This window comes from Neofelis nebulosa, chromosome 1 (assembly GCF_028018385.1).
Source record: "Neofelis nebulosa isolate mNeoNeb1 chromosome 1, mNeoNeb1.pri, whole genome shotgun sequence".
In the NCBI taxonomy this organism is placed as follows: Eukaryota; Metazoa; Chordata; class Mammalia; order Carnivora; family Felidae; genus Neofelis; species Neofelis nebulosa.
In genome coordinates this window covers 28,557,392-28,621,972 of record NC_080782.1, presented here as the reverse complement: position 1 = coordinate 28,621,972, position 64,581 = coordinate 28,557,392, and the positions used below count along the sequence as shown (strand labels likewise).

The 64,581-nt window shown below is 38.9% G+C and overlaps 1 long non-coding RNA gene across 1 annotated transcript; it reads left to right on the top strand.

Annotated features, from left to right (window-relative positions):
- The first annotated feature begins 16,733 nt into the window (after nucleotides 1-16,733).
- On the top strand, nucleotides 16,734-25,495 carry LOC131509366 (uncharacterized). The gene is made up of 3 exons (XR_009260457.1): nucleotides 16,734-17,182; nucleotides 23,328-23,433; nucleotides 25,332-25,495. It is a non-coding gene; the product is annotated as an uncharacterized LOC131509366 (long non-coding RNA).
- The last annotated feature ends 39,086 nt before the right edge of the window (nucleotides 25,496-64,581 follow it).

The window sequence follows — 64,581 nt, the reverse complement described above, 5'->3', positions numbered from 1 at the left end:
CAGTATGTAAAAGGCAAGCAGAAACTGATGAATGAGAAAATAAAAACATTGTTGGCCACTTTTGCATAAGGCTTTTCTAAATATAATATCGCACCACAGTTTGTTCCAGAGCATGAGTGTTTTCCCCAAAACTTTCACAAAACACCTATTTTTGCAGAAATGGGCCAGCTAAAAGAATTATGACTTTGGGGGGCGCCTGGGTGGCTTAGTCGGTTAAGCGTCCGACTTCCGCTCAGGTCATGATCTCGCGGTTTGTGAGTTCAGGCCCCGGTCCGGCTCTGTTCTGACAGCTCAGAGCCTGGAGCCTGTTTCAGATTCTTTGTCTCCCTCTCTCTGACCCTCCCCTGTTCATGCTCTGTCTCTCCCTGTCTCAAAAATAAATAAATGTTAAAAAAATTTTTGAAGAGTTACAACTTTGGAATTAAAGTTTGTTGCTTAAACAGAAGGTTATTTTCAGGCTATGGTTTGGAGTTCTTGACTTAAACCATAATTTTTCAGAAGTAAAGACCTCCATCATTTTATGCCACTTTTAGCCAGAGCTCATATGTATTTTTCCTGCCCCTGAAAGCTGGCTTTATCTGGATATTTCACTAGCTAAATATAATCTTATATTATATATATATATATATATATATATACACATATATATATATGGCTTACAATTTAAATTGTTCCTTCTTTTGGAACTCACCTAGGCCATGTTTTGGCATACTCAAATAGGGCATAGAAATCCCAGATATTGGGATTGGATATGGGTCTTTTCCAGGGCTGAGAGGTGAAGGCATTTGAAGATGTTATGATGCTCACGAGATCCAGAGTAGCTGATCTCTATTGTGTGATCTGATGCCCTGTTCTCTCCATGAGGGTCCTGTGTTATTTATATACTCAGTGGGACACTGACGAAAGGGAAATCAAATCATCACTTTACTCTTAGCCAGACTATGGCCCGATACTATAATGTAAGAATCCCATCCCACACAAAGTTAGAATGTGCAACTTAGGCTAGAGGCCCAAGCAGGCCTCTCTTTTCCCACAGGGCCCCTAAATCTGCTGCCAACTAAAGAAATGCAATCCCCTCAGGGCCTGAATGATGTCTAAAAAGAGGAAAGAGGAAACATGGTGACTAAGCCCTTAGGTGAATTTACCCATCTTACTGCATGTGTAGAATCACAGTGAGAGCAAGATTCAGGTTCATGCCAGCTCGTGATAATTAAGCACACAGAAGGTTGGAAGCCAAAGGCCACAAGCTGCCACCATATGTTCATGCACAGTGGCCATGCCACCAGGGAGAAGTGGCTCAATTGTTTTCGCAACGCCAGTCACGTTATCAGCCACACCTCCCCACAAGGTACAGCAGAGTAACAAGAAGAAAATGAGAAAAGAGAACTTCCCCAGTTTTGCTCATCTTAGATAAGTTTTTATTGCTCCTAAACTTGTGAAGCACAGACTTGTATATCAACTCTCCTCATCATCTGAAAATGAAGGTAATAAAGTCTATACTGCATAGTTGTGAAAATTAGCTTTGTTAGAGGAGTTAATGTCTGTTGTAACTTAAAGTTCAGAGGTATTTCTTTGATTTAAATATTGACTCAATGGTAAAAAGAAAGGTTTTGAAAGTGCATATTTAAGGGAATGGGTAATTCTGTCACAGATGATTAATTATGCTGATCACATAAACATTAGTGGCTGGTGTTGCTATGATGTCCCGGGAGCCTTCAGTCTGCCTGTGTTTTCACGTGTCTACTTCCTCCCATCTCTCTTGAATATAATCTAGTCAGGCTTTCACCATGCTTCTGCATCGATGCTCCTCTTGTCGAGGTCACCATTGAATGCCAGTTTGTCAAACCCAGGTGCAATGGAAGCCCTGTGTCCATGTGGGACAGCCGCAGTAGAGTAACAGATGGGTAGAGTTTACCATGGGAAGGACTTGAGGCAACCCCAGCCTGGTTCTCCCTAGTTTCCGTGAGGCATGGAACAGGCCCCAAAAGTCCTTCCGTGAGACCTTTGAGGGGCAGGGAGAGGGAAGTAAGTGGAGGATATGGAAAATATTTCGAAATTAAGAGTCAGTATGGTTGGATTGGTACAAGCAAGGGAAACCTATGGTAAGGCCATGGAATGGACAAGCCAATATCTAGTACAACTAAGTCTTTGAGGTTCAAGGGAGGTAGGAAGGAAGTGCAGGCAGTAGTGGGGGATTGCCTTCTTCTTTGACTTCATGCTTTCCTGAGCAGACCTCAATAGAATCACATTCCTGGCCCCTCCACCTCATCACTTCTCACCACGAACAGAGGAGGAATGGACATGATGCTGAATTGGGGAGAGAGAACTGAGATAATGTAGCTCATTTCCTCCCTCTGTCTCTGGATCTTTCTACCTGCAGAGCACACATGTTGCTCTTCTCTCTTGAGGTAAATGGGACATGTCTCTGCAGGGGGATGAGGAAGGCGTAGAGGGGTTGGCTACATTTGTCCAGTTGTGCCAATGATGGGATGTCAGCCTGTCCAATTAGGTAGAGAACTAACCTACAAGGTTAGTTGTAACCTTCTGGGCTACAAGACCTAAGCTATGATGTCCCATATTCTTTTGGTCAGCAATCTCAATTTCCCTAAGTCTTCTGTTTTTCTCTTAATTGGATCTTAACTGGAGCATGAAAGAATGTTTAGTTTACTAGTTTTCTCAAATCTCAATAAAGATTCTAGGTGGCACTCTCAATAAATTTTGCTGTACAGGCAGCAACAATATGGCAACAGAATGAAGGGGAATGTGGGGTAAAGACAATGTGTGCGTGCAGATGTGTGTTTAATAGGAGCTATTATAGTGCACTTGTAGATCATAGGATTATCCAATAGTAAGGGACAAATAACAGAAGACATGAGGGACAGATGATAATTGCAGGAATAGAGCCCTTCCCAAATGAAAAGAGTGCATGGAATTCTGTGCATAAGTGAGGTGAGTGTCCTCAGAGGAGAGCAGGGACTGAATGCCCACAGTAATAGAGAAAACAGAGGCTGTGGGTGAACATTTAGTCAACTGTGCGGGGGGTGCCTGGGTGGCTCAGTTAAGCATCTGACTGTGGCTCAGGTCATGATCTTGTGGTCTGTGAGCTCGAGCCCTGTCTCGGGCTCTATGCTAACAGCTCAGAGCCTGGAGTCTACTTCAGGTTCTGTGTCTCCCTCTCCTTCCCCCCCACCCCGCACCTCCCCTGCTTGCTCTCTCTTTCTCTCTCTGAAATAAACATTAAAAAAAAAAAAAGATAATAATAATCAACTGTGTGGAAGGACAGGGAAAGAAGTTCTTTCCTAATTGCTTCCATTTGCTCAATGAGGTGAAACTTCTAACTAAACCTGAAATCCCTTTCCCCTGCAGGGATTCTGCTCTTTTTGGTTTTATTTTTTAATTCCCTTATGAACATTTCTTCTTATTTTAAATGATCTCAAATTCTTTGCAGATGCAAAATTGGTAAATAACTAAACAGATGTGGGTGAACAGGTGAACAACATAAATGCATACTAATTGTAAAATGTTATAGCTATTGTTCACCATAAGATTTGTATTAAACTATATAACAGGGAAGAAGTTTTACCTCCCATTGTATTTCCCTGAGTGGAATTTGAGACCAGCGTAGTCCTATTTGCAGGTCTGTGCTAGCAACATAGAACCCAAGACAAATTTAGCCATCTTTCCAGTATCCTGACCCTGGACCTACCACAGAGGGTCTACTTAAAATATTACAATGCTTCTTAAATAAATATTTTAGAATGATAAACTCTTTAGTCCCCATTTTGATGAAGAGAGACACAGACAAGGGACATCTAAGAAGCTTTCTCTGTGCTTTATAATATATAAAACAGGGAAAATAATTTTGAAATGAATCAAAGACATCTATCAAAGTTATGAGACTAAATCTTCTTTGTCCCCATTGTACTGTGATTTTATATGCTGTCGTAGACTCTAAGTCTAAAGTTCTCTTTTAGCTAGCAAAAGAGTGGGACATAGGATTAAAGCGAGAGATGGTTAATGTCCAGGAAAAGACAAGAGCCCTGAATAAGGGTCCTTGCCCCATATTTATTAAGATCAGAAGGCTTACAAACGTGATAGGTGTGCACAAAGAGACAAAGAAACTGTGAACATTAACCTGGGGACATGAGGGGGGGGGCATTGAAAATATACAGTGTTTGGGGTTTGGGTCAATATAAAACTAAATCCTGGAGCTGGGTAGATGAGCAGATGGTTGTTAACGGCAGACAGGAGGTGCCGTACCTGTTTATCTTAGCCAGCCTAGTGGATGAGACAGATAGGGGGAATAACCTCAGGGTTAACAAGGCACCTTTTCTTTTGTTAACCATCTCCACTCTGGGCTGCTTCGCCTGCAGCGCGGTGGTCCATAGTCCAATTAACCAGTTTACCTAACTTGGTCCTTTCCTCCTATGAAAGCAGCTTTTCTGCTAGAGTACTACATTGGGGGGCATTTTTGCCCTGCATGCCTAATCTTGTTTACCTCATGTACCTATGTATTGGGAGCCTTTGCACCCATTCCTATTTTGGGACTTTTCCCCTCCCTCTCTATTCCAGGGTGCCTTTGCACCCCCCTATTCTTGGGGTGCCAATCTGGTTTACCCAAACTCAGGTGCAAACATTTTATGGCTTTGTATTTCTTTATGCCTTGTTAACCCATTGGTGTAAGCCCGGGGGATTCCTAAGCCTATCGCCCACAATATGCTAGTATAAGAGTTGATCAGGGAAAAACTAACATATTTACAAAAGTGACAAAACTGAACATTAAGTAGTTCTCAGTTGCAAAGTCAAAATTGTGAAAGGACAAGTAAAAACACAGGCAAATCATGTGATCATGGAACATCATATCCCATTAAGAACACCAGCCATGTTTATATGACCATTATAATTAATCATCTATGATTTTAAAAAGGCTGTATCTTGCAGGAGAAGGGTGAAAAGCAAAGGTATTGCCCTATAGGGAAATGAACTAGGTAGAAAGGAAAAGGACCCTTGGAAGCATAACTTAAAACAATGCTCTCAAATCACTAATTACCAGGAAATTGCAGCACTTTTGAAAAAAGAGAAAAGGGATTTACTCAGTTAAGACTTCATCTTCATAGCAGTGAGTCAGAGCTAGAATCACAAAGAGTCAACTCAAAATCTAGGTGACAGGTATACTGAACATGTAAAAAACCTTTCCATTTACAGTTACCTTAAGTTCAGATGCTAACTAACTGGTTTTTGAATATAACAACCCATAAAACAAAAATGAAAAAAAAAATGCAAGCAGCAATGTTATCAAATAATAAAACAATCAGTTGTCAATAAAACAATCAGTTGGTTCCTTGATTTTCTTAATATGAATAATAATCTCTAAGCATTATATTTTATATTGTCTATGGGGATATCCAACTCAGATTCCTTTGACATTCGATATAGTAGGGTCGTGTTAAATGCTACAAATGGGCATGGTGGTTGATAACTTACACTCCATAGGATCAGAATAAGACATTTTCTTCCACTTTTTGGGAAACAGATATATTTGCCCCCATTTTCTCAGGTCCACACGCCCACTACCGCTTATAGGCTGAAATTGTCCATTTGGTGTCATCAACTTGTAAACAATTCTTTGTAAATACCCCTTTTTTGTGCTTTTGTTTTTCAATGCTTACTCATCAAAACTCCCTATTCTTCAGTATGTCTATGACTTGATCTTCCCCTTAGCATGTTCATAGAATAACTATTTTTACCTGAAACTGAGGAAGATTTGTTTTCAATAATTGCATCATTCACATTTGTCAACATGGTTGTGTCTTGTGTTCGTAAAGTTGTTTGGGTGGTATCTTGATTCACATAAAGTGTGCTTTGAAGGTGATTTAAACATCTCCTGGTTTCCTGTCACAAATTGGAGGTGGTGACATCATGTTCATTGAAGTTTGCTGTGCCCCCAACCACAAAAAGGCAGAGGGAAAGAGAAGTATGCGCAGTAATGTTGCCCATTCTTTCCAGTGCAAAGCTGGGGGTTGGGGCAAGAGAAGGCCTTGGCCTAACACATTTCTCTGTGTGTTTTTTCTAAGGAGATAGGACAGACACAATTCACTTCGACTGAATTTCTGGTTTGTAGAGCTTTCCAAAATGTTCCTTGCAAACGATTTAGGCTTGTAAAATTTCTTATCTGCCAACAAGATAAATCTTTAAGGAAAGATTTAAAAAGCCATGTGTATTGTCAAAAAGATGTACATTTGAATTCTGGCTCTGCCTTCAATAGGGGAGAAGCACTTGTGTATTTGATCCTGCTTTCTTACGTATCAGAATGCACACCCACAGCCATACCCCTACTCCTATTTTTGTTCAACTCTTTTCAAGCTATGTTTTTCAGGAATGGCTGAGCCTCTGGCTTGGTTTAAAGAGATCCCAGTAATTGTATGGTTTGTCAGGAGATAGACGTGTTACCTGTTTCTGATCAATAAGATATAAAGGAGTTCAGCCTAGAATTATGAGAATATTTTCCTTGCCTTCTTACCAGTGCCCACTGTAGAAGGATGTGATTTTTAGAAATGTGGCAGCCATCTTGTGGGCAGAAAGGGTCAAACTGGAAGAATCCATGCCAAGGATGGAGGAACGAGATGATGCCAATAACCAAAACCCCTAGAGACACCCTTGAGTTAGTCCATTAACAGAGCTTGAGACTTCTATTATGGGAAATAATCAACTCTTCTTATTGTATAAGTCGGTTAGATTAGTTTTCCTGTGAAACTTGATACCAAAAGCCTCTAAACAGATGTACCAATTCTATAACATTGGAATTTGAACACCTATATCAGAAGTTCTTGAGAATAGAATGAGTAAACATGTATATCACACAGTGCTTGTCCTATTGCATGTGCTTAGTAAATGTCACCATTGTCATAATTGACAGCGTTATTAGTATTATTATTTCCAAATATTTCACAGTAGGAAAGGTCAAACTAGACAAGGTAAGTGCATTGCCTGAGGTCACACAATGAGCAAGTAGTAAAGCAGGAAAGAGACTCAAATTTCTAGATTCCTACAAGACAGTATGCTTTTTTTCCACAGTATGTAGGCTTCCTATGTTAGAAAATGTCTCTATTTGTCACTATCACCTTCGTGGGCCCTACATTGTATACACAGTTACTTTTCCACTTTCTAAAATAATGGAGCACTAGATAGTCCTTTGATTTAATTGTTCTCTCCTTGTAAAAAGTTTGATTTACTTTTCACATACTTGTATTCATCTTCATGTTTTCTCCTGAGGAGTCAGTAAAACAAAACACTCCATTTTAAGAGCTGGAAAATTGAAGACAAAAAAATAAAGGCTACACATTTTGTTGTTTCACATAATAAATACTATATCTTCTGGTCAACTCATTTCTTTCTCATTTCCCTGTGTGTTTTTTTTTTCTACAATGAGAAGAGAGCCAGAAACGGTGAAGCTATATCCCAGGGGTAGAGCTCGGACTATGGGGAGAGGTAGGTAAAAGAACTTGAAGAGAGAAAGTACCCCATGTTGTCACCTCATTTGTTCCAATTTTCTAACTTTTCCACAAATTGAAGTAGCTGATAAGCTTTATTGTTCCTGATGATGTCTGGGAAAATTTATTTCACATGGGTTTTGTTTATAATAGATTGAACTGCTTTGATTTTTATGTTTTGTCCTGACCTTATGATTTCAGGACAAGACTGGTTGTTAAATCGCACAGCATTTCCTAGTGTATTTGTTTTGCAAAGAAACGAAGCTTTCTCTGTCAGCTTAACTATGTGTCATTGTGCAGTGGAAATCATGAAATGTGGCATTATTCTTTTGTAGAGTCATCTCCCAGAGAAGTAGTGTTCTTACATTAAAACTTAAAAAAAATTGCTTTAGAGACTTAGGGCCTTAGAGCTTCCTGAGAATTAGACAAGCTGGAAAAATACTGTTTCTCTAAGATTATCAAGAGCTTATTCAGGTAAATAAGTTAATGTGTCCTCATCGCAGGTCCCTGCAATTTCAGATTCAGGGTGGTGGGACCAACACAGAAATTCACCTACCAATGCCCCATGTCAAGTAAACCAGGGGGAAAATGAAATCTTCTTGCAAAGCTGATCACATCCACTCATTTTTGCAGTGGTTTGAATGATTGGTTCCCCCAAATCATTCCATCTCAGATACATAGTCTAAAGTAGTATTGGTAATGCCATTCCCCTCACCAGTGGTTGGTCTAGGCATGGGTATGTGAAGGAATTAAAGCAAGTGAGGCAGGAGGGGAAACTGGGAAGGAATGGGGGTGGGACTCTGGGGCGAATGAGCTATAGACATGGTATCTTAGGCTGGGTTCCCTAAAGAACTGATAAAGAATTCAATGTGGACCTTTACGAAAGGTATTTACTCAGAGTGTGTTCTCTGGAGAACAGTAATGAGAAAAGCAGAACAGGGTGTAGAAGAAAAGCTAAGCCAACAGTGTGTTCTCAGTGGGCCAATGGCTTCAGCCTGATACTACAGGAAAACCTGGAGCCAAAACTGCACCTGAATTTGGTTCCTCCTTGAGTCATAGGGCTGACCTTTTGTTCCCCTTGTCGGATAGTCATTAGCTTTTGGTTGCCCCTTTTTCTTACGCTGCCCTGGAGTGGAGGGGCATTACCTCCCAGAAAAGTTGCCTTCTATCTTGCCAAATGCAATCCTCACAGCAGCTTGGGGACAAGTATGATGACAGAGTGAAGGGAATCTGGAAAAGACATCAACAGCATTCCCTACTGCTATCATACCCAAACCTGCTGAGGGCCTGAGGATGCCCACACAAAGGACAGGGCACAGGGAAGGTCCAATTCACCACACAGAAATGGAGACTTGGCACCCGCAACATACTCTGGACTTCTGTTATATGAGATAAATTGCAGAAGCCACCTAGACTCATCTTCTGTTCTTTATAATCAAAATATTCTGACTTAATACTTATAAAGAGGTGAAGTTTCACATATTACTATGGTAATAGGCATACTTGGACATAAAACATTCAAACAACAGACAGATATATATCAAAATATATCCATAAGCACCTTCTCAAATAGGTTGAATGTTTACTTCTTCTGACCTTTCCTCCATAACACTAAGCAATATGCTTATTATATTTCTCGTTATCAATTCTAGGTAGTATTTATTGAATTCTTGCCATAAAACATGAGAAATTTAGTTCATTGATATTACTTCTACTTTCATGCCTTTCTACCTAATGTTTATCATCTGTGTATATTTCCTATGTCTTTATTTTGTTATGTTGGGACTTCAAAAATAAACTCATTGCTCTTTAATGGATTCGCCAACTTTAGATGGTTTCTGATTCCCCACATATAAAGTGAGGCAATGTGTGTGTATGCACCTCTTTCTTGACTCTTCTCCTTGCTTCTAGGTCAAAACTTTGCTCAGTTCTACCATTCCCATGTTGTTAAGGTTTATAACAGTTATATTTCTCCATAAGCCATATTTGTTTAAGCCCACCACTCCAGGTCATCTTATAGGTCTAGAGGTTAGAAGTCCAAATAAATTAAATCAATTTAATCATTACATTAAATTTTGATCAATAAATATTCTATGGCAGACAAAAGAATGGATTTAAGGGGAAGTGACCAGCACGAGGAATTGTCTCATCAGTCTGAACTGATGAGAGACTAAATGGGAATATGACATGAGGAGTAAAGAAGGAATGACAGATTTGAGGAACAGTTTGGAAGTGAAATCAGCACAACATGGTCATTGATGAAAATGGGAAACATTTCATTCCTGAAAAAGAGGAAACAAGTAACATCCCAAGGTTTCTAGCTTGGTGAGTGCTGTGGCCACTGATGAGCCAATGGCCAACAAGAGATGGAAGTGACAAGCAAAACTGATAAGTTCGATTTGGGAGACCTGGAGTTTATGGTATCCACGGGGCATTTAAGAAGAAATAGTCAACAAACACCTAGCTGTAGAAGTCTGGAGATTCTTGGGCTGAAGATGCCTATGTAGTTGTCATCAGAGTATTTATTGTAGATGGTAGGCAAAACCACAGGAATTTCCCAGAAGGAGGTATGTGACTGGGGTAGATCAATAACAGCCTCCAAAAATGTCCATGTCATAATTGCTGGAGACTGTACATGTTTTACCTTACATGGCAAAAGAGACTTTGAAGACATGATTAGGGTATGATCTTGAGATGGGGAGATTATCTTAGATAATCCAAGTAAGTTCAGTGTAATTACAAAGGTCCTTATAAGTGGAAGGCAGGAAGGTCAGAGTCAGGGAAGCAGATGTGATGACAGAAGTCAGAGAGAGAAAGAGATTGCTGGTGTCAATGATGGTGCAAGGGGAAACCAGCCAAGGAAAAGCAGGTGGTTACTACAAGCTGAACAAGGCAAGCAAATAAAATCTCCCCCTAGATCCTCCGGAAGGAATCATCCCTGCCAACCTGTTGACTTAAGCCCAGTAGGACTGATTTTGGACTTCTGCCCTCCAGAATTATACATTAATAAATCTGTGTTGATTTAAGCCCCTACATTTGTGGTAGTTTGTTATAGCAGCAATAAAAGATGAATACTGTGACCTTGTTTGAGTCACTTGACATCTACTTTACTCTGTTAATTCTGTCATTCAAAAAATGTGTAATGAATAGCTACTCTGTGCCAATAAAGTAGCCTTTAGAAACCAACAGAATAGTGGAAAAGAAAGAAACAGAAGTAAATAATTATAAACACAGTATAAGAGGGGCTGACATAAATGGAGCTTTGTACGGGAACCGTGGGGTCAGACAGGAAGGAGGGGTCGATTTTCTCAAGGATAAGAGGTAGGGAAGGTCTCACCAAGGTGATGAAGCTTAGCTGCGTCCAAGGGATGCCTGTAAAAATCATAAGAGGATCTCTGAGGCTCCTCAAAAAGGCAAAATTCTGAGATCAGTGAGCCCTTTTTAACTGGAGTGACTTATTTGCAAGACATTATGGAAAATAGGCAGCCATTCTGGGCTGAAGTAAATGACTTCCTCGGTTACTTTTTCTGAATTTCTCTAATTATCATGACTCACAATTCTCTCCTCTGGATGATCCCTTTGGATAGTGACCTTGAATATAGTCTATCATTCTTAACAGCAGAAATAATTAAAATTATTCTTCTATCTTCAGTTGGTTGTTTTTCTTTATTTATTAACATATTAGTTTTCTACCACAAACTGAGTGGCTCAAAACAACAGAAACTTACTGTCTCAGCGTTCTGGAGCCCAAAAGTCCACAAGTGCACAAGGGAGGCTGTACTCCCTCTGAGGGCTTTTGCTTCTTTAAGCTTCTGGTGCTTGCTGGCAATCTTTGACATTTTTGGTTTGCAGACGCATCGTTTCAGTCACATGGGTAACTTCTGCTTGCATAACCTCACATTGTCATCCCACTGTGTCTCTCTGTCCAAATTTCCCTTTTTTAAGGACTTCAGCCATCTTGGATTAGAGCCCATCCCTAATTACCTCATTTTAACTTGATTACCTCTATAAAGATCCTATTCCCAAGTAAGTTCACATTCTGAGATAGCAGAAATTAGGATTCCAACATGTGCATTTTCTTTGGGTCAGGGCATACAATCTAACTCATCACAATTGATGACAAGTGACCTCAGTTCATTTATATTTATGAATGGACTGGAAAGAGCTAGTATATTAAGAAGCTACTTGGTCTTTTCTTATGCAGAGGAAAAAACAGCATAGAAATTTGATAGTAGATGGGATAATAGCCAGAACAAAACAAAGTTCAGGACAAAAAAATATGCAAGTAATGCAAGTAGTGACAAAATAATTTTACCGTTTTTAAACTCATATTAAAATTTCTATTTAAATATTTTTTTTCAGTTTTCAATCTCACACAGTTGGTGTGTCACTCAAGATTTTTATAAATACATGTTATTTCATAAAGTAATCTTAATCTGAAGTGAGACTAAAAGAAATTACTGATGGATGTGGAACAGTTTCCACAAAAGAAAGCATACAAGTTGCTGGTGAGGTTGGAAGAGGAAAGAGAGAGAATCAGTAACACTGGGATACCCTGCTTCCTGTCTTAACCTAGACTCTCTTCCAGGTAAGGTGAAGGAAGGTGCAAGAATTCAAAGGAGCAGGAAGCTAAACTTTGGGGGATGCATTTTTTAGCAGAACATGATTAAAGAGGCTGCCTGGATGACACCATGTCCTAAATCATCACATGCTGTTTCTCAAGCATGGGGCCACCTCGAAGCGCCAGGGCATGGCCAGGAAAGGGACAACAACTCTAAGTTCATCCAACAGAACAAGCTGCAGACATATGCTGATCAGGAGCGCTTTAGATGGAAGTTAAAACAAGAGAAGCACAGCTATGAATTAATAACAGAGACACTTAAGTTTTAATTTTCTTCTCCCAATGTGCTTTCTAGAATTATCCGTTTTAAATATTCCATGTGTGTACCTTCATTTTGTTTTAAAATAATAAACAGGACTATGGAAGCGTGGAGTCAACTTGAAAAAAATATGTCAATTAAAAAGGTAAGGATAACACCAAGGCACCTTCTTTCTTCTGTTCACTGTAGACTGTAATAATCAGTGAGGTAACACGTGGTCCTTGAATATTTATTAGTTGGTATGGCCCCTAGCATTCTTTGGCTTGTGGCCACATCACTCTGGTATCTTCACATTCCTTTCTCCTCTTCTGTTTTCCTGCTGCCTCCCTCTTAGAAGGATACAAGTAACTGCATTTAGGGCCCTCTGCATTTAGGGCTGATCTGATCTCAGAATCCTTTTTCTTAATTACATCCGCAGAGATCTTTTCTCCAAATCAGGTCACATTCACTGGTTTCAGGGATTATGAGCTGATGTATTTCGGGGACGTAATTCCGGTTACATATACGGAGATTGCAAAGCTAAAAACATAACACAATAGTGGTAAACGCTCAAGGTAGAATTTAGTGGTGTTAAACAAGGTCAGGTCTAGTGCCATCAGACTTGGGTTCAAGTCCCCACTCTATATCTGTTACGGATGTGACTTGGAGCAGGTGATTGAAAAATCTGTACCTCACTGTCCTCATCTGTAAAATGGGGCCAATATTACCACATCCATGGAAGGGTTTCAGGGAGGAATAAGTGAAATCATGCATTTAAAATATTTAGCAAATGATTTGCAATTACTAAGCTTTCAATATCATCTATTGATAAAATGAGTAAGAATAGTTTTGGAAGAGCAGAACTTTGTGAAATTTCCCGTATTATCACCAATTATGCTCTTTTACGTTTAAAATTACTTCCTTGTGAATTACAGAAAAAGGTAGAGACCCGCTGAGTACTTTTAGTCTAAAGAAAATACATCAAAATAACCTCTACAGAATAATAGAATCAATACACCAGAAGCAAGAGAAGCCAGGGGCAAAAATCCTGAATATGAACACATGAGGACTTCAGCCTAAATCGTTTGCCTCACGGAAAACAAATACAGAATCAATTTCCAAGAATAAGTACAAAAGCAAATAGTAGAAAAGCTTTTAAACTGGTAGACATTAATTACTTAAAGGATGATAAAGGGGAAACCATAATTTTAGATTAAAATGGAATAAAATGATACAATTGTTAGTCCAAGCAGTTCTTTTTTAGTGCCCACAGTCATTACATTTTTTTAAAAAAATAGTAAGAAATAATACAGAAGAGAAAGATCCTGTAGAATTCTCTCACTTCTTCAAGGCAGCAGTTTGTGAAGCTACCCAGGATGGTGAATGCTGTCATCAAGTGTGAGTGCTTTCATGCTGGTGAAATAGATTTCTTAACCTTCCTTTATTTTTAATTTAGATTTGGAGAAATTTTTGAGAGAAAGATAGGGGCTCAAATCTATAGAAAATCAACTGTAAATCTGCTCTTGGAGAAGAGAGTGTGGGTGAAGTTTAGGTGAATGGACAGGAAGTCGATTTTGGGGGAAGAGTTCACCAGAGAAGCACAAAATAGTCAGAAGGACAGAATTAGCTTTACGTACAAAAGGGTGGCATTCAACTTGAAGTCCAATTTTCTCCTCTGAAATCATGTGTGAATGGCCATGTTTTGCGGGAGAACGGGATCTGTACGTGAAACTCAATTTTTTTTTTAACAATAATAAAAAAAAATATTTCTGGTCTAAAAAATGATCTGGTTCCCTCCAGGGCGAGCAATTGCACAAATGTCCACTGATTCTGGTCCAGGGGTTAAGGAAGGGAAGATCTTAAAAGGTGAAGGGGATTGCTACCCCAGTCTCAGGGCCCCAACTCTCCAACTCCCCAACCCCACTGCATTTTATAAAACGCTCCTCAACCTCTTGGAATCGGTGGTTTAAAAAAATGTCCATGCAGGGGAGGGGAGCCCCTTGAGGAAAGGAAGGTGGCCACCTGGGGCCCTTTGGTGTAGGCGCAGAGGCGTGGGGCGGAAGGGAGGTGCTGAAGGCTCACACGGAAATCTCATAGGTGGTACCACCCACCCCTGACACCTTCTTGACTCCACCCCTTGTGGGGCTGCTGAGCGGAGGCTGGCCTGGGCCAGGGGAGGCAGAGCCTATACTCTTGGGCTGCACGTTGGATTTGCTGTAGGCGGTCTTGAGCTGTACTTCATCTTTGGGGGTCAGTAATGGCTGCAAGGCTACTTCCTCTGCCTCGGAGACATCAGGTGGGGCTCAATCCCACTCAGTTCCACTCTTATCTTTGGCAGCTCTTATCAGTTTTCTTGTTAATTTCTTTGTCTACCACAATCACTTCTCTGACACCAAGTTCTAATGAGGTTCTTCTTGTTGCTTCCCTATAACTGAATTACTGACAAGCCACCTGGTGTATACAACAGCATACCTTTTTATTCCAGTGAGCGCCATTACTCATCCTAACAGGAGAGGCCAGGTTGTGAAAAACAAACAAACAAACAAACAAACAAACAAACAAACCCTCGTAACGACTTCCCATGCTGGGAGAGTTTGATTCAGCAAGTCTGTTACAAAACTCAGGAATCTGGATTTCTTAATTCTCTTTAGTGACTTCATTTATATCATGTTTTCTGATCATCTAAGTAAATCAGTGTGCAGGTTAGTATAAGAACCTTCTCTTTAGAAGAGTGATATATACTACTCTTTAAAGAGACACCATATTTCTGCACCTTATGACTTCTAGTGCCCTGGACATGGTAATATTTATACCTTGTGTGTATGTGTGTGTGAGCACATGTGTGCATTTTCGAGTGTGTGTAATAATGCCTATTTACTTCCAAATATTTAGAGACATCTTGGGGCGTCTGGGTGGCTCAGTCGGTTGAGCGTCCGACTTCAGCTCAGGTCATGATCTCACACTCCGTGAGTTCGAGCCCTGCATCGGGCTCTGTGCTGTCAGCTCAGAGCCTGGAGCCTGCTTCAGATTCTGTGTCTCCCTCTCTCTCTGTCCCTCCCCTGCTCATGCTCTGTCTCTCTCTGTCTCAAAAATAAATTAATAAAAAGCATTAAAAAAAAAAGAATCTGTCAAATATTTAGAGACATCTTGATTTAGACTATTGGTGGAAATGAGAAAGCAAAAAGTAAGCCTCCTAATAAGACAAAAACTTTACATTTATTTATTTTTGATAGAGACAGAGCACACGTGGAGGAGGGTCAGAGAGAGAAGGAGACACAGAATCCCAAGCAGGCTCCAGGCTCCGAGCTGTCAGCACATAGCCCCACCTGGGGCTCGAACTCACAAACCGCGAGATCATGACCTGAGCTGAAGTCGGACACTTAACCGACTGAGCCACCCACGTGCCCCAATAAGTCAAAAACTTTAAAATTATTTGAGAGCTGATTCAAATGACAAAGCTAGATTATTAAAGATAAAGCAAAAATAACAATGGAGTGATGAATTAGTCTAGAATGTCATAACTATCCACGTTCTTAATCTTTTTCACTTCCTTATACTCATGACATTTTATGGATTGCATGCATTTTTGAAGCTCTTATAATTCCTTTATTTATTTATTTTTATTTTTTTAATGTTTTATTTATTTTTCAGAGGGATACGGAGAGAGAGAAAGTGTGAGAGGGGGAGGAGCAGAGAGAGAGGGAGACACAGAATCTGAAGCCCACTCCAGGCTCTGAGCTGTCAGCACAGAGGGGCACAGTGGGGCTCCAACTCACCAACTGTGAGATCATGACCTGAGCCGAAATCAAATGCTTAACCAACTGAGCCACCCAGGTGCCTCTAATTCCTTTTTTTAGATCAAAGTTGCCAGTCACTATAACAACAATGATAAGAATCATCAGAATACTAGCAACAGCTGACATCATTGAGCATCTGTTAAGTTCCAGGCACTATGGTAAGCACTTTACATATAATTTTATCTAAATTCACAACTACCTTATCAGAGGGATATTATTATTCTTTCCATTTTGCTGCAGAGGAAACTGAGGTACCACGCAACTAAAAGGTGTCTGGGCTAGGTTGATCCCATGAAATCTTATTTCAAAACTTAACACTTCTATTAAATGAATAAAACCATTTATATTTTAAAGAGATGGTATCTTAGAGTCTGAGTTTATTTGCAACTTTGCAAAGTTTTGTCTCCAGACCAGACTTTTGTTAGTTCATGCATTATTTATACTTTGCTTTCCAAAGGAATTTGAGTTGGTTTACAAAAACAGACACACATTTGCAACAGGGAAACAAGCTAAGAACTAGGATATTTAACAACAGAAGGGAGTATGATTAGTTCCCACCAGAAGACACAGTTGAAATGAAGCGACTGTGATTCAAAACAAAGTCTTGGCAACTGAGACATAAGAGCGAACAGCATGAGTTTGCGGAATAACTTTCTATTTTATGAGTGTAGTGGGAAGACTTCTTGAGATATTAATCTTGAGAATGTTTCTTTTTTCTTACCCTTCCCAACCTTTTCCTTGTTGGTCTGAGACACTCCCCCTCCCATGGCTTTGAAGGGAAAAGTTGTTGTTGGATCGTAAATGCAAAGAGAAAAGCAAAATTATGTTCAGTAATCGTTTTAATTTCCATACTGGGTTTCTGAGAATCAAAAGGGAAGTCTTGCAGGAAAAAATTTGCCACTGAAATGACTAGAAAGAGAAGAGAATTGTGTCCCATCTCTGGGAGGTTGCACGAGGGCCGTTGTCTGGAAGGATGGGTATCATGAAGGAGGAGATGTAGAGATCTGACAGAGAAGGTCCTGCCTGCTGCAGCCTGGTGAGTGCTGAAGGGCTCCCCTCTGCTCCTGTACAGAGGAGCCGTGTCCCCTTTCAAAAAACTCTTTGGGCGAGGGCCTTCCCTCTATAGCTGCCTGCAAGTCTTCTATGGCCCATCCAACAGAAGGACCCCCCCCCCCCATGCTACTAGAAACTTGTCCCAAGAGAAAAACAGCTTTGCCAACAGCCTGGGACACAAGGCAGAGTCCTTGATCCTTAGAGGGGGTGGGAATGGTGTGAGATTAAAAAACAAACAAACAAAAAAAAACATAGCACAAAAACTAAAGGAAACAAGGAAACCAATCCTACACTATTACCAACATAGGAGGAATTTAGTGCTTGGGCTTGGGTGATGATCTCATGGTCCGTGGGTTTGAGCCCCACATCAGGCTCTGTGCTGACAGCTCAGAGCCTGGAGCCTTCTTGTGTCTCCCTCTGTCTCTGCCCCTCCCCTGCTCATGTTCTGTCTCTCTCTCTCAAAAATAAATAAACATTTTTTGAAAAGACAGTAAATATTGACATAAGTAATATGTCCTTTTATATTGCATTTTCACTTAAAAAATCACTTTCACATGGGATTGAACAATGTAATTTTTTGAAGGATGCAGAAACACATTTCAACAAATAATTTCTTATTCCCTATATTGAATTGTGGTTCAGTAAAGGCCTTTGTATAATAAGTTAAATCAGAGAAGTTCAGATATGTTTCTTTCAGGCTACCCACCTTAAGTTCTCACTTGAAAAAAAAAAAAAAAAAGAAGTTCGCAGTTATGCCTCAGAATCTCCTGGAAGGCTTATAAAACCAGATTGCCAGGCTCACCTTCAAATTCAGTACATCTGGGGTGAGGTCCAATAATTTACATTTCTAACAAGTTCCTAAATTCTGTGCTGCTGGTCTGGGACCACACTTTGAGAAGCATTGATCTGAGGGACTTAGGAACTTGAAGCTTTAGCATATCCCTTAAGGTTTGTCACAAATACCAATGGCCTCACTTTGAGTGGGCATTTCACAAAGGCTGGGGTTAAGTAAACACATATTCGTACTTTCTCTCTGGGTTAGGCAATGGCCCAGGTTATGCATTTAAATCCTCACGACAATCCCATCAAGTAGGTAATATTATTAGCCTCGTTTTGCAGATTGGGAGACAGAAGGACAGGGACGTCCAGTGACTTGTCCAAGGTCACACAGGTGGTAGATGACAAAATGAGGGTCTGAAGCCAGAGCATCCGTTTGTGCTTGTAACTATGATACACTGCAAATCACTGAGGTCCCTCAACTGTCCTGGAGCTGCAAGTACTTTCTCTGAGTCCTTTCGATGTAGAGTATGTAGATGGAAGATTGGCCTCTTGCTCTGATAACGTACTACAGCATTGGAGATGGGAATTCGGCCAGCTGGTACACCAACCTCTGCAGGAGATGCGACACAGAAGACTTCTAGGCAGGAGCAAACTTTTCTAAGTTTAGAATTTTATACCACTCTTTCCTGGGGCTTGAAACCTTCCAAGGCTTCCCTTAACACTTAGACGGCGATCCCAACCCTCCCTCAGCCTGATCTGATGTCCCCTCGACCTCACTCCTCCCCGCCCTGCACCTGTCCCTGCCTGCAAGCCCTCTCCTTCCACATTCTAGGCTCTGCCCTGGTATGGGCTGGCTTCTACCTCAGTAGATGGCAGTAGTGGATGGCACTGGTGGGAGAGGGGGAAGGGAGGTGCTGGAAATGTCACCCCTAATTTCTCTGACCTGTCTCCTCCATGTCTCCTGCCCTTGCTGGGGAAGTCCAACTTCTGCTGCACAGCCCTGCCTGGGCCCTGGTACCCCTGCACCCTCCTGTGGCACTCCCACCTTGCAGTTGCTAATGGCTTCTTGCCATTTGTAATCTTTGGGTTGCCTCACCATCCCATCTGGATTCCAGCTCTCCTACCATCCATGCAACCAGTTCTACACATTAATTTCCTCTATTTTAAAGTTCATTTACTTATTAATTTTGAGAGAAAGAGAGAGAGAAAAAATGTAAACAAGGGAAGGGCAGAGAGAGAGAGAGAGAGGGAGAGTATCCCAAGTAGGCTCCACAAGTGTGAGATCATGACCTGAGCCAAAATCAAAGTCAGACACTTAACCAGCTGAGCCATCCAGGCGCCCCTAGTTTTCTCTATTTTAAATGCATTAAGTGATTTTTGCTTTCCTCATTAGACTGTGACTGGTACAACCACATTTATCTTCTCCAGTTAACCTGGATCTCTTTCTTTTCCTTAGGTACTGGTGAGTTCCTGTCCCAGGATATTTGAACTAGCTGTTCCTTCTACGAAATGCCTGTCTCTTAGAAGTTATCATGGCTCGGGGCACCTGGGTGGCTCAGTCGGTTAAGCGTCCGACTTCAGCTCAGGTCATGATCTCGCGGTCCGTGAGTTCGAGCCCCGCGTCGGGCTCTGTGCTGACAGCTCAGAGCCTGGAGCCTGTTTCAGATTCTGTGTGTGTCTCTCTCTCTGCCCCTCCCCTGTTCATGCTCTGTCTCTCTCTGTCTCAAAAATAAATAAACGTTAAAAAAAATTTTTTTTTTAAATTTATCATGGCTCACTCTCACATGTCATTCCAGTCTTGGTACAAATTTCACTTTCTCAGAGAGCTTATCTGATCATCCTGTCTAAAGTAAATTACCTGGTCTCATTTTACCACATTTTTCTGTTTAATTTTCTCATAACATTCATCACTAACTATAATGAAACTGTTTATTTATGTGTTTACTTATTTACTGACTATCTCAGGATGTAAGCTCCATGAGAGTGGGTATCTTGGGTATCTTGTTCATTACCATGCTTCGATATCATGCATAGGGCAATGTCTAGCACTTAAAAAGTATCTACTGATGGACAGACTATCTGAGAACCAAGTGATTAAATTAATGAATGTAGCTTCAGTGTAATGACCCTATGAGAGCAAATAGGTAATGCCTTGAATGCCAACTCTGATCAATCAGTCATGTCTATAGAGAATGCAAAACATCCTGGCCTAGAGAATTTTGAGGATAGGTCTTAACAATGATCTAATCGAACCTTCAAAGAATTTTAATCCGATGCCTGGAGCAGGCTGCATTCTGGGAAATCTGTTAATGCAATCAGCACACTGGTCTGCATTAACTAGGAAATGTATCCTGGATAGCTGAATGACTTAGTGACCTGAGTTCTTTAACGCTGTCCATCTAAATGCTAAAGAATGTCTGCCTACCTCAAAATAATGGTTTTGGTTTTACATGTTGGATATTGTTCTGCTCTTTCTGATAATAATTGGTGGTCAAGTTTCAACTGTTTCTTCCAGCAACTGATGAGACAGAAAGAAGCCTATGTATCTTCCTATATGCTGCTGAAGCAGAGAACCTGCACGTTGTTTGTTTGTTTGAAAGTGATACCAGGAGCTCCAGTGGCACAATCGGTTAGCATATGGGACTTACACAAAAGTGATACTATGAAGGCATAAAATTTGGAATATATATAAATCTCAAAAAAGGAGAATTATCCAGAGAAAATTACTGTTAATGATTTAGTACAAAACCTTCCAGTATCCTTTCATCACACCATATGCATTATTTTCACAAAAACTGGTTCTTTTATGCATACTGTTTCATAACTTCCTTTTTTCCCCACCAAAATATATTATGTACATTTCCCCATGCTGTTGGAAAGTCTTCTAGCAGACTGCCAAAAGAACCATATTACATTTCATCATAATGCTACACATCATATGGATTTAATTATTTTTCTATTGGTGAATTTATAGGTATTTTCATTTTTTAATGTAATATATAGATCTTTAACATTCTCTTAGCTGTAGATCTGCACAAATGCATACTCATATCTTTGAAATATATTACTTGGAGAGCAATTTCTATGTTTTCTCCTTCATTAAAAGTTTTTGCAATTTCCATTGAGCTATGTATCCACGTTAAAGTAATTCAGACATTATTTTAAAATATTAGATTCTGTGTTCTATGCCTTTCCTTTAAAAGCATTCTTCATGAACTTAATTTCATTTTATTTCTTGATCCTTGGATGGATGTCTTACAGTTATTAAAGAATGGTGAATAAATGGGTGACATATTTTATGAGCCCTTCCAAAGATGAGTGTAGGTTTTAGTTGCCCTTCTGGGTGATATTCAGTTTGGCCTGGGACAACATGTTTGGTCACATTTCCCCAATTGCTCTAGAATTTTCTTGTATATGGTTCCTCAGAAGAAAAATCTTGGCATAACCTAAATTTTTGCTACTTATAGGTTATGAATATAGATGTAGATACAGATACATAGACAAGATATGTGTAGTTTTAGGTATAGCTATAAAGATATGTTTTTGCCTAGAGATTTTGCAGACCATTTGTCTAATCCTTGAAAATAAAAGTATTGGAAGATACATTTAGGTATAGATTTCTTTTCATTCATTTTGCCTGGAGGATGGATAACTTAAAAATACATCTGTAGATATGTTTAGTTCTGGTAAAGTTTCTGATTATCATTTCATAGGTTTTGCTCTTCTTTATGAATAACCATTTTATTTTTCTTATATTTTCTTTCTCTCTATTCCATGACTAGCCTCCATCTTGTCTTTGCATTTCAGGACGGCATCCCAACTCTCTATTTCAGCCTTTCACATCATGTGTTTTATCCCCTACAGTGTGGGTTTTAATTTCTTTATTATATGTCTAGTTTTTTGGTAATCTTTCACTACTTTATTCTTCTCTTTCTTCATCTTGAACTGTTCCCTTCTTATTTTGGCCTGTTTTCTTCATATGCCTTTCTCTTTCTGTTTTAAGAAGTCATATCAACTTTTATTTGATTATAAAGTGCCTATGTCTGTTAAAATTTTCTTCTCAGATTATTTGTTTATGTATTCTCACCAATGTGCTTTGCTTTTCAGTCTTCAGAAAGCTTTGTGTTTTCCTTTTTCTCCTCCACCAGACCAAGGATATGGATTTTTCTTGCTTTGCTTGCTTTCAGCTTTTGTGCTGGTCAAAATCCATTCTCAGATTTGTATCTGGAGGCCAAGATGCCAAGACAAGTCCCAATCCAACTACCAAGTTTGGGCAGATGATCATTTTTCTCCAGTTTTGTCCTATTGTCTTTCTTCTTCCACAAATGATTATTTGATATTCTGAACAATTGAAATTGAAGAAACACTATTCAGAGTTACTAGATGTTCTTCCTGTCTTTACCCTAATGCATGAGCTTCTACACCTGGAGAGCACATTAAATTTGGAATTGCAGCATTTAAATGCACATCGAAAGGATGAGGGTGGGAGCAAGACACAATTCTCTCTCTGTCTTTTGAAAACCAAAACATTTGAGGAAGAGAAACCAACCCCAACCTAGTCATCTGGTTAAAACCAGATGGTGACCTGATTCTAATGGCACATAGTGGGAGATGTTAAAAAAGTTCTTCCCTGTTTTTATCCTAGGTAACCTATAGTTCAAGAAGAAAAACTGGACATACCATTTCCTTCTGGATGCTCTAGGGAAGAATCCATTCCGGTGCCTTCTCCGGTTTCTAGAGGCCACCTGCCTTCCTTGACCCCTGACTCTTCATCTTTAAAGCACATCACTTCAACTTCTCCTTCCAATGTCACATCTCCTTTTCTGACTCTGATTCCCTTGTTTCCACTTCATAATGACTCTTACAATTATATTGGGCCCACTTGAATAATCCAGGATAATCTCCCCATGTTGACCACTTTAATGTAATTACATCTGCAGAATCCCTTTTGCCAGGTAAAGTAACCTATTCACAGGTTCCATGAGTTACAACATGGACATCTTGGTGGGGACATTTTTCTTTCTTACCTCAACCCTTTTGCCCTTATTTCCTAGGTAAAATTATGCATAGAATATTATCAAATATACCCTTCCCCAAAATCTCACTGTTGGTATAACTATATTAGCTCTCTGTTGCTGCATCATAAACTACTGCCAAAGTTAACAATTTATAACATTTATCATCTCACAGTTCCAATGATCAGGAATCTAAGCATGGGTTAGCAATGTGCCTATGACTGAGGGTCTTTCATAGGGTTGCAACCAAACTATCAGCTAGAGCTATGCTCTCATCTGAAGGCTTGACTAAGATGGGGCTCACTTCTAACCTTACCTCTGTGTTGTTGGCAGGCTCAGTCCCTTGTTTGAGGGCTTCTCCACAGGGATGCCTCAAGCATGGCAGCTGCCCTCTACCGGATGAACAATCCAAGAGACAGCAAGAGAGAATGTGATCAAGGTGAAAGCCCACAGCCTTTTTCTAACCTTGTCTTAGAAATGATGTCACATCACTTTGCCATATTCTGTTTGTCAGAAGTGAGTTGCTACATGCACCCCATATTCAAAAGGAGAGGGTAACACATGACTAGTACAAGGTAGGGATTATTAGGAGCCATCTTAAATGCTGCCTACCACAGACACCCTAATACATTCAACTGTGTGGACTTTCAATGTCATAATTACACAAATCTTTCTCTTCCTCTATTTCCACTTTAGCATCCCCTAATTTCAGATATTAAATAGTCATTCCAGAGTACTTTGAAATATTCTAAGTGAAGGAATTTCTTGACAGTCTGTGCAATTATTTCATTTGTGAAGAAGAAAAAAATGGCCTCATTATGGGCTTCAGTTTTATTTTGACAATGTTTTTTTTCTATTGACAATAAAAGCCGGAGAAAAATAGAACAATTAAAATTATTACCCCAAATTGAAATAGTCTAGTGGATATGTTCAGATAATAGATAAATAAAAGTCAAATTGGGGGTGAAATATCCCTCTAACCTTAAACCACTGAAGTCCTATCCAATAAAAGACCATCGCCTTTCTGTCCCACAGTTGAATTAACTATTTACTTATTTCAAATAACGGATGATATGTAATACACATTTCTCCCATCTCTTATTATTTCTCTCTCTTTTTGAATAAAGCTACTCAACATAGGGATAATTTTTATCACTGCAAGAATGATCTAAATTTCAACATACATTTTTTTCAGTGCATTAATGAGAGTTTTGATTTGAGGAATTTCTGTGCTCATCCACCAAAGCAAAGTTGTCAGTAATAATTAATTGTTTATTCAATTTTAGTTTTACTATGTTGTTGGCACCTCATTTTAGAAAATATAATCCTGGCATTTAAAGTCAGTACATATTGTGTGTTTACATATCATTTTTTCCATTATTAAGGAAACAATAAAAAAGGTAAATGGGAAAAAAAAGACAGGTGTTGGGAGTTTGAGGCTAGAAGGCATAAAATATTAAACACGCTCACCCAGTTGCAGTCGAGGTGTGAAATATGGAGAGGTTAAAGGGAATAAAAGACAACCTAGTAATTGTAACCATTCTTAAATATAAATGTAAGTACAACAAATTTTATATTAGAGGTGTTGGTTAGAGGTTTGAGGAGAATTCTATGTTTTAAATTTAAGAAAAAAAACGACTTAAATAGAGGCATTTAAAATCGTTAAGAGAGACGGGGGAAAGGTTATGCATCTGTATTATGTATTTAAAAACTTTTGCAGGTTTTCTTTTAAAATGAAATGTTTATTCTGTTCCTATATTCTGTCTGTTATTTGCATCTCTTTTTGAATAATTCAAGCCACACTTAAACACCTCCAGGCACATAGCAGTATGTTCCTTAGGAGAAAGTGACTGTGTAATAATATTGCTTCTATATAATCAGTTTACCCTGTAACATCAATCAGTAAGTTCTAGATGCATTATTGGGTCATAAATATTCCTTTCTAGAGAATGGACTCTTATGACCTAATTTGAGTTAGGTGTTCTATCTTTGACTAATCTCCTGTGGCTCTGTGTGTGTGTGTGTGTGTGTGTAGGGGACTGTCACGCCATATTAAAATGAACACCATCAACCACATAAATGAAGTGAGGAGAGGAAATTGAAAGGGTTGATCTCTAAAAAAAAGGGGGGGAGGGAGTCTCAGAACTCAGAACAAAAGGAATGTGAAGTAAATAAAGCCAGATTTTCCAGAATAGCATAATACCTTTAAAATATCTGAAGATAATTATGAGTTTTCCTATGAATCTTCCCTTTCCTAATTTTTGTATCATGAGCTTTTTAAAAACATCTTCATAGGATTTTGAACCCCTCATCTTTCTTAATTTTTCTAAAATCTAGGGCATACCTGTCACTGGCTTGAACTGTGAGATGAATGTTTCCTTCCAGGCCCCACCATTTCTCCTTTGGTAAGTGAAGAAATTATTCCTATGGACAGGACCTGCTTTATGTCATTATACAGAGTCCTGTGCTCAGAAATGACCTACATTTTTCAAGTATTCTGCTGTCACCATCTTTTTTTTATTATTTAAAAAAACTAATTTTTAATGTTTATTTATTTTTGAGAGAGACAGAGTGCAAGTGGGGGAAGGGCAGAGAGAGAGGGAGACAGAATCCGAAGCAGGCTCCAGACTCCAGCTGTCATCAGGGCCCAACGCAGGGCTCAAACTCATGCACCATGAGATGATGACCTGAGCTGAAGTAGGGAGCTTAACCGCCTGAGCCACCCAGCTGCCCTTCTTCTGTCACAGTCTTGAAATTCTTAATAAGTTTTGAACAAAAGGCCCACATTTTCATTTTGCATGGGGCTCTGATAATTGTGTAGTTCTTCCTGCATTCATAATGGAAAATCACCTATTTGCTGTCCCTATTTCCTAGGAGATAAAGTTGACTACAAGGCAAGTTAGGAGATTTTTAGGTTTTTTCACTTACCAATACTTCCAGAGATGTACATTATGTTTAACAACTTACTCCCATAATCATGCTTCAGAGTTTTTGATCAAAATCCAACTCTAAAACATTTCCCTTAAAAAAATCAAAATTGTTTCCAACAAAAGAATAATATATTTTTATTGCAAAAAAATGGAAATTACAAACAAGACATTTCCACAATTCGTAAACCAGGAGCTTTAATATTTTATTAGACTTTCTAATGATTTGGTTTTCAACACAATTATGATGAGTCAGCGTCTACCAACTTTGTAAATTAATAATTTAAATGGTATTTTATTATAAAAATATATATTCTCAACTTTTAATAAATGGATCCAGGAAAGTCATAAAAATATATATTTTTAATTTTTTTTTTAACGTTTATTTTTGAGACAGAGAGAGACAAAGCATGAATGGGGGAGGGTCAGAGAGAGGGAGACACAGAATCTGAAACAGGCTCCAGGCTCTGAGCTGTCAGCACAGAGCCCGACGCGGGGCTCGAACTCATGGACCGCGAGATCATGACCCGAGCCGAAGTCGGCCGCTTAACTGACTGAGCCACCCAGGCGCCCCAAAAATATATATTTTTAAAGTTGAAAAAAACAATGAATCCTCCACTCGGAAATAGCAACTCTGACAATTTTGAATATTTTTCCTAGACTCTTTTTATCTCTGCATATTTTTCATGATGAAATTGTACTGTATAACTAATTTCTAGTCAAATAAGTATTCACAAATAACAAATCAGAAAAACATCTGAGAGGGGCTCAGTAACAGATTTCACTCCTCCCCCCTTCAATCTCACCCTTCAATATTCAGTTTCCTAATTGCCGCTGCTATTCTCTTTGCACTCTTACTTACACACTCCTGATTCACCCTTTGAACCACATGATGTCTCCATTGGCATCTATGGGGTTGAGGCCAGGAATGCTGCTAAACATTTTAGGATGCACAAGAAAGTCCACTCCTCCCCCCACAATCCAGGGGCGCCAGAGTGGCTCAGTCAGTTAAAAGTCCAGCTCTTGGTTCCAACTCAGGTCATGATCCCACAGTAGGTGGGTTCGACTCCTGCATGGGGTTTCGTGCTGGCAGTGTGGAGGCTGCTTGGGATTTTCTCTCTCTGCCCACCCTCCGCTCATGAGCATGCTCTGTCTCAAAGATAAATAAATAAACTTAAAAAAATAAGAAAATAATGTTTTTAAAGCCAACCAAAATGCTAGTAGTGCTGAAACTGAAAAACTAGTATAAATAATTCTGGATTTACCACCCGATGCAATTAGAAAGGAAAAAGAAATGAGAGGTATAAGGGCACCTGGGTGGTTCAGTCAGTTAAGCCTCTGACTCTCGGTTTCAGCTCAGGCTCTGATCTCACAGTTTGTGGGTTCAAGCCTCATATCTGCTCTGGCAGCATGGAGCCTACTTGGGATTCTCCCTCCCCCTCTCTCTGCCCCTTCTCTGCTCTGTCTCTCAAAATAAATAAATAAACAAACTTTTTTTTTTAATGAGAGATATAAATATTGGAAGGTAGACACACTTATTTTTGCAGAAGACACGATTATGCACTAGTCCTCCAAAGGAAGCCATTTAGAACACTATTGATTGATTATAACATGTAACAGAAAAAGAAAGTGTAGTAAAAATACAAAAAAATAATGCGCATTACAACTTGTGATATTTTAAGGTGTCAACCACAAACCAAATGTGTATAAATGAGCAAATGTTAGCATTTATTTTTTGTAACTTGTTATTTTTTGCAATCATTTTAATTTTTAATCAAATCTACTTTTCTGTCAACAAATGTGGTCTGGAATTAAGTTTTCTGCAGGAATATGCTCTGATGTTTCAGAGGAAAACATTCTGAAGTAGTTACCCAGATTAAGAATCTGGCTTGTAAATCAATAACACTTCTTCCTTCACTGAGAAAGTCTGCTATGAAAAATAACAGCTGACTAAATAGCGTGCTCACTGATGCTGTAAAAATTGTGAATTACTTAAAGGCTAATGCATTAACTTTGACAACATTCTCTTTATTCTTTTACTGTACGAGTTGATCATAAACACGTGCCATTGCATGGTGACATAAAGGGTGGGTTCTTCAGGAAAAAAAAATCTGTTGAGAATATTTGAGCTATGGAAAAATCTCTTTGTGTTTTTGGTCCCAACATTTTAAAGACACAAAATGGACATCCAGACTTACTTTTCTCTAATATCCTCTGTATTTTAATAACTTTAATGCTTCCATGCACGAAAAGGATGCAACATGTTTTACGATGACGGTTAAAATAAAAGAGCAGGGGCACCTGGGTGGCTCAGTCGGTTAAGCGGCCGACTTCGGCTCAGGTCATGATCTCACGGTCCGTGAGTTCGAGCCCCGCGTCGGGCTCTGTGCTGACAGCTCAGAGCCTGGAGCCTGTTTCAGATTCTGTGTCTCCCTCTCTCTGACCCTCCCCCATTCATGCTTTGTCTCTCTCTGTCTCAAAAATAAATAAACGTTAAAAAAATTAAAAATAAATAAATAAATAAATAAAAATAAAAGAGCAAAAAATGAAAGTAAAAAATTTGGAAGAATGGTTTCTACACACCACTGTGACATTTTCATAATTTAACCATAATTAACCATGAAGTAGGTGATGATCTCAGTATTGCACACTTGCAAAAAGCAATCACTGAAAATTTCCAGAATTGATAGGATGCTTTGAATGTTGTTTTCTGTCAAAAGTTCATTCTAGGAAATTTATTAGTTTTGAATCCACTTCTTTTAATCAGAAGATATTACAAATTTGTAACCTTTAAGGATAAGCTGTTGGAATTGAATATCAATGAAAATTGAAGATGGATTTTGAAAATACAGCTTTATTTTGAGAAAAAAAAGTTACAAATGAATATTGGAACTTGATGACATTGCTTTAACTTCTCATTGCCATTCCCATGAACATACTTCTGAAAGACAAGTTGCTCTTGTATGAGTGTTGTTAAAATAGTTTAGACATCTTTGCCCCATGGTGAGGTGGTGTTGTCAGTCCAACCTCAAGAAGACATGCAAAACACAAGTTTGCTGGTTACATTCAAAACCTTAAATATTGATAGATATGGTCATTCAAAATGTATGTATAGGTATTTGCTATTAGAAATAAACTGTGGTGAAGGACTAGATTTTTTACAATGAAGCACTGATCCAAAAAGATGAAAAAAATAAGAAAGTTAACAAAGAGACTTTCCCTCTAAATGTGCTAGGTCCAAGTGGGAGTTAGATGAGTTCTTTCAAACTCATGAAGAATAGAGGATGTAATATTTAAATAGTTCCAGAGCATAGAGAGAAAGGAATGACCCAATTCCTTAGAAGGATCATCATAATAAGATCATCATACTAAGATCATAACAACCCTGATGTGAAAACAAAGAAGAAAAAATAGAAAATTACATTTAAAAAATTCATACAAAATAAATTCACATGATATGTTTCTAAGCACATATTAAAACAACTCCAGAATAAAATGATAATTCAATAATAGAAAAACTACTCATTTAAATAATACAATTCATGCACCATATTAATAGGTCAAAGGAGAAAAAAAGCATAAGGATTATAGTAGATAGATGCCAAATAGTCATTTGACAATATTGAGCATCCATTATTGATGTTTAAAGATAGGAAATGGAGATAAATGGATACTTTTTGATATACATATATTAACAGGAAAGCCAGACACACACACACACACACACACACACACACACACGTCTCAGGCTGAAAGTCAGCATCATGCTGAATGATGAAGTGCTAGAGCTATTCTCCTAAACTAGGAACAAATCAAGATCTCCTACCACCATTATTGTTTAATGTCATTTCCATAAATCTCTCTTGGAGAGATTTGAAGCTCTAATATAGATGTGAGTGTGGCAAATTGAATAATGGGTCCCTAAAGATCTTCTTGGGAGCTGTGAAGATGCTTTATTATATGGCAAAAGGGAATTTGCAGATGTGATTAAGGTAACAGAACCTAAATGGGGTGATTATCCTGGATTATAGATGAGCTTAATCTAATCATGTGATCTCTCAAAAGCACAGAACAAGAAGTTGGAGACTTCCAGTGTGAGAAGGATTTGACATACTGCTGCTGGCTCTGAGTTGGAGGGGCTTGCATGCAAGTGCCTGAAAGAGACCCCTATGTGCTAAGAGTGACTCCCAAATGACAGCCAGCAAGGAGACAGGGAACTCTAACTGCAGGGAACTGGAGTCCACTGACAATGAGCTGGGAAGCAGATGCTCCCAGAGCCTCTCCCCAAGAACCCCGTGAGACAATACCCTGATTTCATCTTTGTGAAACCCATAAAGGAGAAACCAACCCAAACTCCTGACCCACAAAACTGAGATAACACACTTGTGTTGTTTTAAGCTGCTAAATTTGTGTAATTTGCTACATCAATGTTGCGAACTGAGTTGTGTTCCCCAAAAGTAATAGGCCTAATCCTCAAGGTGACTGTATTTAGAGACAGGATCTTTAAGGAGGTAATGAAGATTACTTGCGGTCTGGAGTGCCTGGGTGGCTCAGTGAGTTAAGCACCCGGCTTCAGCTCAGGTCATGATCTCACAGTTCTTGAGTTCCTGGACTCTGCACTGACAGTGCAGAGGCTGCTTGGGATTTTCTCTCCTGCCCCCCACCCCCACCCCCACCCCCGCCCCTCCCCCACTCACTCTTGCTCTCTCTTTCAAAATAAATAAACAAAATAAAAAAGATTAATTGTGGTCACAAGAGTGGGATCCTAATCCCTATAAGAAGAGGAAGAGAAGCCAGAACCTCACTGCACCACTTCCCAGCACAGAGAAAAGGCCTTGTGAGGACAAGAGAGAAAATAGCCATCTGCAAACCAAGGAGAGAGGCCTCAACAGACACCTTGATCTTGGACTCTTCCAGCCTCAAGGACTGTGAGAAAATACATTTCTGTTGTTAAGCTCCCCCACTCGGTGGTGGGATTGTTACAGCCGTCCTAGCACGGAGCAGACTAACACCGGCAGTAATAGAAAATTAATACAGTTAGTGACAGCACCGATTCGGGGCCGAGCCTTACGGTGTGAGATATCTGGGTTTGTTGGTTTATTTATAATTAGTTGACAATCTATTCTTGCAATTTCAAAATTTTATCTATGTGATCAAATTTATCAGTTTTTATGGCTCTGGATTTCATGTCTTGCTTAGAAAGGCCATCCCCTCCCCGGTTCTCTTTCTCTCTCAAAAATGAATGAATGAATGAATGAATAAATAAATAAATACAAACTTAAGAGAAAACTAGAAATTAGTCTTGGTGGGAGTATTGACACCAAAGAAATTGGTGTCTGCTAATTGCTACAAATCAGTCCTTTTTTCCCCAGGAAGCTTTGGCTCCAGGATTCAAACTACAGCACCAGTTAGTCTTCCCCATGCTCTGGCCAGTCATATGGGAGAGAACGGGGGACAAGAAGCTAAGATAATCTTCTTTTGCTATCATTAAATAATATTTACAAAGATTACTCAGAGGAAGATTTAGATGCCCCCTGGAAGGCTTTTTCAATGCTCAGATTATTGCAATCTTAAGTTTGAAGAGGTTCTTTTTTTTTTTTTTTTGGTAAAATAAAGATAAAAATGAGTAGCTTTTATTTTAATAAAATAAATAAAACTCTGAGCTTAAAATATTATACAAGATCATTTTAATAAATGATATGTCTATTAATAGGTAATGTTAAATAACTTATGTTAAGCCCAGACAAAGGAATACCATACAGTGGTCTAACAAGTGTATATGTGCTTGACATAAAAATTATCATTAAGTAGAAAAAGTAAATAGAAAAATGTGTATCTTATGATTACACTTGTGTATACAAAAACTATCGAGAAGAGGTATTGGGGGATCCTCTGAGGTGCTGATGATGCTTTATTTCTTGATTTTAAGGGTGGTTATATAAGAGAGTGTTCAGTTTGTGGCAATTTATGATACTAAAAAATCATGCCTACCTTTATATGTGTGTTATACTTAAAAAGTTTACTTACAAACAAAGGCATGTGTGTAGATATTTATGTGTATAATTTCTTAGAAGAAAATTTAGAAATAAACAATTATTCATAGTGTCTTCCTCTGGCGAGGGGGGTGGCCCTTGGGAACTAGCGAAAGGACTCTTACTTTCTACCCTTTATGTTTTGTATTGTTTGAATGTTTTACAGAGAGTATATATTATTTTGTAGGGAGAAAAAAAAAAGTGTCCCCAAGGAACTATTTAAACAATTAACTACACATCTATTCACTTCACCTTGAAAATTGATGTGTTACTTTCTACATTCAGCTGCTTCTTGTGTTCTATTAGAAATTCCAGATGGTGGGGAGGACTACATCTCCCCTGTGATTTAGGAACACACGAACAAAGGTGACACATCGGTAATGTAAAATCTGTGTGACAGCCTTCTTCAGAGGAGTCTCATTTATCTTCAAAACCCAAGTAAATTACCTGAGTGGATACGAATTCCATTTTGTGAAATCTTTGTTGAGAGGCGAATAAATAATTGACCAGAAGCCTGCAAGCCCATGCGTTGGCCCTTTCTCTGCTCCTGGAGGCACTTGGATACATATTTCAGCTCTAAAACATTTTTGAAAGTTAAGATGAGAAAATATTTGAGGACTAGAGACACAGCATATTTAACTAATTTGTGCAAGGCTGGCCTTAAAAGTCTTTGAGGGGACTAAGAGAGAGCTCTTTACAGGTCAAAGTGTACATGTTTCTTGAGACTCCTGACCTACGTCTCATCCACTGGAAAATAGACTTTTTAACCCATTTTAATCTAACCAGAGCTGCTGGTATACAGCTGTTCAATTGCACTGAGACTAAGGTGGTCAGGGACTGAAACCAGCTTTTGTTCCTCCCACACTGCTGCCATGTGGACACCCTCCACCCAGAGGGGGCACCATTTTCCAAACCACATAAAGCCTGGTGTGTGGTCTAGAGGCTGGTGGTGGCCCTACTTGGACCAATACTACAGACCAGAAAGCGGGACTATTTCTTTTGCATTGGTCATTGGAATACCCTTTGGAATATAAGTCATTTGAGGCCATTACCTAAAACAATGTTAGATTAGGCTCATTTATATTTCTGGCACTTTTAGAGTGTAAGACTTTTGGTTATAGCAAAATCATGGAAATACCTGGAAACATTTATCTTTACTCAAGCATTGATAATTTTTAAAGCTATGCCTTGGATCACCACTTAAAAAAAATTTTTTTAACGTTTATTTATTTTTGAGACAGAGAGAGACAGAGCATGAACGGGGGAGGGTCAGAGAGAGGGAGACACAGAATCTGAAACAGGCTCCAGGCTCTGAGCTGTCAGCACAGAGCCCGACGCGGGGCTCGAACTCACGGACCGTGAGATCATGACCTGAGCCGAAGTCGGCCGCTTAACCGACTGAGCCACCCAGGTGCCCCAGTGGATCACCATTTTAAATCTTTGCTGTCTGGCCTGGCAGAAGGGCTTATTGTATATTGTAGGTTTTAATCCCTTTGAGGTAAATCAATAATGAACACGTTATTATTAGACCAGACAGTCTGGGCTAGGAGTCTGAAATTTGCCTTTTCATGATGCCTGCCCACCTTGAATTAAGCTTGGGGGAAATATCTACTCTCCAAATGCTGGTTCTGGCCAGCTAACCTCTTGGTCAAATCTTAATTTGTGGAGAGTATATCACAGAATTTATATCTACTCCAAACTCTGGCTAAGATCCTAGGCTTATGCATATGAAGCAAGAAGGCAGATAGAAATGAGAGAAGACCTGTAGGTTCTTCTTCAGCGGCAGCAGAGGAAACTATCAAAAATTTGGGGGTGCACTGTTGCCTATTAAACTCTCCTATCCCTCAGAATCTCTGAGGAATGAAGGGGTGACCAAAACCATCATCTCTTCTGGGGAGAAGGATGCAAAGCTCTGGTCCTACCTTAAGATTCAGGATACACACTGTATTTCCCTAGGCATGGAGGTAGAGTGGTCAGGAAAAACAAGAGCTCTTCTGTGTCTACACCCTTCTATCACTCTGTTTTGGGGTGTTGGGAGACTCAGCTGTAGGGTGTTTAATGATTCTCATTTCCCTGCTTTTTTTTATTTTGCTTCGGTAAAAAATGTATATCAAGAAAATGTACTATGGTGGTAGAAATGCATAAAAGACCTTACAGGTATCCTTTGAATGAAGTCCTATGCATTGCCTGGCAGAATCTCTGAAAATTAAATGTTTCTGACTGAGATGCACCTTTGATCACTATTGATTATTTAGGTTATTTCATACAAATCTGGAGAAATAGAACTTAAGTTGTAGAAAACATTTTCTGTCAATAACAGCACACACACACACAAAAATAACAGCACAGATTTTTGTCCACAAAAATACAACTGATGCGGGGCGCCTGGGTGGCGCAGTCGGTTAAGCGTCCGACTTCAGCCAGGTCACGATCTCGCGGTCTGTGAGTTCGAGCCCCGCGTCAGGCTCTGGGCTGATGGCTCGGAGCCTGGAGCCTGTTTCCAATTCTGTGTGTCTCCCTCTCTCTCTGCCCCTTCCCCGTTCATGCTCTGTCTCTCTCTGTCCCAAAAATAAATAAAAACCGTTTAAAAAAAAAAAATACAACTGATGTAATTTCATTACATTTGATTTTCCACTTTTAGAAAAGTTGACATCAACATTATATTTTAATTTAATATTAACCAATTGTGCCTCCATGATTAAGTTAATTTCAGGATTCTTGATTGTGTATGCATGTGTCGGTGTATTTTTTCTTTTTTTTTAATTTTTTAAAGCATTTTATTGATGAATGATTGACATACAAAAAACTATACATATTTAACATGCACAGCTTGGTGAGTTTAAGATGCGACTGTTTTGTTTTGTTTTGTTTTTAATTTACATCCAAGTTAGTTAGCATACAGTGCAACAATGATTTCAGGAGTAGATTCCTTAATGCTCCTTACCCATTTAGCCCATCCGCCCTCCCACAACCCCTCCAGTAACCCTCTGTTCTCCATATTTAAGAGTCTCTGCTGTTTTGTCTCCCTCCTTGTTTTTATATTATTTTTGCTTCCCTTCCCTTATGTTCATCTGTTTTGTATCTTAAATTCCTTATATGAGTGAAGTCATATGATATTTGGTTTCTCTGACTGACTACTTTCACTTACCATAATACCCTCTAGTTCCATCCACATAGTTACAAATGGCAAGATTTCATTCTTGTTGATTGCCGAGTAATACTCCATTGTATATATGTACCACATCTTCTTTATCCATTCATCCAGCGATGGACATTTGGGCTCTTTCCATACTTGGGCTATTGTCGATAGCGCTGCTATAAACATCGGGGTGCATGTGCCCCTGCAAAACAGCATACCTGCATCCCTTGGATAAATATCTAGTAGTGCAATTGCTGGGTTATAGGGTAGTTCTATTTTTAATTTTTTGAGGAACCTCCATACTGTTTTCCAGAGTGGCTGCACCAGTTTGCATTCCCACCAGCAGTGCAAAAGAGGTCCTCTTTCTCCGCATCCTCACCAACATCTGTTGTTGCCTGCATTGTTAATGTTAGCCATTCCGACAGGTGTAAGGTGGTATCTGATTGTGGTTTTGATTTGTATTTCCCTGATGGTGAGTGATGTTGAGCATTTTTTCATGTGTCATTTGGCCATCTGGATGTCTTCTTTGAAGAAGTGTCTATTCATGTCTTTTGCCCATTTCTTCACTGGATTATTTGTTTTTTGGGTGTGGAGTTTGATAAGTTCTTTGTAGATTTTGGATACTAACCCTTTATCTGATATGTCATTTGCAAATATCTTCTCCCATTCTGTCAGTTGCCTTTCAGTTTTGCTGATTGTTTCCTTCACTGTGCAGAAGCTTTTTATTTTGATGAGGTCCCAATAGTTCACTTTTGCCATTGTTTCCCTAGCCTCCTGAGACATGTTGAGTAAGAAGTTGCTGTGGCTGAGGTCAAAGAGGTTTTGCCTGCTTTCTCCTCGAACATTTTGATGGCTTCTTGTCTTATGTTTAGGTCTTTCATCCATTTTGAGTTTATTTTTGTGTACACTGTAAGAAAGTGGCCCAGGTTCATTGTTTTGCATATGCATCTCCCTGCTTTTCATGTATGGCTTCAAGAGTTCTCTGGATGACTGTCATGGATCAGAAAATGGGTGCCCAACTCAGAGAAGCAAAACTCTGGTTTGAAACTCTGTTTCTCCCTTTTCTTAGCTCTGCTCAACTGAGAGAGCTATTCACTGGTTTTAGAGTTTGTTTCTTTATATGTAAAATGAAGTTGTAATATCTACCTGAAAGATTTTTTTTGAGGATCAGATGAAACAGCACGTGTAATAAACCTGGCATAAAGTAAGTGCTCAATATATGTTAGTTCCCTTATTCTGCCCTTGCCCCAGAATAACTTTGTTGACATTACTTCTTAAGTGAAATACATAGATAATGAATGATTATGCATACTTCTGGGTACCTCATCTATCACTGACATTGTCATTTCTCATTATCAATAGGTTGATTTATCCAAAGTTAGGCTCCAGTGATTAAGTTCTTTGGAATCCATTGTTTTTTCATCTTTCCTTGATCCAAATTTAATAACTTTTATCTAGACATTAGTCCACCCACGTATCTGAAAACTGCTTGCTTTGCAGTGTTCAAAGAGTTTCATTTACTGCTCTTTAACAAATAAATTAAAAAAATAGTAATTAGGAAAAAAGGTTTTCCTCAGTTTTCTTTTCAAAATTAAGAGTGAAAGAATTATGGGAGAAAAGGTTTAAAAAGAATAAGTATGATACTTATTTAAAATTTTTTTAATGTTTATTTTATTTTTGAGAGAGAGAGACAGAGCATGAGCAGGGGAGGGGCAGAGACAGAGGGGGACACAGAATCTGAAGCAGGCTACAGGCTCTGAGCTGTCAGCACAGAGCCCGATGTGGGGCTCAAACTCACGAACTGCGAGATCATAACCCGAGCCAAAGTCGGACACTTAACTGACTCAACCACTCAGGCACCCTGATACTTATTTTAAATACAAGTAAGAAAATGTTAAAATAATCATAATCTCAATATATCATAAGCAAAGCAAAAATTGACATTCTTGTTTTGTTCAGCAAATGGACTTTAAATGTTCATTCCTGGTCATCTCTGGAGTTGAAAGCTAATGAGAGTAAACTAGAATACCAGAAGAGTCCTGCACTGAGAGCCATAACGTGTACAATCCACACATAAATACATTTAAATGCTATTTTTTTGCCATTGTCATTTTGTTTTTGTTTTTTTTAATATGAAATTTATTGTCAAATTGGTTTCCATACAACACCCAGTGCTCATTCCAACAGGTGCCCTCCTCAATGCCCATCACCCACTTTCCCTTCCTTCCCACCCCTCATCAACCCTCAGTTTATTCCCAGTTTTTAAGAGTCTCTTACGGTTTGCCTCCATCCCTAACTTTTTTCCCCCTTCCCCTCCCCCATGGTCTTCTGTTAAGTTTCTCAGGATCCACATAAGAGTGAAAACATATAGTATCTGTCTTTCTCTGTATGACTTATTTCACTTAGCATAACACTCTCCAGTTCCATCCACATTGCTACAAAAGGCCATATTTCATTCTTTCTCATTGCCAAGTAGTATTCCATTGCATGTATAAACCACAACTTCTTTATCCACTCATCAGTTGATGGACATTTAGGCTCTCTCCATAATTTGGCTATTGTTGAAAGTGCTGCTATAAACATTGGGGTACAAGTGTCCCTATGCATCAGCACTCCTGTATCTAAATGCTACTAATTTTAAAAATATTTTAAAAGGAACCACATAGATACAACTCAATGTTCTAATTTTTATTTTTCTCATTTGGCTTTCCTTTTCATGACACCCAAATGTGTTACCTCACTTCACTTCCCCACACTCAAGACTGCACAATTTATCTATTTCCTTTGCTGGTTTTGTAAGTCTAAGATCTTTCCATTTTTATGCCCTATTTTAGGACAGTGATTTTGTTAGAATATTTCAAAGAATTAAAAATGTGAGAAGTGAATTAGGACAGGTAGTTTTCAATGGTACACAGATCACCTGTGCCTCTGGTCAGGTCCAAGAGTTAGGCTTGTGGAGATTAAGTGTTTTCATATTAAAAATCTCCATGCCTTCCAGATGTTCCACCAGGATAGGGCTTCAGCTGCTCTCTTTATTCCCTTTAATCAAGTATTCTGTATTTAAAAGAGTACTGATTCCACTCTTAAGATACAGAAGTTATTGGGGCACCTGGTGGCTCAGTCGGTTGGACATTCAACCCTTGATTTCAGTTCATTCCACGCTCAGCGTGGAGCCTAAGATTCTGTCTCTCTCTTTCTGTCCCTCTCCCCCACTTGTGCTCTCTCTCTCAAAATAAATACACAAGCATTCAACAACAACAACAAAATACTGAAGTTATTGCATCGTCATGGAATTGCATTGGGAGTGATAAATGAGAAGTCATTAGAAGGTCTGATTCAGCAGTCCTTAGACAAAGGTCAAGTCATTTTTCCTGTAAGCAATGTTGAAAGCATAAATAGCTAAATTTTTGATGCCAAGCTATCCACTATTAATAACAATGATATTACTCTGTTAACAGATTTTTGTAATGCAAACATTTGCCTCTCTAGAGAAGCAGAAAGAGTTGTTGCATTCAAGTGTCCAGTCTGTCGATAGAAGATTATTTAGGGTAGGTTTCACAAAGCTACTTTATAAATTTGTTCCATTAGATTTTTTAAGATAGATAGATGACAGATGATAGATAGATAGATAGATAGATAGGAGAGAAGATATATATCTAAATAGGTCATATATAAATCTAGACACTGAAAGAGAGACAGAGACTTGTAAACAATATAAAACATACATATATGTGCCCAAAACATTCAAAATAAATATTTAAAACATACAAGAGTTTTTGTTCATTCCATTCATCTATTGTGGACATTTAGTTTACTTCAACCTCTTGGCAATTGTGAATAATGCTGCAATAAAGATAGGTGTGCAAGTATCTCTTTGAGATTCTGTTTCCAATTATTTCAGATATATACACAGAAGTTAGATTGCTGTTTTATATGATAATTTAATTTTTAATTTTTTGCAGAATCTCCACACTGTTTTCTATAGTAGATATACCATTTTGGATTTTGACCAACTGATTTCTAACAGTGCACAAGTGTTATAATTTCTCCACATCTTCACCAATACCTATTGTTTTCTGGGGTTTGTTTTGTTTTGTTTTGTTGATAATGACTATTGTAACAAGTGTTGCATGCATCTCATTTTTTGATGTGTATTTTTCTGGTAACTAATGATGTGAAACTTCTATTCATATGCTTGTTGGACACTTGTACATCTTCTTTGGAGAAATGTCTAATAAGTTCCTCTGCCCTGTTTTAAGTTAGATTTTAGGGGGTTTTGTTGTTGACTTGCATGAGTTTTTTAAATATATCATAGACATAAGCCTTTATCAAATATATGGTTTACAAACATTTTCTCCTATTCTATAGGTTGACTTTTCATTCTGTTGTTTGTTTTCTTTGCTATGTAGAACTCTAAGTTCAATGTAGTCCCATTTGTCTATTTTTGCTTTTCTTTCCTGTGCTTTGGGTTTCATATCCAAGAAACCATTGCCAAATCCAATGTCATTAAACTTTTCCCTTGTGTTTTCTACTAAAAGTTTTGTAGTTTCAGGTCTATGTTTATATCTTTAATCTATTTGGGGTTATTTTTTTTTATATGGTGTAAGAGAAAGGCCAGCTTCATTCATTTGCATGTGGATATCCAGTTTTTAAACACCATTTGTTGAAGAGATATTCTTCCCCCTTTGTGTAGTCCATTCATTCTGTTACTATGGTGTGGTACATTAACCCTGCAGTCCAAGAATAAATCCACTTGCTCTTGATGTGTAATTTTTTCAATATGTTGAATTTTGTTTCCTAGTATTTTGTTAAGGATTTTTGTATTATTCACTAAGGATTTGCTCTATAGTTTTCTTATAGTGTCTTTGCTTTGGTACCAGAGTAATGCTGGTAATGAGCTTAGAAGTATTTCCTCATCTCAAATTTTTGGAAGAATTTTAAAAGATTTGTGTTAATTCTTCTTTAAATGTTTGATAGAATTCTTCAGTGAAGCCATCTGGTCTTGGGCTTTTCTTTGTTAGGAGGTATTTGATTACTGATTCAATCACCTTACTTGTTATAGGTCCATTCTGATTTCTTCATGATTCAATCTTGGTAAATTGTATGCTTCTAGGAATTTATTCATTTCTTTTAGATTATCCAATTTGTTAGCATATGATTGTTTCTAGTAGTATCTTATGATCTCTTGTATTTCTGTGGTATCATTTGTAAAATCCCATCTTTCATTTCTGATTTTATTTATTTGAATCTTTTTTACTTAGCTTAGCTAAAGATTTGCCAATTTTGTTTATCTTTTTGAAAAACCTCTTAGTTTTGTTGATTTTTATTTTATTTTTCTCTTTCAGCTTGAAAGGGTCCTTTTAGCAATTCTTGTAAGGCAAATCTGAAAAGGTCTTTATTTCTCCATCATTTGCTGAATATAAATTCTTGTTGTTGGCAATCTTTTTCTTTTAACATTCTGAGACTCTCATCCCACTTCTCTCTCTCTCTCTCTCACACACACACACACACACACACACAACACATACATACAGAGAGAGATAGAGAGGGGAAAGTGAGAAAGAGAGAGAGATTGGTTGATTGATTGATTGATTAGAAGAAATTGGTTCAAACAATTATGGAGTCTGAGAAGTTCTATGATCTGCCATTGGCAAGCTAGAGACCCAGGAGAGCTGATATGTAATGCCAGTCAGGGTCTGAAGGCCTGAGGCCCAGGAGATTTGATGATATAATTTCTAGTCTGAAAACCAGCAAGCTTGAGACCCAAGAAGAGCCTATGCTTCCGCCTGAGTTTGAAGGCCAGAAAAAACCAATATCACACTCCAACCACTCAGGCAGGAGAAGTTCCCTCTTACTCAGGCCTTTTGTTCTATTCAGATTTCCAGTTGATTGAAAGAAGCCCATTCACATTAGGGATACAAATCTGCTTTACTCAGTCTAGGCAAAAAGACATACAAATGAGCTGACCACAATTTGGGGAATGTTTTTAATCTTAAAAGGAAGATTTTCCTAATTCATGGCAAAGGTTCGTGAACAGCATACTAGGTAATAATCTTTCAATGAAAGTCATGATCAAGATGCCGTCTGTCATATTGGTCCTAACTCCCCTGGTCAGCAGATACTCTAGATTGCTGTTTGTTAAAATATGACCAAAGGATTATCTGAATGAAGCTCACTTGTATGAATTAAAAACACAGATTCCAGGACCTAACTCTGGACCTACTGTGTCAGCATCTCCATGGGTGGCTCTGAAGTATGCTGACATATTATATATACATTTGTGACTTTTGAAAGTAAAAATAATTTATTTTTTGGGCTTGCCTTCAAGACATGATTTCAGGGAAATAGGTAGAGGTTTGTCTAAAAGCCCTGAACCAAACTCCCCCTTATTGATCAATGTAGAGGGTGATACCAATCTCACTTGACAGTGAATGAAGGAGAGTATAAATTGGGTATTCAAAAATTCTCGCTCCATAATTGAATTCTGAATATCTTTTCAGTAAGTGGGTTTACTAAATAAAATGCTCCCTTGGGCACTTTTGCTTCTTGGCACCTATTGACTAGGAAGAGTTATCTGTTCTTACGTGCTGTTCTTACCTCTGGTTTCTAAAGTTCTTAGAAAAATGAAAGAGAAAGAATCTAATAACTCCTGAGTTCCCAAAATATACCAGACTCTGTATTAGGTATAGTAACTTTAATTTTGCTGATATAGTCCTCACAGAAGCCCAATGGAATAAGATCCTATTAAATCTTTATGAAACTCAGAGATTCACTTTGCTTGTCCAAGACCACACAGGTAGTAAGTTAAAGAGGCACAAATTGAATCCAAGACCATCTAACATAAGGCCCAGGTTCTTTATGTCTTGCATATTATTGTCCTCTTAGAGCACAAACTAGTTTGGGGAACATGTATAGAGACCTCAATCCAAAAATAAAATTTTCTTCATGTAAAGAGAGCTCTTGAACCGGTGAATGAATATACAAATGCCTGTGTATTGTGGGGAGGTCTTTGGAACTATTTCTAAAGACTTACCAGGTATTTGTTAATTCTTATGGGGGAAAGCCTCTGAGAAGCATTGCCATAAACTATTCCCAGCATTGTCAGCTAAACCTCAGACACCCTAAGAAAGTATTCAGAAGTGCAAACAACTCATTGAAACAACTGCATGTGAACTCGTTTATGCCCATTGTTCTTCCCTAATTAGAACTGTACTTTCATATAATGAAAGTCAGAAGGAAAGATTAATGTTTTGTGAGATCTGCCTGTAGGAATAAAGCAGACAGTATAAGTCAAAGGGCAGGTCCTGCTACCACATGTAAGAAGTAAAAATAATAAACCATAGCTATAAAAATGTTGGAGAAATGCATGAAATTCTCTAATTTCTTATTCTATAAAAATTTGCTTTCCTTTAGCTATTTCTCCACAATGACCTGTAAGAAAATTGGCAAAAGTCAGAAGACCTGTATACTTGTATAGTTTATACTACAGTAGCTTCAAAAAACTTCTGACCATTACAGCCCTGAGCTTCTGCTCCAAGGGAATGTCTAATTATGCTTTCATTGGAAACAGCTCCCCTTATGGTTTCTGTCCAAAGCACTCAGGATGGACCCTGAATGTACTCTCTTTACACAAAGGAAAATAGTTTTGAACAAGTGCATAAGCAAAACCTAAGAACTTTTTTCAAGCCATTGGAAAGGCCCCGAGTGCAGTTTGGCAGGAGTAGAGAATGGTGTAGGACCCAAAGAAGATCAGTGAAACTTGGATCAGAAAAGCCACAGACACTATTTTCTTAAGGTTAAGTGTCTTCACCAATCTGTTGTCTTCTTAAATTGGAGCACAAGCTATTTGTGGGAACATTTACAGAGAACTCAACCTGAAAATGTAATTTGCTTCTTGTCAAGGGAGCTCTTGAATTGGTGAATGAACATAAAAATGCTTGTGAGGGAATTATAAATTAATATCAAATGACCACTATTTTGAATTTATGTAAACATAATTATTCAGCATAAGTTTACTGCAAAGACAGAAAATCTACAGAGATATATTTTGTTGCCTTCAAAATGTCTTGAGTCAGGGGCGCCTGGGTGGCGCAGTCGGTTAAGCGTCCGACTTCAGCCAGGTCACGATCTCGCGGTCCGTGAGTTCGAGCCCCGCGTCAGGCTCTGGGCTGATGGCTCAGAGCCTGGAGCCTGTTTCCAATTCTGTGTGTCTCCCTCTCTCCCTGCCCCTCCCCCGTTCATGCTCTGTCTCTCTCTGTCCCAAAAACAAAAAAAATAAAAAAAAAATAAATTAAAAAAAAAAAATGTCTTGAGTCAAAGCACCCCTCCAGGTATCATTATAAATTATGTGACCTTAAGCTTCTTATGCTTGTGTAAGGAACAAAATCTGACAAGCAGTGTAGTACTTCTTCAAAATGTTGTTTCAGTGGGTTTAATTGTGCCTGTTGTGCTGTACCTTTTCCCATGGTATAAAGAAAATTAGGAGAGTGTGCCTGTACCAAATATTCTGGAAGAGAGTTGGAGTCAGAATCCCAGGAGATAGAATGATTCAAGTCAGCATTAAGGAAGGTGGGAAAGCAGACTATGTTTAGGGTAAGATTTCAGGGAGGGAAATAAATGCAAGGGAGTTATTCTGGACCTGGAGGGAACTTCATGGACCTAACAACAGAATTGTCATTGGGGATTCCCGACACATTAGAGCCAACCAAAGAAACATTGATGGATTTTAAGGAAAATTTAGGTCAGTCAAATATTTTGACAGTTTTTACAGTGCTGAAATAAATGGAGTATTACTAGATAGCATGATAAGTAGATTCTAAGCAATGAGTTCGGGTTTTTCCTCTCATACCCCACTGACAAAAGGTGGGAAGGACCAAGAATTTATTCACTCAGCAAATTTGGGTAAGGAAATCATTACCCAATAGGCCAGCTTGAGTCAAGTGCCCATCTCTGAATCAGTCAATGGTAATCAGAAAAGAGAGGATCACAATGTACGAAGTTGGCTTTGATCATAACAATGAGGACAAAGGGAGGGGAGGGGTTTTTTTCTATATGTTGCCAAGAAGGCAGATCTGCAGGTGTCCAATACAGCACATGTGATGATTTTTTCAAATGTCCAGATGATTGCATTTTTCTATCAGTTCTCTATCATCTTCATAAAACTAGCTCTGTGCAAATGACCTATTAAATACTCAGAAAATGTTGAGTGAATTAATGAATGACTTCTTCACCTTTTCCTGTGCCAACTTCATAATCGAATTTCAAAGATAATATGAATACCCTCCATCTGGACCTGCATTTGTAGTGGAGTTCCCATAGCATTTTATCTTCTCTCTATCCTTTCCTTCCCTCAATGATCTCATCTATTTCTCTGACCATAGAAATATATATTATATTTATAATTCCTGAATGTATATCTGTAGCAGAGATCTCACCCCTGAACATAAAAACATGATGAAAAACATTTGAACAAGGGGAGTGAACAATGTGAGGAAGAAGATTGGAAAGGGGCAAAGTTCTGGGAAAGAACACTATTTGGGGCTTCTTATACCCATTGGTGGTGGTCTCCGGATCACTGCACTGTGAAGGATTGTGATCTTGCATCCAGACTCTGAAGGAAAGGATGCCTGTTGTAGGGAGGAGGGCGAGGGATTAAGATCACTTGTACTGCATGTTTCAGCCACTCAGTAGTTACCTCCAATGAATAGCTGTATGGGGGGAGATAAGCCAGCAAAGGAGGCTGAAATAGAATAATTAAGTAGGAAGAGAATTAAGATAGAGTCAAGTCAAGGAAAAAGGCAAAAAGTAAAACTAATATAAAACTGCTAAAGGTGATCAAATATTATAAGGTCAAAAGAGATGTATCTTTGTATGAGCAAATAAGTCATTGAGAATAGCTGTTCCAGTACAGTACAGTGTTGATTGTGCAAATCTAACACAAGTGGATTGAAAAGTAGATGGAAGATGAGAAAATGTGCACAATAGTCATAATCTACTCAAGAATCTGCCTATGTATGAGAAGGGGAGTTGGTCACTAGACTGGGCTGCGAAGTTGAAAGAAAGTTGTATTTTTTTAACAGGACAGAGTGAGAATGTTTGAAGCTTGTGCAGGAACAAGGGTTCAGTGGCTCAAACAGTGCAGGAAAATGTACTAGGATTTTATAAGCGTTGTTTGTAATAGCAAAAAACCAAACAACCCAAAACGGAAATGACTTAAATACCCATCAATAAAAAAAAGATAAATGATGCACAATCACACACACACACACACACACACACACAACACACATTTAATATTGCACTTCTAGCACCTATAATGGTATTCTATATTTATTATAGTATTCTATAATTATTATGAAAAAAAATTAAAAATTAATATTTACTAATCTAAATAATAATATCTGTCTCTGCTTGTTAGAAAAGGAATTTTTGTCTGTTTTGTTCACTGTGACATCCCTAGTACCAAGAACAATACCTGGCATATAGTAGGTGCCCAACAAATATCTGTTAAATGATTAGTATAAAGATTAACAAACCACAGCTCCATAGATGAATGAATATGGATGAATTACACAAGTATAATTCTGAATGAAAAGAATAACTTTCAAAAGAAATATATAATTGATGCCATTTTTATAAAAGTTAAACTTTTGGAAAAAAAGTTAAACTTTTGCACAGGGGTAGCATATACTGTTTTGGAATATATACAAATACCCCAAATATGTATATACAGATACACACATATACAAATGTTAATGGATATACAAGCATATACATCTGTGTTATATGCATAAATATGTATGTATATACAATCAATTTTCATTATTTATAGTACTTGTGTTCTCTAAGACACCATGAACACTGAATTAGCAAATCTTGAACCATCGTTCCCAGGGAAAATTCAAGGTTCAGTTCTTGTGATGCTCTGGCCACATTTTTGTCAACTGGTCAACACATACCCTTGTTTTATGTATGTTTTCATTTAAAGGCACCTTATTTATTACATATTACTGATTCATTAACATTGAACTCATGGCCAACAGAACTATAGCTCATGCCTGAACGAAGCTTATCTACCATAGGTGTTTTCTCTGTAAGTCACATCACAGCCTTCTTTCACGTAAGAACATTAGACAACATTTCAGCCCTATGCTTGGAATTTGTGGTAAACAGCTAAATCATGAAGAAAAAGCCAAAAATGCAAAAAGCATAGCACTCAATATATCACAAAAAAGACTCTTCTTTATAGTGTAAGAGCTGAAATGAAAGACATAGTGTTTCCCTGCTCAACCTGAGATGGGAACATAGGGGGTCAAAGGCTCAAAATCGATCCTGTTCTCTGCATATCCAGGAATGATTATGAAAGCACTAGTAATATTAATTTGGAGTTCACAAAGAAATTTTAGCCAGTACGTAAATTCTCAAATAGAGTGAAATCTATGAATAATGAGGATTGATTATATATTCATGTATATTGCTAATTAGTACTTTTGAATTCAGGCAAGGTGGGAGTAACTTTGAATTATGGGGAAGAGGAAGGGAAGAGAATGCAGTTAGGGAAGGGCAGTGGGAGATAAAGTTATCCATTATACATGTAAATCTTTCTTTTGCTTGTCTGAAAGAGTTTATAATGAATTTAAAAGTTATTTTATTTTTAAAATAAAAGAAAGTCAAAAATTGATAATTCTCTTAATAGAATGCATCTCTTAATAGATGCAGTTCCCACCCAGAATCTTACTTTCTAGAAGAGATCATGTTCGGCTCAGCTTCTTCTTTTAGAATTTTACCTCATTTATAAAAACAAGATACCCAGTTCTTGATCCTATATAGAATTAGAACTGCACACAATGAATACATCACCAAATCCAGGGTGTAGATGCGCCTTCAGAGAAATGGAGGCCATTACCAATGTAGAGTTTCGCTTGGGTTCCTCACCAGTTAAATTTCAGACCATTGTTAGCCCTGGGAATCTAAACTGATTGGCATACGCAACAAACTTCTTACCATATTTCAAATATTGGGCCACATGCAGGAGTGAGAAGAAAGGGTCCTGCAGATCTGATGGTGGCGGGAAGCCTGGAAAGCAGGATGATGTTTGAGAGACGCGAAAGGAAGTCAGACCACGATGATGATGATGATAAAAATGGTAACAATGAAATACGTCTGAAAAGGTGGCCTGTTGCCCATATTACCAAAATATGCTCTATAGATTTTGTCTGTCTCCACCCATCTAATGAAAACATGGGTATGTGCATTGTGTTTCATTAACATCTGCCATGTAGTAGCACTTAATAAATATTTGTTGAATTAACAAGTGAATGAATACCAGATTGATGGTGGGTGGAAAACAAACTGTAAGAGACTCTTAAATACAGAGAACAGACTGAGGGTTGTCGGTGGGATATTGGGTGGGAGAATGGACGAAATGGGTGATGGGCATGAAGGAGGGCACGTGTTGGCATGAGCATTGGGTGTTATATGTAAGTGATGAATCACTAAATTCTATTCCTGAAATCATTATTACACTATGTTAACTTTGATTTAAATTAAAAACAAATTAAAAATCCCTTCATGTTTAAATTGAAAATATTTCCCATCCAGATTGGAGAGCTAAAGGAGAGTGAAATGTGTGCCTCCAGCACCTTCACACCACCAAGGTGTCAGTGGAAATCTGGCGGTCTAGGCCAACAGCATGGAAGTTACAGTCAGAAGAACCCATTTTCAAAAGTACATACTGATAAGAATTCACTTAAAATAACAGGGTGGAGGGGCTTCCTTTAGGGAAAACAGGGGAATTCTTTGGGGTACCAGAATTGTTTATGTCCCCTTAAGAGTCCATTTGTTTTGTTTTTGTTTTTGTTTTTGTTTTTGTTTTTGTTTTTGTTTTTCTTTTCTGTGACTTGCCCACACACTTTGGCTAATATTTTCACACCTGAGACATTTTTAATTATTTACAGAAGGACCTAATACTGAGGGACTGGCATAGCTGATCATGCCTGTTTCATTAGTATGTTACTTTTATGTGTTTTTTAAAATTTTTTTTTAATGTTTATTTATTTTTGAGACAGACAGAGCATGAATGGGGGAGGGTCAGAGAGAGAGGGAGACACAGAATCCGAAGCAGGCTCCAGGCTCTGAGCTGTCAGTATAGAGCCCGACACGGGGCTCGAACCCACGAACTGTGAGATCATGACCTGAGCCGAAGTCAGAGGCTCAACTGACTGAGCCACCCAGGCGCCCCAACTTTCATGTGTTTTATGTGTTACAGCCTGGGAGTTCTCACCATATTTTGCTAGTTTACTTATCTGCCATCATTCATCACCAACATTTGAATTAGCAAATATATTCTTGTGTTTAGTGTTGCTTTTTAGGTCTTCTTTATCTGTCTTAATTTTGAATAGCAAATGCATTATAGTGCTTTATTCTTTTGGTTCTAGTCCATTGACAACAAAACTATAAAGACCCATGCATTCCTTGTTCTTGTTTTCATGATGGTCAAAATTTCATTATTTCATAACAGGCCATAGTATATTGTAGAAAGAGTAGAAGTTAGAAGCCCTGATTTGTATCCATTTTCTGCAATTTACTAGCTCTATGAGTTTAAGGTAATCATTCAAACCCCCTGTGGCTTAGTTTATCCATCCAGTGAGGATAATAATTCTATTCTTATAGGATTGTTGTCAAACCAACTGAAACGAAAGGCCTTTAATGTCTTCTAGAATGCACAAAGCACTTTATCCATTTAAAACGCTATTGCCAGAGGCATCTTTCAAATCAGGTTTCCCTAGTCACTGATTTAGGTGTGCTGGCCCCAAATGGCTACTGTTCCTGACAGACAGAATCATAGCCTTCCCCTTTGGTACAACTCAATTATTGAATCATTCTAAATATATATATATTGAGCACATACTGTATGCCCGACACTTTTTGAGGAGTTGCCAATACAATGGTCAATGATACAGACAAAGTTTTTACTTTCATGAGCTTATATTCAAGTCAGCATAAGATCATAGGAAAAGGATAGTCAAATAAAAACTTATATGTCCAGGTATATTTATATTTATATTCATAACACAGAAGTGACGGTATGTCTTCAATGTTGCAAATTATACATAAAAATAGGCATTCCCCCCCCCAAAAAAACCCTCCCATTCTTACTATGTATGTGCGTATGTTAAAAATTTATGAGTGTTCATAAGACAAAGGTGATATTTAGGGTGGAGATAGAAGAATGAATGGTCACTCTCTGAGGCAGGGCCATGCCCTAGTAGGTGCCTTCATTAACAACCTATCGGAAGGTCATTCTCTCATCTGTTATAGCCACCTTCTCTCCGTCCTGACACCTCTCTGTCATCTTTTTTTTTTTTTGTAGGAGAAAACATTTAGCCTCTGACCCATGAAAGACTTTTTCCTCCACAATGTCCACCTCCCAACTAAACTAAAAACTGTGTCATACTATAAACGTCTCCCCTGCCCTTCATCCTAACCTAGAGACTGTGTACCTGCCCCCAAATCATCCACTTTGAATTTATTTAATCCTTTTGGTAGAAAGTAAAGGCTGACTCCTGCTTGATCCTTCTAATGTGGCACAGTGGTAGAGAGCTCAGACCCCAAACATACTTCTCAGTGGCTGTGTAAGTTTGGGCAAGAGACCTCGCTCTTCTGTGCCTCACTTTCGTCTGAAAGATGAGATAACAAAATTTTTCATCTCACAATGTTTTTTTAAGAGTTAAATGAGATAATACATGTAATGTACTATCTACTACAGAATGATCACTCAATATTATATAAAAGTATTATTTCTGGAGGTGCCTGGTTGGCTCAGTTGGTTAAGCGTCTGATTTAGGCTTAGGTTATGATTTCACAGTTCATGAGTTCAAGTCCCACATCCGGCTCTGTGCTGACAGCTCAGAGCCAGGAGCCTGCTTCAGATTGTGTCTCCCTCTCCCTCTGCCCCTCCCCCACTCACACTCCGTCTGTCCTCTCAAAAATAAATAAACATTAAAAAACTTTTTTTTAATTACTATTTCTTGACAGGGTATTTACTCTTGGTGTTACCATAATCTTCTAATAGAGAGCCTGGTGGCTTTCAGAAAATGAATAAAGGTTTATTGGGTAACTATAAAGTCAGAGTCAATAATTATTTTAATAGTAGGAAGCTATATAATAGGTTCAATGTTTTGAACCCTGATATCTATGACCCCAGAGAATTTAATTTCTCTGAGGGGGGTCATTTATTTGCTCACCAATAACACAAAAGGATTAGCCTCAAGGTACATCTCAACTTGTAAAAATGATCTGAGAAGGAATAATTACAGGAAAAAAATTTGTAGTGAGGATTTTACAATTAAAGTAATGAAACATGAATAAAAATCAATGGGAAAGGTTTTGAGTTGATGTGGACAGGAGGAACAGAGAGGAGTAGCTCTTGAGTCGCATTAATTGACAGAAACTCATGACATAAACAGAAAAGGTAGTTTGAAAGGCTTCTGGGTCATGGGAACCATGAAGGATAGAACAATTAGCGCTAAGTGCCAATTTCCTGGATTGTTGAGTGGATGAAACTACAATTAATTTTAAAGGGCTTTGAACAAGATAAAATTGCTTTAAAATGTGAGGCCGTTTAATAATAAGCAGATAAGTTCCTTCAATAATGGATACTTACGGCTGAAAACAGGATGTTGTGTGCATTCCATCAGCGTCCTATTGGTTTTGGTTGATATAAAGTATGAGATATATATTCAGTCATTCTTTGCTTACTCTAAATTTAGTATCCAAAGTAACTTATTTTGCTTGAATATTCTTCTGCCTCTTCTTTTAAACAGAATTTTTGACTCTTGCTGTTAGAGAATTAAACGTTTTTCAATGCAACTAGTGTATGATAGCTGCTTACTTTCATGTCATTCTACAGATTTAGGAAAAGTTGGAGTGTATTATACTTGAAATAAATCTCCATAATGGTACAAAGAAGAAGCCGGAGAAGTCAATGAAGATAATTGCCACAGTACACTGAAAAGTCCAAGATGAAAAAAATTTGATCACTACTTTGATAGTTGCACATTTTATAAATCATTCTATATCAGACTCACGTTTCTGTCTTAACATAGCTGCAAACATTGTCAACAGTGGTGTTCAGTGAAGTTTGGTTACAACCAAAGAAGATCTGAGTATGCGGTTCTTGCGAGATAAGGTTTTCTATTTGTAGGATGGCATTCTCCTCCCAGAAGTCCTATGCATGAATCTTCAGTAAACAATAATAAATTATTAAGATGTCTAAAGTTGGCTGTTGAAAATCATCCAGATATAGGGGACTGTGAAAGGAGATTTCCTCAAGATATGAGAAAAAAATACCTGAAAAAAAAGCAAAACTCTGATTTTGTCCAACTGTCAATTATAGTATTAGAAAATTTTTTTTATCTGTATTATGGCTTGGATCCTGCATTATGGCTTGGATTACCCATTGTGTCCCATTTGAGTCTAACACATGTGGGATCAGACTTTGCTTTCTCCCTAAAATAAGGTCATATAGGTATGGAGGAAACCAAAATGGATTGAAAGCTTCCCATAACTTCTAAATCATTTAGAGGGAAAAATAAATCATATGACTTGAGTCCTGCTGTCAAGGAACTAAGAATCCAAACTGGGGAGAATATTAGTACAGAACTGTGCCAAATGGTGTTTGCAGTAGGCGGCCTTCAAGATGGCCCCCAGTGGTCACCCTTCCTAGTGTTCACACCTTTGTATTGTCCCCTCCACATCATACCAGGGTTGATCTTTGTTACCAACACTATATGAGAGGGTGATGGCACATCACTCCTCAGATTAGGTCATAAAAGGTAATGTTGCTTCTATCTTAGTCACTCACTCTCTCCTCCTCTGAGATAGAACAGCAGTCAGATGCCATGTTGTGAGCTGCTCTATCAAGAGGCCCACAGGTGAGACTGAAGCCTCCGGCTAAAAGCTGGCAAGGACCTGAGGCCTACAGCCAACAGCTACAAGGGTGAACTTGTAAAAGGATCCCGCAGATCAGTCAAGACTTCAGAAGACTGCAGTCTGGCTGCCGTCTTGTCTGCAACCTCCTGAGTCTCTGAGCCAGAACCACTCAGCCCTCAGAAACTGTGAGGTAGCAAATGCTTGTGGTTTTAAGCCTCTAAATTTAGAGGTAATTTCTTACTCACCAATATACATCTCATGCAGTGTTCTTCAGACTGAAACTGCTCTTGGAATTAGGAAAAGATGGAGGTTGGCGAGGCCTCCGCTCATGTGGATAAGCAGCGTGGAGAAAGTGTGGCAATGACACAGGCATTTCAAATATGGAGACCAGATCTTCCTCCTGCCTCTCCACCCCAGCCCGGTGCTTTCCTCTCTTCAGCAAAGTCAGTTACTGTTTCCTGTGCATCTTTCTGGTGTATTCTGAGCCTTTCTGATGTTGATTTGAACATCCTTGATCCACATAAATACTAAGAATTTTTCCTTAATATATACAGAGAAGAGAAGCATGTAAACTGGTGAAAACTTTGTATTATGTTTTGAACCCACCTGCAAAGTGGGTTTGTTTACCAATCCTAATGTTTAATATCTATGGTCCGAACTTACTTCCTTTTTATTCTGCTTTTCTATTTTGCTCAAGTCTGTAGAACAGACTATTTAAGGTTGCATCTGGACTTGGGACTATTTAAAAATCACTTGAATAGTAAACTATTCTAAATGATCACTTTCATTTATGTAGCAGACTCGTTCCCGACAGTCAGTGTTTCCTTTCTTTCTAGAGATACTTAGCTTTCATTAATAATTTATTATCAGTTTTTAACAAATGTTCAGTTGGTGTTCATTAGAAATTCAATATTTGTTTTAACAGTGTGCTCGGCTCAGGGTCCTTGAATATTAAATTTACAGCCTTTTAGAATTGTGAAGAATTCTTGTTCTACATGAAATTCACATGTTAATTATAAGGGTTTTATTCTTGCTTGTGAGCCTCACAAGTTCCCAGAACTTTCCAAACACAGGCTGTCCATGAAGTGATACTTTCCTTCTTGGGGACTTCTTCGTGCTACATGGAAACTTTTGGAATCATGTTGCCTACATTCTGCTTCTTTTTTGAGTTAACTTAAAAATGTAAATGACTATCAGGGGCGCCTGGGTGTCTCAGTCTGTTAAGCGTTCTGGCTTCGGCTCAGGTCATGATCTCACAACCAGTGAGCTCAAGCCCCGTATTGGACTATGTGCTGACAGCTCAGAGCCTGGAGCCTGCTTGAGATTCTGTGTGTGTGTGTGTGTGTGTGTGTGTGTGTGTCTGTCCCTCCCCCACTCACACTCTGTCTCTGTCTCTCAAAAATGAATAAACATTAAAAAAATGTAAATGACTATCAGAATTAACACTTGAAGATTCAATGAAAATTTATCTCAGTCTCAGGTACACAAAAGAGAATTTCTTTGTTTTCACTTACTAACAAATTTTTCTTTCAAATGTAGCATTTCTATATCACTGTTTCCATAGTTATGGGTTATGTCTTCCTCATAACCCCAGGTTACATGTTAGCATGTGCTTCACCCCATTTTAAACATGACTGCAAATTTTATTTACTTTTAATCCCAGACCACAAAATATATTCACACATCTCATACACACACACATACACACATGCACACAATGATGAACATATTCTTTTGTTTTGTTTTGTTTATTTATTATTGAGAGACAGAGAGAGACAGAGCATGAGTAGGGAAGGGACAGAGAGAGGAGACACAGAATGCAAAGCAGGCTCCAGGCTCTGAGCTGTCAGCACAGAGCCTGACACAGGGCTCAAGCTCACGAACTGTGAGATCATGACCTGAGCTGAAGTTGGACGCTTAACCAACTGAGCCACCTGGGTGTCCCAATGATGAACATATTCTAAAAGCTATAGCAGTCATGTTGTTTTGTCTGATCAATTGAGTACACTTGTTTTATTTTTATTTTTCATTTCTGGCTTGAGCTAATGTATTTCTGGAACTTTTTTTCTTGCTTTTGTTCATGTTTAACCATGGCTTTGCAGAATATGTAATAATTGTAATAATATGTAAATTTGTAAATATGTATACATATATGTATATGTATATACATATGTAAATAATGTATATGTATATATATGTAAATAATATGTAAAATTGTAATAAAAAAATGTACAATTCACATTTTCTCCAGCTTACCCTCATTTCCTTTGTGATGGTGCGATAATAAACATTTGCCCCTGGAGTCTACTAACGTCCTCCATCCAAACTTAACTGATTTTATTTTTTGTTGCTTGGCTCCTGCTCTGTGAGGCCAACTCCTAAAATCTACTGTGTATGATTTTCCAGCTTTTTCAATTTCATTTCATTTGTCTCAACATTCACCACTGTTCAATTTCAGTCCATCTATCTACTAATGCACAATGCAAGTCTATCTTCCTCCGTGAAAACTTTCTAACTGAAACACATGATGGGGTTTGATAAATTAATATCTAAAAAAACAGCAAACAGTAAGAAAAAGCTAATCTTCTAATAAGGAAATATTACATCGGTACAAACCCATAGAAACAGACCCTGTTCCTGGATTCTTGAATAAAGATGGCATTGGTTGAGAGAAGACCCACAGAGTAGTAGCTCTCCAAGTTGAGTATGCTTAAGAAAACACCACCTAGGATGTTTGTAAGAGTTATGAGTTGTGGGCCCCACCCCCAGAGAATCTGATTTGGTAAGTGTGAGGTGGGACCCAGGAATCTGCACCCTGCAAGACGTCTATGAAATCAGGTTTAATCTCATGCTTTGCGGAAGATTTTGATAAGAAACACAGAAAGCTCATACCAGATCCATATGTGTATGTTCATAGTACTGAAAGAAGGAGAAAGATGAATTAAGTGTTTATTATGCACAAGAAATTATCATCCCTCTTCCAGATTTTCTTGAAGATTCTTTAGAGAAGGTGTTATTAAAAGAACCATTTAAGTAATCCAGGAAAAAACGATTTATGGGAAATTGTTTTACAAAGAGTGTAAGGAAACTATTTGAACTTGCTTTGAAACCTAAAAAGACAGAAACATCTAAAGGACTGTAGGCATTTAAAAAGAATTTTTTTTAATGTTTATTTTTGAGAGAAAGAGAGAGAGAGGGCGACAGAGCGTGAGTGGGGGAGGGGCAGAGAGAAAAAGAGAGTGAGAGAGAGAGAGATACACAGAATCCGAAGCAGGCTCCAGGCTCCGAGGCATCAGCACAGAGCCCAACGCGGGGCTCCAACTCATGAGCTGTGAGATCATGACCTGAGCCAAAGTCAGGCACTCGATAGACTGAGCCACCCAGGTGCCCTGGCATTTTTGACAAGGTAGAAAACTTGGAAAAAACTAAGATGGAAACTAATTTAAACCTTACAAGATCCATTAATTCTAATGATTCTGTCTGCTTAATTACAAATGTATGTACATACAGTTGGCTCCTATTTAATATAGAAAGGTGTTTGAATTAGGCCTTCACCTATAGAGCAACAATTCTCCTTCCTGACTGCACAATAGAATTATCTGGTAGCTTTAATAAATATTTATTATCTGGGTCCCACCCTTACATATTGGGTTTTAATTAGTCTTGGGCATGGCCTGTGCATCAGAATTGCTAAAAACTTTTGGATTATTTTCATATTAATTAGGCTAATAACTACTATTCTAGTGAATCTGGCAAGTACTTCCGCTGTATGAAATTAAGCTATCTGAGGTAGGCTGATTAACTGGGGCAAGGCACACACGGTAAATAGTGCTTTGCAGTTCATCATTGGCTAAAAGGTCTAAACTCTGTACTTGTTATCAGAGAAGGCAGTTAGATGCAAGTTGGGTTTCCGTAACAAAATATAAAGATGAGTCTCTTCATTTGTATTTGGATAGTATTTATTTTGCAGATTAGTCCGTACCTGGGAGTGAAATAGGCCTAAAATCAATATGAATATCCTGATTTTCACATTAACTTAGACCCTAGACCTCTTTGGTAGGTGAAATAATGGCCCCAAAGATGGGTCTTAATCCTCAGAATCTGAATACAATGAACATGACAACAGGAATTTAAGGTGGTAGATGGAGTTAAAGTTGCTAATTAGCTGATTTTAGGATAGGAAAATTATCCTGAGTTATCCATTTGGATCCAATGTGATCACAAGAGTCCTTAAATGTGGAAGAGGGAGACAAAAGAAGAGTCAGAGAAAGAGATGTGACAATATACACAAGGTCAGAGGGATGTGATAAGAGAAGTCAACTCGCTGGTACTGGCTTTGAAAACAAAGGAAGAAGGGCATGAGCCACAGAACGTGGTAGCCTTTAGAAGCTGGAAGAGTCCAGGAAATGAACTGTTCCCTAGAACCTACAGGAAAAGAACACAGTTCTGCCAACCCCTTGATTTTAGCCAAGTGAGTCCATTGTGGACTCTGACCTTCCAAACTAACCAATAATAGATTTGTGTCATTTTAAGCCACTAAGTCTGTGTCCATTTGTTGCAGCAGCCATAGGAAATTAACACAACTTTCCTATTACACACAAAGAAGAAAAACCCATGGAAATGTGAAAATGCCCTTTTGAGATCAGCTGTTCGGTGGTCCCAGGGCTCAGGGACACACGCCAGCTTTCTCATGTCATATACGCTGTGCAGGAGGACTGCAAGTCCTACACCTGTCGTATGATGCCTAGCCTCCTTAGTGAAAGCGCAGCCTCTCAGTCCGCAAATCCTCAGATGGTTACGGTGACCAGGATGTGCAAGGCAGCGAGGAAGACATGCCCAGTAGAGGGAATAGCACTTAGAGCAAGTAAGCTGTCTCCTGTACTCTTCACCATGCCCAGCACTGTCAGCATTTCCTAGGCTTCTAAATAAACAACGCTATCATTTTGAGGATTTGTCACCACACTGATGAGAATTTTTTCTTGTTACATGTGTCTCTTTTGTGATTAGCCTGGTGTAACGTACGTGGCTTGGTGACAACTGTCTGACCCTCCACAGTGAAGCTCTTAATTCTGTTTTCAAAAAGTTCTTCTTTGGAGGTGCCTATTCCGTGAACTTCCCTTCTCATTCGGCCATGAAAATAGATGACATGAGGTCAGTACAGCAAGGCAATCCCTCTGATTTTGGACAGAAGAATATAATGTGAAAGGAAAATAAAAGTTTTAATTGTGCAGAGCATATGCTGAACTTCATGGTGAAGAATTTCAGTTTCCTGATTGTGTGATGCCAAAGAGTCTCATTTTTTTACTTCTGTGCTCCCCTTGTTTATTCAGAAAATATTTGAATAATCACCTTGTCACTTTTCTCGTCATCAGGGACACATTGATGAATAAGACAGGCATGACCCCATCTCTCCTGGAACTTAAAACCTAGTGGGTGTCACAAGAAAGAAAACAGAGATTCCAATACTACATTATTAATGTGTTTATCCACCCACCAATTATTTATGAAGTACTTATGCTGAGCTAGTGCCAGGAAAAGAAAAGTAAGACACAAGGCTACAGTTTATGTCCTTAAATGAGGCTGGTGGGAAACCCCTTCTGCACAAATTTAATATTTATGGAATGGACTTCAACATACGGAGATTTTATAGAACTGACTCCAATCAGAGATCGAGGGTGGCTGTGGAGTGGTCGGTACATTTGTGTGGTAGGGCCACTTACCACTTCAGTTTTTTGGGTTTTTTGTTTTTTTTTTTTTCTCTGAGGTACTTCCAGATAATGAACTTAAGACTCCATTTGGAGGGTTTTTTTGGGTTTTTTGTGTTTTTTTCTGAAAACTTGGAATTGCTCCCAAAAGAAATAAATCAAAATCCAAGATGACTTCGCAACTAAGTAACCTTAGAAGAGAAGGTTTTGTTGGCCACCCACATTACAATCATCTGGGAACACTTGAAATTCCTACTGAACTACAGACTCAGTACCTGACACTCTGGAACCTGTACTTTTCACACGGACCCCAGGACTAAAGTGTGAGGATCCCCAGTCTATCCCACATTGTCATTTTTCTTCATCAACTTGGAACAGCCAGCTCTCTCTAACTTGACTCTAAAGTCAAGAGGTTTCCTAGGGATTTTGAATAAGGCTACCTTCTTAAATCAGTAAACCCCATACATGATGCATGAGAGGACATCTAAAGAAGTAAATGAGCTTATTTAAAAGGGGCTTGTTTATAAGTATTTGATCTGAGAAGGGAACACTCAAGGACAACCATCCAAGGTAACTTGCATCCAATGCAATTCAGGTTGGCAAGACCAAAATATGTTAGTAATCAAAATATTGAAAGCTAATCAATTGCATTTGTAGCAGGTCTTGTAAAAGCTTATTAACAGAAGCCTACTTGTTCCTTCAAAGTCTCTTTCTCTCTTTTTAAATTTACTGTTGTCTAGAATAAAGTACTGATAGCATTACCCAGCACAGTGGAGTGGGGGGAGAGGGGTGAAGAGAAGGAGACTGGATTTGGGAGAGAATAAACAACTGATCATCAGAGAGACCTTTTATTTTCTCAGTTAGAGGTGAGTCAGCAGGCTTCACCATTAGCAGAAGGAAGAACCCTCAAAACTATTTCAAGACTCTTGGCTCTGGGTCCCTAATCACTGTTCAGTTTTCTGGCTATAATTTGGAGTCCCTGGAGATGTCACTACAGAGAAAGTGCACTGGCCAGAAAACCTGTGTACCCCAGGGTCCTTAATGTTTATTTTTCTCATTGTACATTCATATGTTGATTTGTGGTATATGATTTTTTTTTTCTCTGTTGAGTCTGGAGAGTTGAGCTCCACGGTCCCAACAACCCTTCTCATTATGGAGTCCAAGTAGTTTCTTGACTGCTAACTTGAGTGTCAAGAATCTGTGAGATTCAGTTTAAATGAGCAGCTGGATTCTTTCAGTAACATCTCCAGGTTGTTTCTAAACAACTGTAAAATGTATCATAGACTTTGTAGAGCTGTTAGGAGTCAACATTTTACAAAGAAGGTAACAGGCTCAAAGAGATGAAATGACAAGCCAAGGACACAGGGCAAGAGGTGGATGGATAGAGACACAAACCTTTTGAACATGAAGGCAACATTGCTTCCACACATTGCAGTGTTTCTCACAAACACCATTGGGCCCAAGGACTTTGTTTTCATCCACTTACACGCCCATTGGGCTTTTAATGACAATACACCTTTGTTAGGAAGCAGATCCTTCCACAGATAAAATGACTTTATAATTATAGAAGCTTCACATATAGAATTTTTCCTGAGCCCTCATAGCTTCCCAAACCAATATATGTTGATCCATGATGATGCACTTCTTAAGCCTGACATGGATTTCTTCCTCTTTTTTTAGTCATCCAAAAGTACCCCTGCTGAAGCCTATTAACATTCAGGTGAAAAAAAGATAAACTGCTTGAAAATTTGATCTTCTCATTTTGAAACGAACTCTTAAGCTTTGACAAAATGTTTATGTTCTATTAAAAATACAGCCATCCATCAAGTGTGGTTTTATACTTAAGAATTAAAAGGGGAGGTCAGGACGCCCCAAGGATGTGATTTACATCCTTAATTATGTTTAGACAGACCTCCTGCACACAGAATTGCCTTCCAATTTAACAGCCATATAAAGTTCATTTTTATCTGTTTTGACTTGTTTGCTATGCTGCGTTTGCCCAGTGCTCACAGAGCTAGAGAATAACAGAAACCAGACCAGAAATGACTGCCTTTTCTCTGGGCCCAAAATGTCATGTATCAGAAGTCACTGGGCTCCTACCAGTCTGTTGATAGGATTCACGCTGGGACCTCTCCCATTTGTTCCATTTAAATTACCCTGAAGGCATGACTCAGCAGTGCTCTGAATTGGGATTGGCATATGCTGTGCAAACAGACCATCCTCAGACCTCAGTAACCCCTCACCAGTAGCCTAGGAAAATCTCTATGACAAAAACATACGGGTTCGAACTCCAGAAGCAGTGGAAGTTCACTGCCAGAAATCTAAATGGCAGCATGGTTCTGAGAATATGGACTCTGAACAGGCTCCATGTTGCTGCTTCCCATCCCGGCCACTCTTCAGCCCGCTGTGGGCAAGAAGTGTCTCCTCATGAGTAAACGAGGGATATTAAAGGATATAAAACCCGTGTTTATATCATATGGTTGCCATGAGGATTAAGTGACACATTTCGTTCAGTGTGTGAGATACATATACATGAGATTATTTATGTAACCAGCCTCTAACAGTTCTAACAGAAACTGGTGCACGGAAATCCTTAAAATGCCATTTATCCATTCATTTTAAGGGACCTTTCCTCTTTGGTACTTAGACTCTTGAACGTTAATAACAAGAAGAAAGGAGAGACAAGCTAAAGAAATGCAATGCAATTTTCCACATCTTTTTTTTTTTTTTTTCTTTTTTTGCTCTCTTTTATTCTGGGAAAGAAGCAATTGAATGGGAACCATGGAGAATTAGTATTGTTGAAGGAGTAAAATAAATCAAAATGAACCTATAAAAATCAGGCTAATCAGCATGGCTAACATAATAAACAGACAAGCTTTTCAGCTTGGTCGGATGGGTTGACCTAAAAGTTGAATTCACATGGACAGAAAATTGGGAGGAAGATAAGAGGTCGCACTTGCAACACATTCTAAGGTGAGAAAAATCCTTTCCCACCTAAAAATGAGCCTTTTCCCTGCTCTAATCCTCAAAGAGAAAGGGAAAAAGAAATGCTGAGGGATGGAGACCCCGGGCAGAAGCTGATCTGCTTTCCTTTCCTGGCTGAATTCCTGATGGGCTTACTCATTCTGTTGTCGGTACTGTCCCCACATTGTACTGATTCCAGGAACCTCTCAGGGTCACTAGTAAGGGAGCAAATTATCCACAGCAGGTGTGATTGCCTCCACAACCACAATCGGCTGCAGACCGTGACAGGGCACTCTCCTTCCCTCCTTGCTGCGCCCCTCACTTCGGGAGTGGTCACCCCACTGCCTGTGTGCAGAGGCAGCCTCTCGAGACTGCAGGGTAAGAAGACTGTGTGATCCAGGCTTGCTGACAAATCTCTGATTCTTGGAACTATTTGGCAGGGTGGATTTGCCCAATGACCAATTTCCCCTGACTTGAAAACAACACGAGAAAAGAGGAACAGCTGAGATGCAGGGTGCCGGGTGTTGGTGGCTTCCTCGATTGTACAGGAAGGCTACTCGATGCCTGGGCGCCATGCTTCCTGGAGTAGATGCTACCACAGGCAGAGCGGACTGGACCCCAAAACTCAGCAGGGCCATCTAGACACATGTTGTGCACCCTGGGGTTGTCCCCAAATAGCCCAGCCGACCTCCTCTGCTTAATACTAAAACACGTTTGGGAGAATTGAGAAATTGACCTTAGTTTTAAAAAGGGCCTGTTTAGGGGCGCCTGGGTGGCTCAGTCGGTTAAGCGACCAACTCTTTGGTTGTTGGTAATTAAGTTTTCTCATCCCCTTTATCAGTGATTGGCGTTGGAAGGAACATGTGATCTCATGGACCATCCTGTTAGTGCCAGGGGAATCCACTGACACTAGGGAGGGGTGGGTGACAAAGGGGAAGCGGACCCCTGGATGGCATCCTTGGGAGAAATCTGAAGTGGGCCTGCCTTAGGATACCCCCCTCTGACACCCAATAAATGTCTCTATTAATTCAAACCACTTGAGTTTAGTTTTCTTACTTGCTTCTAAAACATCCTAAAAATACAGAAATCTACTTAAAATACATAATTTGTCTTTTAAATTGCTACATTTTAATGTAAACATGTAGGTTCAATTCTCTAAGGAACACAGTTTCAAATGGATGAATGAATGAATGAATGAATGAATGAATGAATGAATTTACTTTGGAAAGCTGGTCTAATTATCACATTTTGTGCATTAATTCTACAAGTCTTCCTTAAGTGTCCACTGTATCTAGCACTATGCTTGACAGTGAAGGTAAGTGGATAAATAAGACTGTGCCCTCAAACTGTTCATGTCTGCTAAAAGATACAGAAGCAAAATTGAACACAGAAAAATACAATGTGATAAATACAATGATAAAGCTGTGTAACTATTCCTAGGTTCCAAAGAAATGCTGATGCCAGAACTGTGTTTTGCAGGGTAACTGAGAGCTAAGTCAGGTGGAGGGGAAGCAAATGAGTATTCCAGGCTTCAGCAACATGAACAAAGTCGGGCATCATCACTCAGACCGTAACATGCGTCATAAACCCTAGACTTGTCCAATGCACAACGTATACTACTGTATAGAGCAACCCTCAATAAAGACAAAGGAAAATGGAAAATGGTGGAGAATTTATGGACCTATAAACTGTCTTCTTTCTGCAGTGGCAGCAGGACTTCACGAGAAGTGAGGTTGGAGAGACACTCAGAAATGTGCATTCTTCTTATAGAATCACCTATGTAACACGTTAAGGATACTGAGCTCTATCCCATACATAGGTTATTTCTCCTAAAGTATGTGTGTTAGCATCGTCTGGTGAACATTTTTCAAGTGCAGACCTACAGGCCCATCTCCCGGAGATTGATGCCATACATCTAGGGTGAGGTCAGGTACCTGCATCTTTACCCAGCTCTCCAGTTGATTCTTCTTCCTCCTAAAATTAAAAAAAAAAAAAAAACAACAGTGGGGCAGGTGTGGTGTCACTGAAAGATGTGGGCCAGTGGAGTGACATGGCCCCATTCGTTTCAGAAGACGGCCATTCTGGCCGCCGTCTGAGGAATGGAAGGGGAGCTGGCTCTCTGGAGGCAGTTACCAGATGCGTAGCAATTCCTATGAAACGTGAGGAGACAAGGACGGCAGGGACGGGGAGGAGGCCAAAGATTCGTTCGGCTCTTTGCCAGGCTAGATGGCCTCAAGGCCAGAGGAACACCATGACCTCACATGTTTTCCAGGTTGAGAATCTCCTTTAGCAAACTCCTTGCAAGTGGGCAGATCCAGAAACCTGTGTGGCATCTCCTGAAGGTGTTGCCACAATTGCCTTTATGGTTCCTGCTGAGGAAAGTCCTGTTCCAGCAGCTGAGCCTGAGGGAGTCATTCAGTAGTTGGTTCCCCAAGAAACCGAAACAGAAAATCCATGCTCCTTGTCCTCAGAAATCTTTCATTTGAGGGAGGAGAGAAGATATATGAACCAAAATATTTGCAAAATACTCCTTCAACTGTCAATTGGGGTACTATGAACTGAGTAAGTGTTGTGAAGATGAGAGGCTCCAAGAAAAGAAAGAAAGGGGGATGGGGAGATAAGAGAAAGAAAGGGGGATGAGGAGATAAGAAGAGAAAGAAAGGGGGATGGGGAGATAAGAAGAGAAGGAAAGGGGGATGGGGAGATAAGAGAAAGAAAGAGGGATGGGGAGATAAGAAGAGGGGTGATGCGCAGTTTTCATCAGGACTTTTGTATTCCTCACAGGAGTCTGGTCAACTGGTTGAGGTGATGAATGAGCCTTCCTCTCCTCAAATCCCAAACCAAGTGTTTAAACACGACTTCAAACATTCCTCCGCCACATGCTAAATGTGTGGCCTTAGGTGAGTGAACTGATGTTTCTGGGCCTTAGTTTCCTCATCGGTAAAATGAGGATAATAATTGTACTACCTCAGACGATGGCTTTGACTAGTAAACGAGTTCACATTTGCAAAGCTCTTAGAAGAATGTGAACACTTTGTAGAACAGCAGGGTATCACCTGGCAAGCTCTTCGAGTACTCCTTGAAATTTCATTTAAATAAAATATGCTTAATGAATTATATTTCAGCTGCATTAAATTCAAACTTGAATTGAAATGAGTGTGCTACATCTGCAATGACTGGCCAGGACCTATATTGAGCCAAGGTCTCTGCCATCAAGCCTTTGTTTCCCTGCTGGGACAGATGCAGTGGCTCAGAGGTTCCAATACCACACAGACACCTGTGACTGTAGCTATGGAGAAATCTGTGCCCACATTCACAGTGCCACCCTGCAACCTCTTACGGAGGCTCTGGTGTCATTATTTACTTAACATTGTTGAACGTACCTGACTCATTTCCCCCATGGGTTTCCAGCCTCTTGTGTTTTAACCCATGGTTTCTAGCCTTTTTTTTTTTTTTCCACTGATTTAATTTCTAAACACATGGGAAAAAAAAATATTGGCCAATGCACTTGTTATTGCAGCCTCCAAAATTAGCTTTTTAAGTCTCCCTTCCACAACTGTATTTTTATAGAAAAAATATTAATATTGTTTCTATGTTTCTACCCAAGGGGTAATAGCATTTCACTTATGTGTGTGAGGCTCTGAAGTACTTTGCAAGAAAAAAATGCCTTGCAGACAAAGGCCTTCATTTTAAAAGTTTAATTCTCAATTCCACTCCAAAGAACTGTGAGCTGGATGATAGTTAATTCCCATATTTCTGAAGGAGAGTTAGTTGCGGAGACAGTGTCCAGCCAAGCTACCCTTGACTTTGTGCTTTATGACAGTGAAGACACATCAGTGAGAACTGTCTTCTCTGACTCTTTTATAGGCCGAAAGACATTTGTTGCTC